A 65,424-nucleotide genomic window follows, 5' to 3' on the forward strand; every position below is an offset into this window, starting at 1 on the left:
CATTTCCTCTGCCCTGAAGCTCTTCAACCATGTCCTGAAACAAACTTGCTACCACAGACTCTATGCTACTCTCTCCCCACCCCCACCCTCCTCTAGCTTATCTCTCCACGCTTCAGGCTCTCTGCCTTTATTCCTGATGAAGGGCTTTTGCCCAAAACGTCGATTTTTACTGTTCCTTGGATACTGCCTGAACTGCTGTGCTCTTCCAGCACCACTAATCCAGAATCTGGTTTCCAGCATCTGCAGTCATTGTTTTTACCTAGACTCTGCAGAAGTCAGGCTGGTCACACATTCTTTCAGGTGCTGTTTCCCACTTGTCATCAAGATCAACTGTCCAACAATCAAACCCCATTCCCAAGTGTAAGGTTTCTCATTGTTCTAACTGGAAGTTGGAGGGTCATTGAATATGGTAAGAACCATCCACTATTAAATATAAGAGACCTTTTTTTTCTGTAGCAGCAAGTCTCAGGGAAAAAGCAACAGTTCAGACATTAGGTTTGCAGGGCAAGTCCTTGGGAAGAAAATAAATTTACAGTTAATGATATTAACACTGATTTCATAAACGACTACTTACTTGACATAATCGATACACACTCAGATCTAGTTTTAACTCAATATCTAGAAAATAACGTACTTTTAAAAGATCAATATGTATTTATTACATGTCCTCTTAAAATAAAAATCAAAGTAAAAATAACATGAAAATATACAAAATTTCTAAAATGAGTGATAAACTTGCCTGGTCAATATTTATTCCTCGATCAGCGTCAGCAATATGTATTTCCTAATTGTAATGATATGGCTGTGGGAGCTTGCTGTTTGGTGTGTTGCTTACAGTATAACTGTGTCGACAGGCAGGAGGCTGGAAGAACACAGCAAGACAGGCAGCATCAGGAGGTGGACACGCCAATGTTTCAGGTGTAACCCTTCTTCAGGACTCTGAAAGGGTGGAAGTCAGAAGAGGTTTAAGGGAGCTTTCGGTCCGAAAGGATGGTAAAGGGAACAGTGACAAAAGATGGAGAGGTGTTATTGGAAAAATAGAATCTTCCCCAATAGTTGCCATCTCTAAAACAAAGCATAAAGCTAACACAATACTGTAAAGAGGTAGAGATAATGGTCTGAAATTCAATGTTGATTCTGAAAGGCTGTGAAATGCTACAATGGGCAATGTTCTGGAAAATGCTGTTCCAGGATCCCAAGTTCCTCTCTACCAGAATATTGAGAGGTCAGAACAGGAATCAAGAAGTAAATTTAAACTAACCTGAAGCGACAAGCATGGGTGAAGTTGAAGAATAGATTGAACCCGTCAGTTCTTTGCAACGTCAGCAGGTGGCACTACAGTTCACAAAACCACACTGCGCCAGTTTCCAAGCGATATTCTAGTTCGTCAATACAGTTACAGCAAATTTTTTCTTTAAATAGAATCCCTACAGTGTGGAATCAGGCCCTTCGGCCCAACAAGTCGATACCGACCCTCTGAAGAGTAACCCACTCAGACCCATTCCCCGACCCTATTACTCTATATTTACTCCTGATTAACGCACTTAATCCACACCTGAACACTATGGGCAATTTAGCACGACCATTTCACCTAACCTGCACATCTTTGGACTGTGGGAGGAAACTGGTGCACCTGAAGGAAACCCACATAAACACAGACTGGAATCGAACACAGTTGCCTGGCACTGTGAGGCAGCAGTGCTAACCAACTGAGCCACTGTGTTACCCCCAAACTGGCTTTTATGTCCCCACCCACCTGCCTTACCTCAGTGCCTCCTACCTCACTTTCAGAAGAAAGTCTGTTCCCATTTAAATAGTGAGATGCCAGCTGGAGATGGACGGTGATCTTCAATCCACACTGTTTACTATGACACCTATCTCAGAGCCATCAGCAAGATATTGGCAGAGGTTCAGTCCCTACTCCCAGTCTTTGGTGGGCAGAGCTTTGACCTCCCAATCTCTTCTTTCCAAATTAGAAACTCATCAGTGTGTGTCCATGGCAGTTCAGGCAGCATCCTAGTAGCTTCGAAATCGACGTTTCGGGCAAAAGCCTTCCTGATGAAGGGCTTTTGCCCGAAACGTTGATTTCGAAGCTACTTGGATGCTGCCTGAACTGCTGTGCTCTTCCAGCACCACTAATCCAGAATCTGGTTTCCAGCATCTGCAGTCATTGTTTTTACCCCAGTGTGTGTCCATGCCATCTCCTGTTGCTCACTGTAAACAGGGCACCAGATCAGAACACAACATCACTGCATTACAAGCAGGATTGAGCCACAGAGGCTGACAAACTGTACCCCAGTGAGGGTCAGTGTGTGGGGGCCTGTACCTCAGTAACAGTCAGTGTGTAGGGGACTGTATCCCAGTGAGAGTCATTGTGTGTGTGGGAATCCGTACCTCAGTGAGAGTCAGTGTGTGGGACTGTACCCCAGTGACAGTCAGTGTGTGTGTGACTGTACCCCAGTGAGAGTCAGTGTGTTTGTGTGTAGGACTGTACCCCACTGAGAATCAGTTTGTGTGGGACTGTACCCCAATGAGGGTCAGTATGTGTGTGTCTGTGTGTGTGTGTGAAACTGTGTCCCTATGAGAGTCAGAGTGTGTGCCACTGTAAAACAGTGAGGGTCAGTGTGTGTGAGAGAGTATCCCAGTGAGAGTCAGTGTGTGTTGGACTGTACCCCAAGTGAGAGTCAGTGCGTGTGGGATTGTACCCCACTGAGTGTCAGTGGGTGTGGGACTGTATCACAGTGAGAATCAGTGTGTGGGGGGCTGTACCCCAGTGACAGTCAATATGTGTGTGGGAATGTACTCCAGTGAGAGTCAGTGAGTGTGGTGCTATACCCCAGTGAGAGTCAGTGTGTGCCTGTATCCCAGTGAGAGTCAGTGTGTGTGGAACTGTTATCCCAGTGACAGTCAGTGTGAGTGGGACTGTATCACAGTGTGACTCAGTGTGCATGGGAGTGTATCCCAGTGAGAGTTAGTGCATGTGGGACTGCAACCCAGAGAGAGTCAGTGTGTGTGGGACACATACCCCAGTGAGAGTCAGTGTGTGTGGGACACATACCCCAGTGAGAGTCAGTGTGTGTGGGACTGCATCCCAGTGAGAGTCAGTGTGTGTGGGACTGTATCCCAGTGAGAGTCCATCTGTGTGAGACTGTACTCCAGTGAGAGTCAGTGTATGTGAGACTGTACCCCAGTGAGAGTCAGTGTGTGTAGGATACATACACCAGTGAGAGTCAGTGTGTGTGAAACTGACAACCAGAAGCGGCAGAGACAAACCACTATAAATGCCGAAGGAAACAATCACAGAAGCGCTTCACAGGAGGCTCCCAAGCACTGAGGATGTCACCTAGACAGGGGACGAAATGTCTGCAACACAAATTCCCAGCTCGGTGAACAGAACCACAACAACGAGCACCCGAGTTACAAATCTTCTCACAAACTTTGGGACAGATACCCCTGTGTAAGTCAGTGTGTGTGTGGGACTGTATCCCAGTGCGAGTCAGTGTGAATGGGATTGTATCCCAGTGTGAGTCAATGTGTGTGAGAGACCCCGTACCGCAGTGGGAGTCAGTGTGTGTGGGACTGTACCCCAGTGAGAGTTGCGGGGTGTGGGACTGTATCCTAGTGAGAGTCAGTGTATGTGGGACAGTACCACAGTGAGAGTCAGTGTGTCTGGGTTTCTACTCCAATGGCTGTCGGTGTGAGTGGGACTGTATCCCAGTGCGAGTCAGTGTGAATGGGACTGTATCCCAGTGCGAGTCAGTGTGTGTTGGACTGTACCCATTGAGAGTCTGTGTCTGAGAGACTGGATGCTTGTGAGACTCAGTGTGTGTGACTGTACCTCTGTGAGAGTCAATGTGTTTGTGGGACTGTACCCCAGTGAGAGTCAATGTGTGTGTGGGACCCCATACTGCAGTAGGAGTCAGTGTGTGTGGGACTGTACCCCAATGAGAGTTGCGGTGTGTGGTACTGTACTCCAGCAAGAGTCAGTTTGTGTGGGACTGTATCCCAGTAAGAGTCAGTGTCTGTGGTACTGTACCCCAGTGAGAGTCAGTGTGTATGGAACTGTACCCCAGTGAGAGCTATTGTGTGTGGGACTGTACTCTAGTTACAGTCAGTGTGTGTGGGACTGTAACCCAGGGTGTCTGTGTGTGGGAATCTATTCTAGTCACAGCCAGTGTGAGTGGGATGTACCTCAGTGAGGGTCAGTGTGTGGGGGACTGTACCCCAGTGAGAGTCAGTGTGTGGGGGACTGTACCCCAGTGAGAGTCAGTATCTGTGGGATTGTATCCCAGTGAGAGTCAGTGTGTGTGTGGGAATGTACCCCAATGAGAGTTCATTCCTCAGGCACCCTCCATGTGTGTGTGCCCCGCCACCACAATTAAATAATAAGTGCAAATCCATTTGAAAATGAATTTTGTAAATTGTGGTTAAATTAATAACAAATCACTTTTGTATCAGCCCAGGTTGCCTATTGTTAGGGAAGGGTGTCCTCCCAACCAACTGTGTGGGCAGGGAGATCCATGGCCTCAGCACGCAGACAGGGAGGTCCATGGTCCCAGCACAGAGACGGGGAGGTCCATGGTCCCAGCACAGAGACGGGGAGGTCCATGGTCCCAGCACAGAGACGGGGAGGTCCATGGTCCCAGCACAGAGACGGGGAGGTCCATGGTCCCAGCAAGGAGACAGCGAGCTCCATGGCCCCAGTGCAGAGAGAGGGACATTTGGTTCCAATGTGGAGACAAGAAGGTAGGTTTCAACAGCTCAGCCTGGGATATTAGATTTAGAGATGTAGATGGTGTTACTCAATTTTTAAACCCTGAGAAATTAATGTCTCAGGCAGACACTGCTGCTGCAGTATTCAGTCCTCAATTTGGCAAGGATGGTGTTGAACACTGCTCCTACATGTCTCTATGTGAAGGAGGTGAGGAGCTGTATCTCTGCCAACAGTGAAAGACCTTTTACAGTACGTGCAGCTAGTTAGAGGGACCATATCACATTCAAATGAAATGCCTCCCTCCTTGTGAGGGTAGGATGATTATATTTGTGTAACTATTTCCCCTGCCTCCCAACAACAACTTGTCAGGCCTATAAATGGTCACAAAGTCTTGCTGGAGATCTTAAGTAAATGGTTCATTAACTTAAATAGCACCGTACTGCTTGCCTCTGACCTGGGGCATTCCCGGAATGTCATTTCGAACTGGCTGCTGCTGATATTCAGCCTGCACTGAGTCCACAGAGAGGCCCCAGAAATTGAAACTACCTGAAGCAGCTTGGGAACTGGGCCTGAAATTAGCCTTTCAGTCAGAGCCCAGCAGCTGCTTCCTGTGGTGAGTAGATAGGACCCGACCTGATAGAGCATCTGACACATTGACAGAAGGCACAGTGTGCTGCAGGCTTCACTGTATGGTCAAACTCCTAGGCCAGGGAGTGTCCTCAGGCAAACCAGAGTTAACCCCCGTAAACCCAGGGCGTAACAGTGGTTAACACTGCTGCCTTGCAGCGCCAGGGACCTGGGTTTGATTCAGGCCTCAAGCAACTGTCTATGTGGAGTTTGCACATTCTCCCCATGTCTGTGTAGGTTTGTTCCAGTTTCCTCCCAGAGTCCAAAGATGTGCAGGTTAGGTGAATTAGCCATGCTAAATTGCCCATAGTGTTCGGGGATGTATAGGTTAGGTGCATTAGTCTGGGGTAAGTATAGAATAGTAGAGTAGGGGAATGGGTCTGGGTGGAAAACTCTTCAGAGGGTCAGTGTGGACTTGTTGGGCCAAATAGCCTGTTTTCATAGTGTAGGGATTCTCTGAATCTATCATCTAATCCAAACTCTCCAGAGCATTTCCCCATCGACTTGAGCAATTCTACTTATGACTTTTCCCAATGGATTTACAGAGTGTGAAGAACTGGAGAACACGCCAAGTCAAGTCAAACCCAGCATCTAGGACAGATTTCACACTCACTAATACCATCCCCCCCACCCCCAACCCCTAAGGATGGTCAGCCTGGACATCACAGGGCTGTTCCCTGGATCACCTATTGCTTTTCATCTCTGAAAACAAGAGGTGAGCCCATCAGCAACCAGTGGGCATGACCATGAAACTAACACACACTCTCACTCTCCTCCCTCACCCTCCCCATCACACACTCAGTGGAGTTACTGGGAGGATTGCAGTGCATTGAAGATAGTCCTTACGTGGCTGATGGGAGTTGGATGTCCTCATTAGAGCTGGGGAGCCTAATGTGGGTCACCCCCATCTGTATAAGATCTCTCTGCCCTTTTACGGGCTGTCTACACCAAGGAATGTCTGAGGTGAACGTGAGTGTATGGCTGTTAGTGCTGGTGCTGTTAGAGAGAGCTTGTGAGGTATCCCAGGCATTTGGCAGCATAGAGACAATGTAGGGTGAGTAGGTATACTGGTTGGATATCTATTGAATGGTGATGTTTTAGGAATGTCATGTGATAAGACGGGGCTAGAATCAGACATAAGGAACGTGCTAGGGATGTGCTTTGATAGTTAATAAGGCACATTTCATAAAATACGGTGAGAAATCTCACTGGGGGTCTTGCACGGGATTATCTCCAAAAAACTCAATGCTACCCATCCTTCTCCAGAACAAATCAGAAGATTCGGCTGAGATTTATCTGTCTGTTATTTCCCTATTTCTCATTCTAGGTTCTCCAGTCTCTGTTTGTCACAAACCCAGATTTCTCTTTGCCAGTTTTTTTTCCCCATTTAGCAAAACTATAATAAATTTTTATCACTTTTTTTTGTTTCTTCTAGTTTTGATTCATATTCTCTTCATAAATTTCATGGCTCCCCTTTGACGAATTCTAAAATGCTCCCATTTCAAAAATGTATTACATTCTGACAAGTTTATAAGCCTCTTCTTTTGATTGAATCCAAGGTTTAACTTCATTTGTCAGCCACAGTTAACTGGCTCCCCAATTAGATTTTGTCCCTTAAAGGAGTGAATGTTATTGCAAACCTTTTGCTAATTCTTTAATTACAGGCCATTGCCTGTCTGCCTTCTAATGAGTTTGTCCAACCCACTACTGCCATTTGGCCCCTATACTTTCACAGTTTACATTAAAGACTGTGTTTGATATCCAACTATGTAATTTTCAAACTTAATGGGAAATTCTATTATAGCATGGTCACTATTCCCTTAGGGTTCTTTTACAATAAAATTAGCTTTCTTGTTTTATAACACTGGATCTAAAATTACCTGTTCCCTTGTTGGTTCTTCAACGTACTGCTGTAATAACAGTCCATCTCATGCACAGAAAAGGAATTAGCGTTGGTGCTTGTTAGACAATATGCAGATTGAAGTCACCCATGATTACTGCATTACACCTTACACATTCACTCTAGTTCTCTAAGTTAAACCATGACCTCTATTACCACAGTGGTTTGAGTGTTTCTGAACAGCTCCTTGTATTTTTCATTTTCATGCAAACTGGTTCTCCATCTTATTCTTCTGACCTAAGTTCCTCACTCACTGATGTACAGATCTCATCACTGATTATCAGCACCATCCCAACTCTATTTCTTTTTCCCTATCCTTCCGAAACGCTGAACATTCGCTTACTATATTTGACCATCTTGTAGCCACCCCTCTGTAATGGCAACTAGGTTTTACCTGTTCACTTCTATTAATGTCACTAATTCACCCACCTTATTGTGAATGCTGCTGCATTTAGATAGAGCCTTTAATCCCACCTTTCTAACATTTTGTCTTTTTTGATGTTGACAGTTCATTCTACTGCCCCCCACTTTTAATTTATTATTTTCTACTTCTCATTAGCCGTTTTGTTTCTCTCCCTCTCAGGCTCATTCCCATCCCTTGACAAGTCAGTTTGAACCCTGCCTAACAGTCCCACAGCAATATTGGCCCCAGTCCTGCAAACTGGTGAGTTGTCAGGTTTTTTTTTATTTTTAAATTTGTTCTGACTTGAATGAATATAAAGATAGATGGGCAGTGAATAATGAATAGTTAAATAGTCAATTTGTTAATTTGCTCAATGCTAGTCATCAGACTAAACCATTACAGAGATTATGCATTAGTCTGCCCCTGGATTTGGCCATGCTGATGGTTAACAAACCCAGGAAGTGTGCGGTTGAGGGTCCTCTTTGAGTCAATGCCTGCCTCACTCTTTGTGGGTGTCTTTGTGGCAGGGTCTGCAGAAAGGCCAAGTGGAGTCTGTTATTAGGCTCGAGGAGTTCCATGACTGGTGACAGACACCAGTGGAGTCCATCCTCAGGACACCAGGAACATTATTTCAGGATGAAGATTTGCTCAATGGATAATTTCAGACGTTTTGTCACCCTACTAGGTAACATCTTCAGTAAGCATCTGGACAAAGCACTCCTGATGTTTTCTGCTTTCTATTTATATGTTTGGGTTTCCTTGGGTTGGTGATGTCATTTCCTGTGGTGATGTGATTTCCTATAGTGATGTCATTTCCTGTGTTTTTCTCACGGGGCGGTAAATGGGGTCCAAGTCAATGTGTTTGTTGATAGAGTTCCGGTTGGAATGCCATGCTTCTAGGAATTCTCATGCATGTCTCTGTTTGGCTTGTCCTAGAATGGATGTGTTGTCCTAGTTGAAGTGGTGTCCTTCCTTATCTGTATGTAAGGATACTAGTGAGAGAGGGTCATGCCGTTTTGTGGCTAGTTGGTGTTCATGTATCTTGGTGGCTCGTTTTCTGTCTGTTTGTCCAACGTAGTGTTTATTACAGTTCTTGCATCGTATTTTGTAAATTACATTAGGAAAAAGAACAGGAAAAGACATCACCATAGGAAATGAGCTGGAAGGTTCATTTCTAGATGTTTCTAGAAATTCTAGATTTCTAGATACAAGGTAACATCTTCAGTGAGTGTCAGAATGAAGCACAGGTGTTATGGCCCACTTTCTATTTATGTGTTTAGGTTTCCTTGGGTTGGTGATGTCATTTCATGCGGTGACATCATTTCCTGTTCTTTTTCTCAGCGGGTGATAAATGGGATCCAAGTCAATGTGTTTCCTGATAGAGTTCCGATTAGAATGCCACGCTTCTAGGAATTCTCATGCATCAGGAAATGAGGCACATTTTAAAAAAAACTTAGCACAAGTGGGGTCCATCCAGTAATCAAGCACTCTCTGATGTCTCAGCTAAATACAAAAACGAACATGCCAGCTCAGCGAGCAAACCCACATCCAGAAACGTTTATATATGTGTACAGTTAATGCTCTCTTTACTTACAGAAAACAAATTAAACCTTGAAGTTCACCATTCTCTATGTTTATAATCAACCTCTTGGCATTGAGCTTAGGCCTCAGCAGGGCCCCGTCACTAAATGGACCTCCATTTAACTTCAGCAGAAAGACCTCAGACAGTGGCCTTTCCCCACTGCACCTGGGCAGCAGCTGCCCCAAGCTTTAGTGCATCCTTCAGTATGTACTCCTGGAGCTGGGAATGTGCCAGCCTGCAACACTCCTTCAGGGTCAACTCCTTCACATAGAAGACCAGTCGTTTGGCAGAATGCCTCATCGCTAGAACTTTCAAACAGGCAGCAGGATATTGTGTGGTCTGTGGTGTGAAATCCTTTCTGCATGCCCAGACTCTCTGCACCACCACACACTGTCCTCGAAGTGGCTATGGTGGGGATGAGAATGTCACACACCTCCTTCTGGGATGTGCCTTTCCAAATGAAGTCTGGAGAGGAACGCAGTGGGGTTTGCTGAGGCTTGTCCTGAGCAGCTCCTTGACACGCGACTCCATGCTCTACAATCTGTTCCCCGGGACGTACACAGAAACAAACATCAACTGTGCCTTGAGGACCATCAACTCAGTGAAAGATGCTCATTGGTTTTCAAGATTTTACAATTGAAGAAGCTATACCTAGGTGTAACTTTTGTACTGAAGATGGTGCTGTAAGTTACAATGTATAAACTTTTCACTGTACTCATTTGAGCGCACGGGACAATAAAGCTCATTCAATTCAATTATTTCATTGATTAATGTGATAGCTCAGAGAGCACCTTCTGGGATGCTGTGGTTATTTCAGGAGAAGGTAAATATTTATAAGGTTGCGTTCGGTAAATAAATGTATTCTTACATAATTGGCATTTAATTTCCTTTTTCATTCAGTGGCTTCAGAATGTATTAACATGCAACAGAGAATGATTCCTTGAAGGCAAACATTGGAAATTAACAATTTTGATGTGTTTCTGCAGTGCAATTTGTGACCTGCTATAACCCCTACTCTACCATTAGCATGAAGTTAAGGGATTAACCCTGGTTCAATGGAAAGTGCAGGAGGACATGCCAGGGGCAGCCCCAGGCATACCTAAAAATGAGGTGTCAGCCTGGTGAAGCTACCAAACAGGATCACTTGCACGCCAAACAGAGTAGACAGCAAGTGTTAGACAGTGATAAAGGAGTCCGCAATCAGTGGGTCAGTTCTAAGTTCTGCAGTCCTACCACAACTGATTGTAAATGGTGGTGGAGAATCAAACAGCTCACTGAGGGAGGGAGTTCCACAAATATCCCCATCCTCAATAATGGAGGGGAGCCCAGCACATCAGTATAACAAGACTGAAGCATTCGCAACAATCTTCAGCACAAAGTACCAATTAGATGGTCTATCTCAGCCTCTTGAGATCTGTCACCATTGGCGGGCCACAGGGATCTGTGGTCAGTAAGATTACAGATTACACCAAAATCGATGGTATAGTGGACAGTAAAAAAAGGTTATCTGAAATTACAAAGAGACCTTAATCAATTAGGTCAATGGGTTGAGGAGTGGCAAGTGGAGTTTAATTTGAGAAGTCCTTGGTCTTGTGATTTTTGTAATACGAACAAGGACAGGACTTATCCAATTAACGGTCAGGGAAAGAGAAGACTGCAAATGATGGAGATCAGAGTCAGAGAGTTTGGTACTGAAAAAGCGCAGCCGATCGAGCAGCATCCAAGGAACAGAAGAATCGACATTTCGGGCATAAGCCCTTTATCAGGAATGAGGCTTGTGGACAGGGGACTGAGAAATAAATGGGAGAGGGGTGTGGGGCAAGAGGGGAAGGTAACTGGGAGTGAAAGTGATGGGTCAGAGAGGAGGGTGGAGCAGATAGGTGGGAAGGAAGATGGACAGATAGGACTGTTCAAGAGGGCGGTGCTGGAGATTCAAGATGGCGTCGACCCAGCAAGTCTGAGTCTGTAGTGCTCTGCCTTAGACTCAGGCAAAGTGGGGCACTCACCTTCATCTCACCCTTTAAATCATTTTAGGTAGCTTTTGCCCAGCATAGTTGGTCATTTACATCAAACTTGGACAGTTTGGTATTGTTTCTAAAATGACTAAGGACAAAAATTCCCGAAGTTCGCAACAGGCAGGGACCCCTCCCCCACCCCCTCCCGTGGCCGCCTCGGGGGACTTACCTGCAGAGGTGAGCCTGATCTCCGGAATCAACAAACTTCAGGAGAAGATCGACGCCTTTATTGAAGAGTCCAGGGCCAGGTGGGAGTCGATCTCAGTCATGCTGCAGAAGCACGACCGAAAAATCGAAAAACTTGAGGAGCGCGTCGGGGGGCGCGGAGCAACGGCCCACAGCCTCGGAAATGGCTGCTGAGTCATCTGTGGGTCAGGTCTGGGCTCTAGAGCAACAAGTCCGGACATTGGAGGAGTGTATCAACGACCTTGATAATCGGGGCCGTCAAAAAAAATTCGGTTGCTGGGCCTTCCCGAACGGGAAGAGGAAGGTCAGCTCGCAGACTTTTTGGAGCGATGGCTCCCACAATTATTGAAGTTGGATTGGGACCGGGCCAGGTGTGGGTGGAGTGGGCCCACCGGGTTGCTGTACACAGGCCCGGGTTGGACCAGCCCCCCCGCCCGGTTCTAATCCGACTCCAATGCTATAAAGAATAACAACTGCTCCTGGGGAAGGATCCCCAGGCCATGATGCACAAGGATAGTGTTATTTCAGGATTTCTCTCCAGCCATGGTCCGCAAGAGGAGGGCATTCGGTGAGGCGAAGAAGCGTCCAAGAGACCTAAATATTCCATACTCCATGTGTTACCTGGTAACACTGCGCTTCAGCCACGAAGGATCCGTATATAATTTTGGATCACCGGAAAAAACTAAAGAATTCTTTGACTCTCTTAAATAGATTGCGGGACTTAAACTGTATAGATAACGGCTTTATTTGTTTACCTCTTTTTTTTTCTTTTTTTTCATCCTTCTTCCACTCATCTTACCCTGGGGGTGGGTGTGGGGGGGGAGGGGGGGGGGGGGGGGTTGTTCTTTATTCTTTCTTTGGTTTCTTTTTTTATCGTTTGCGCAGCTTACTCGATTTGTGGGCAAGGGGGGTTTGTTTTGTCTTGCCCTTTACTTAAGACCGGGGTTTTCCTTTTCCTCATTTTACTTAATTGCCTAATACTTGCCAGGACTGTAATTTTGTAATTTTATATATTTCTATTTTGTACTGTGTTTGCTAAACACACCCCCAGGTGTTGGTGTTGAGGGGGTGGTGGGGGTGGTGGTGGTGGTTACTCACTTTTAACTCTGGTTTTATAAAATACTTGAATTTGTCTACTCCATTCTATAATGCCTGGGCCGAGGGCAGGGCCCTAGCTAGGAGAGGTTATGGTGGGGTTATTGATAGGTAGTTATGCCCGCTGGGAGCAAGGGGAAAAGTCTCCTTTCAAATACGTTTTGCATTTTTTTTAACTTAGGAATAGCTTTTAATTGTGTTGGTTTAAATGTTTTAAAGAATTTTTGCATTTGTGAATTTCCTACGGTCTTTATTCAAGGTTTTCTGAGTGGGGTTCTTCCTCCTGGGGGATCTCGGACCTGCCTGAACGATCATGGCTAACCATTCACTTAGGTGGTGCACCTGGAATGTCAAGGGGAGTAATTCACCAATCAAAAGGAAAAAGATATTAGTAAGTCTCAAAAAAGAAAGGGTTGATGTACCTCTCTTACAGGAGACACATCTACTTGACAAAGAACACTTAAAGCTACAACATGATGGATTTGATTAGGCTTTTTTCTCATTTTTCAATTCAAAAAGTAGGGAAGTAGCCATTCTTATTCGGAAGAACCTTCCTTTCCAAATGTTAAGCCAGATAAAAGATGAGTCTGGACAGTATATATTGGTCAAAGCCCGAATACATGGAGAGGAGTATGGAATTTTGAATCCTTATTGCCCCCCCAGCGCATCCCTTTAAATTTGAAACTGAAGCGTTCTCCAAGTTGATGGCTTTTGGGGCCCATCATACAATTATAGGAGGAGATTTTAACTGTATTATGGACCCAGAGACAGATAAGGATACCTAAGAGCACTATGGGTATATCTCTGAGATGTGGACAACTGGCGGATCTGAATAAGGAGCTAGGGCTAGTAGATGTGTGAAGGTGCCTTCACCCCCAGGGTAGAGACTTTACTTTCTACTCTAACCCACACAAGTGCCATACCAGTATTGATATGTTTTTTGTCCCCTCGACCCTTTTGAATTCCATAGTGTCCTGTAAAATAGGTAATATAACTATTTCTGATCATGCCCGCAATATATATGGAAGTCCGACATTGGCGTATAGATCCCTTCTTATTGAAGGATAGCAAATCTATAAAGTATTTTTCGCAGGAATTCAAAACCTTCTGGGAAATTAATTCAGGTACAGCTCGTAACCCGTCGACCCTGTGGGAGACCTTAAGGCTTATGTGCGAGGTTTAATCATCTCATATTCTGCGACCCAGAAAAGACAAAAGAGAGAACATCAGCGCCTGCTCGAGACTCGCTTGAAGGCAGCTTAGACAGCGTATGTTGACAGGCCCTCTATTACTAAGCTATAAAGGATCACAACCCTTCGGGCAACCTTGAATACCGCACTTACCCAAACAGCAAAGTGGGAAATATTATTCGCAAAGCAGAGATTATATGAATATGGCACAATCCTGGCAGATTCCTAACATACCTTGCTAGAAAAAAAAGGCTCCTCAAGCTATTATGCCCATGAGAGAAAGTGCTGGTACCCTGACTTGTGATTGTAAAAAAAGATCAATACAGCCTTTAGAAAATTCAATTTTGAACTGTATAAATCGCAGGACTGTGAGGATAGAACTGAGAAGATGGAATCCTTCTTTAAAAACTTGGCCCTTCCGGGCTTAACCTTGGAGCAGGTGTCGATCTTGAATGCCCCCCTGACTACCCAGGAAATACTGAAAGCAGTTAGGCAGCTTCAGAGTGGCAAAGCACCAAATGGATTCCAGGTTGAGTTCTATAAAGAATTTATAGGAAACTGGCCGGGCCACTCATAAGCATGTATAATGGGTGTCACGGTGGCACAGTGGTTAGCACTGCTGCCTCACAGCGCCAGAGACCCAGGTTCAATTCCCACCTCAGGCGACTCTCTGTGTGGAGTTTGCACATTCTCCCCGTGTCTGTGTGGGTTTCCTCCAGGTGCTCCGGTTTCCTCCCACGATCCAAAAATGTGCAGGTTAGGTGGATTGGCCATGCTAAATTGCCCATAATGTTAGGTGAAGGGGTAAATGTAGGGGAATGGGTCTGGGTGGATTGTGCTTTGGCGGGTTGGTGTGGACTTTTTGGGCCGAAGGGCCTGTTTCCACACTGTAAGTAACCTAATCTATAATTATTCACATACTCAGGGCTGCCTCCTGCCTTCACTGAGAGAAGCAATTATCTCTCTCATTCTTAAAAAAGGAAAGGCCCCAGAAGATTCCTCATCATATAGGCCCATATCCTTACTAAATGTGGATTTCAAAATTCTTTCTAAAATGTTAGCATTAAGATTGGAGAGGGTCTTACCATTCATCATTAAAGAGGACCAGATAGGGTTTATAAAGGGCTGCAGATCAACTAATAATATTAGAATGGTCTTAAATATGATACAAACCTGTCAACAAGGAACAATACTGGGTCTAGCTGTCTCCTTGAACACAGAAAAGGCATTTGATTGGGTAGAATGGTCATACCTTTTTATACACTGTGTCAGAGAGGTATTTACTAGATGGGTTTCAGTATTATATAATGATCCCAAAACAGCAGTGATCACCAATGGTTTAAGTTCGGATAGCTTTAGTGTTGGCAGGGGTTGTCGTAAGGGATGTCCTCTTTCACCAGTATTATTCACGCTAGTGATTGAACCACTGGCGGAAGCTGTACAAACTGACCCTGGCATAACAGCTCCGAGGGTTGGATCAGGCAAACATAAAATCACTCTATATGCTGATGATGTCCTCCTCTTCTTAAGTGATCTTTTGATATCCATGCCCCGCCTAATCCAAGTGATCAATTTATTTAGTATATTCTCAGGCTATGAAATCAATTTTGTGAAATATGATTCCATGCAGTTGGTAGGTCTTGCCAGTGTATCCAATTTACCGGACGGATCTTGCTTTCCCTTTTGGTGGTCACTAAAAGGTTTTTCTGTACTTAGGAATTTTTATCACTCCAGTATTTGGTCAGCTGTATAAAGCTAATTTCGTGTGCTTATTAGAGAAAATAAGACAGGACCTTCAACTCTGGGGAGATCTCCCAATATCCTGGTTAGGCAGAGTAGCCTTAGTTAAGATGAATATTCTACCTTGTCTTCTACACCCTATGAGAATGCTCACCCTGATGCTGCCGAGATAGGCGTTGTGTAAGCTCTATAGCAGGTTTGGCTCCTTTATTTAGAATCATAGACGGCCCCTTATCAAATTAGAACAGCTACAGCTCCCACAAGCAAAGGGAGAACTGGACTTTCCAGATTTCAGGAGGTATCAGTTGAGCTCCTTATTACCTTATGTAGCTGACTGGGTCTCTTGTGACCCACAATAAATCTGGTTAGATATTGAGACCTAGGAGAAAGTGAGGACTGCAGATGCTGGAGATCAGAGCTGAAAAATGTGTTGCTGGAAAAGCGCAGCAGGTCAGGCAGCATCCAAGGAGCAGGAGACCTCCCAAGCAAAATGTCCCCTTGTCAATCTTTTTCTTATGGACAAGATGAGAGCTATTATGGACACTGTAAAAACTCTATTGTATTAAATGCGATCAAAGCCTAGAGGATAATGCAACAAGATGAGAGTAACCTACAAAAAACCTCCCCTTATACTCCTATAGTGGGAGCATCGGGATTTCAGCCAGGGGTGACAGACGCTACATTTAAAACTTGGAAGTCCAGGGGTATCTCCTGCTTGGGGGACCTATTTGATGGGAAGATTATGATGTCCTTTCAACAATTGGGCGGCACGGTGGCACAGTGGTTAGCACTGCTGCCTCACAGCGCCAGAGACCTGGGTTCAATTCCCGCCTCAGGCAACTGACTGTGTGGAGTTTGCACATTCTCCCCATGTCTGCGTGGGTTTCCTCCGGGTGCTCCGGTTTCCTCCCACAGTCCAAAGATGTGCAGGTCAGGTGAATTGGCCATGCTAAATTGCCCCTAGTGTTAGGTAAGGGGTAGATGTAGGGGTATGGGTGGGTTGCGCTTCGGCGGGGCGGTGTGGACTTGTTGGGCCGAAGGGCCTGTTTCCACACTGTAAGTAATCTAAAAAAAATCTAAATTGCACCAGAAGTTTGGACTACCTAACGGGGACTTTTTCAGTATTTCCAAATACGAGATTATATACAAAAGAAGACCACACTGATGGGCAATCCCTATAAATCAGATAGGGAAAGGAGAATGCTATGGCAGATGGACCCCCAGCCTCGGTTAATACTCTTTATCACTCATTATATAATAAAGCATCCAAGGACATGGAATGATTATTTAACACCTGGAATCAAGAATTGGGGTTAGAAGTCTCATTAGAAATGTGGGAGGAATCTGGGAAAATGCCAGAAAGATCTCTATTTGTAATAGAACTCAGACTATTCAATTAAAGATATTCCACAGGGTTCATAGAGCACCTGAACGACTCGCAAAATTTAAGGTAGGAACAGCCCAATGTGTCCTAAATGTAAAATAGGAGTTGGCACTCTCATGCATTGTCTATGGACATGCCATAAGATCCGTAGGTATTGGGATAGAGTAGCAAATGCCTTGACAGAGATCTTGGATACGGAGATTAGATTGGATCCAGTGTCCCTGCTTTTGGGCTCTTCAGATGTGTACGGGAGGAAATTAATTGCTATTCTCTCCTTTTGTGCAAGGAAAAATATTTTAGCGAATTGGGCAGCTGTGAAGGCCCTCCAGGACTTTCGAACTGGTACAGGTTAATCATGGAATATACCCCCCTTGACTTCCTCACAAATGTGGTGCATCAAAAAGTGGAATTATTCTATAAAACATGGCAGCCCTATTTAAACTATATTGACACAGATATTTCGGCCATATTGTCCAGGGCTTTTGTCAAGCTATGGTGATGGTTCTGGCTAGTTCAGGGACTCCCCGGGAGAAGGAATCGCGTATAAATACGGGTTTTATTATGACTTGGTGTAAATCTATTTTGAGCATGTATCTAGTTATTTAATTATTTTGTTGTTTATTCTTAGTAATGTATGATATTCTATTTTATGTTTTGGTTGTTTGTAGAATAATTTAGTAGTTAGTTGGGTTTTTCTTTCTCCTTTTTTTGGTAATTTTTTTTCTTATTTATTTAACTTTATATTGATGCTTATACTTGTTTGTATTACTTATGCAATTTTGTAAAAATTCTTTAAAAATTTTCTTTTTTCAAAAAAAAAGAGGGCGGTGCCAAGTTGGAGGGTTGGGACTGGGATAAAATGGGGAGAGGGGAAATGGGGAAAATGGTGAAATCTACATTGATCCCGTGTGGTTGGAGGGTCCTAAGGCAGAACATGAAGAGTTCCTCCTCCAGGTGTCGGGTGGTTAGGGTTTGGTGATGGAGGAGGCTCAGGACCTACATGTCCTGGGTGGAGTAGGAAGAGGAGTTAAAGTTTTTGGTCACGGAGCATTGGGATTTGTTGGTGTGGATGTCTCGGAAATATTCTCTGAAAGGATCCACAAGTTGGTGCCTTATCTCCCCAATGTACAGGAAGCCACGTTGGGTGTAATGGATACAGTAGACAACGTGTGTGTAAAGGTGCAAGTCGGATGTGGAAGGATCCTTAATTAATAGTAGGGACCTGGGTAATGTTGTAGAACAGAGAAGGCTAGGTACATAATTCTTTGAAAATAGGGTCACAGGTAACAGGGTGTTAAGAAGGCATTTAGCACTTTTGCCTTTCAGTATAGAAATTGGGACATTATGTTGAGGTTGTACAGGACGTTGGTGAGGCCTCTTCTGGAATACTGTGTGCAGTTCTGGTCACCCTTTTATGGAAGGATGTTATTAAACTGGAGAGGGTTCAGAAAATAATGTACCAGGATGTTGCCAGAATTCAAGGATTTGAGATATAAAAATAGACTGGAGATAAGGAGGTTGATGAGTGACCTCAGAGAGGTTTATAAAGTCATGAGGGGCACAGGTAAAGTGAATGACACCGGCCTTTTTCCGAGGGTGGGAAAGTTCAAAATTAGGGGGCACATATTTAAGGTGAGAGACAAAGATTTAAAAAAGGACATGAGGGGCAACCTTTTTTGCACAGAGAGTGGTTAGTGTATAGAATGAACTGCCAGAGAATGTGGTGGATTGCAGATACAGTTACAATGTTTAAAAGACATTTGGATAAATTCATGAACAGGAAAGGTTTGTTGGAATATGGGCCAAAATGCAGGCAGGTGGGACTAGTTTAGTTTTGGGAACATGGTTGGCGTAGGCTGGTTGGACCGAAGGGTCTGTTTCCCTGCTGCTTGACTCCAGGACTCGATCACAGATATCAGTCTTCAGCCAGTTCAGTTCACTCCTCATGATTATCAAGAATTGGTTGGAGGCACCACAAGCTGCAAAGACTATGTACCCTCACAATATTCCGGCAATAATACTGAATACCTGTGCTCCAGACCTTGCTGCTCTCCTAGTCAAGTTCTTCCAGTGCAGATTAATTGCTAGTATTTACCTGAGAGTTTATAGGCATAGGGCCAAATTTGTTTATGTTCAGTGGTGGTTTCACAGTGTGCCTTACATCATTCACAATTCCTCAAATATAGCAGCCTGTGCCTAGGTGCAGTGACTCCTGGACAACATCCAGGATTGGACTGATAAGTAGCAAGTAACGTGCCACACATGTTCCAGATAATAACCATCTCCAACAAGAGAGCATCTGGTAACAGTAACAGCATTACCATCACTGACCAAAAGACCATAAGACAGTAGAACAGAAGTAGGCCATTCAGCCCATTGACTCTGCTGCACCATTCAATGAGATCATGGTCGATATGATAATCCCCAAATCTACTTCCTTGCCTTTCCCCTATACTCCTCGACTCCATTACGGATTAAAAATCTATCTTTCTCAGCCTTGAATATACTTAGAGACCTAGCCCTATGTGGCAAAGAATTCCACAGATTCAGCACCTTTTGAAAGAAGACATTCCTTCTCATAGAACATAGAACATAGAAGAATACAGCGCAGTACAGGCCCTTCGGCCCTCGATGTTGCGCCGATCAAAGCCCACCTAACCTACACTAACCCACTATCCTCCATATACCTATCCAATGCCCGCTTAAATACCCATAAAGAGGGAGAGTCCACCACTGCTACTGGCAGGGCATTCCATGAACTTACGACTCGCTGAGTGAAGAACCTACCCCTAACATCAGTCCTATATCTACCCCCTCTTAATTTAAAGCTATGCCCCCTTGTCATAGCTGACTCCATACGTGGAAAAAGGTTCTCACTGTCAACCCTATCTAACCTCCTAATCATCTTGTACACCTCTATCAAATCACCCCTAAACCTTCTTTTCTCCAATGAAAACAACCCCAAGTGCCTCAGCCTTTCCTCATAGGATCTTCCTACCATACCAGGCAACATCCTGGTAAACTTCCTCTGCACCCGTTCCAGTGCCTCCACATCCTTCCTATAGTATGGCGACCAAAACAGCACTCCAGATGCGGCCGCACCAGAGTCCTATACAACTGCAGCATGACCTCAGGACTCCGGAACTCAATTCCTCTACCAATAAAAGCCAGTACGCCATATGCCTTCTTCACTGCACTATTTACCTGGGTGGCAACTTTCAGAGATCTGTGTACATGGACACCAAGATCCCTCTGCTCTTCCACACTACCAAGTAGTCTACCATTAGCCCAGTAATCCATCTTTTTATTACTCTTACCAAAGTGAATCACCTCACACTTAGCTACATTGAACTCCATTTGCCACCTTTCTGCCCAGCTCTGCAGCTTCTCTATATCCCGCTGTAACCTGCCATATCCTTCCTCACTGTCTACAACTCCTCCGACTTTCGTATCATCCGCAAACTTGCTCACCCAACCTTCTAACCCTTCCTCCAGGTCATTTATAAAAATGACGAACATCAATGGTCCCAAAACAGATCCTTGCGGAACACCGCTAGTGACGGCACTCCAAGATGAACCTTTGCCATCAACTACTACCCTCTGTCTTCTTCCAGAGAGCCAATTCCTAATCCAAACCTCCAACTCACCCTCAATGCCATATGTCTGTATTTTCTGCAGTAGCCTACCATGGGGGACCTTATCAAATGCCTTACTAAAATCCATATATACCACATCTACCGCTTTCCCCTCATCTACCTCCTTAGTCACCTTCTCAAAGAATTCAATAAGGTTTGTGAGGCACGACCTGCCCTTCACAAAACCATGCTGACTATCCTTGATCACATTATTCCTATCCAAATGTTCATAAATCCTATCCCTTACAATTCTCTCTAAGACTTTGCCCACAACCGAAGTGAGACTCACTGGCCTATAGTTACTAGGATTATCCCTACACCCCTTCTTGAACAAGGGAACCACGTTTGCTAGCCTCCAGTCCTCTGGCACTACTCCTGTCGACAAAGAGGACACAAAAATCAAGGCCAATGGCTCTGCAATCTCCTCCCTTGCTTCCCAGAGAATCCTAGGATAAATGCCATCAGGCCCAGGGGACTTATCTATTTTCACCCTTGCCAGAATTTCCAACACCTCTTCGCTACATATCTCAAAGCCATCCATTCTACTTATTCATGCCCCAGTATTCATATCGACAACAATGTCCTGTTCCTGAGTGAATACTGACGAAAAGTATTCATTCAGCGCCTCCCCAATCTCTTCAGCCTCCACACGCAACTTCCCATTACTATCCTTGATTGGACCTATTCCTTCCCTAGTCATTCTTTTATTCCTAACATACCTATAGAAAGCCTTAGGGTTTTCCCTAATCCTACCAACTAAGGACCTTTCATGTCCCCTCCTTGCTGCTCTTAGCTCTCTCTTCAGGTCCTTCCGGGCTACCTTATAACTCTCAATCGCCCCTATTGAACCTTCACGCCTCATCTTTACAAAGGCCGCCCTCTTCCATTTAACAAGGGATTCCAACTCCTTATTAAACCACGGCTCCCTCACACGACCCTTTCCTCCCTGCCTGATAGGTACGTACTTATCAAGGACACTCAATAGTTGCTCCTTGAACAAGTTCCACATATCAATTACGCTCTTGCCTTGGAATCTACTTTTCCAATCCACACATCCTAAGTCATGCCTCAACGCATCATAATTTCCCTGCCCCCAGCTATAACTCTTGCCCTGTAGTACACACTTATCCCTCTCCATCACTAGAGTAAAAATCACCGAATTGTGGTCACTGTCCCCAAAGTGCTCACCTACCTCTAGTTCTAATACCTGGCCTGGTTCGTTACCCAGAACCAAATCCAGTATGGCCTCACCTCTTGTTGGCTTATCTACATACTGTGTCAGGAAACTCTCCTGCACACATTGCACAAACACTGACCCATCTAATGAACTTGAGCTATAGCTTTCCCAATCAATATCAGGAAAGTTAAAGTCTCCCATAACAATCACCCTATTACTGTCACTCTTCTCCTGAATCATCTTCGCAATCCTTTCTTCAATGATTCTAGGACTATTAGGAGGCCTGTAAAAGACTCCTAACAGGGTGACCTCACCTCTCCTATTCCTAACCTCAACCCGAACTACCTCAGATGACAAATCTTCGTCCATCTTCCTTTCCACCGCTGTAATACTAAAATCCCTATCTTAAATGTACAACCCCCTTATTTTGAGATTACGCTCCCTGATCATATACTCTCCCACAAGGGGAAACAACCTTTCTACGTTTACCCTACCAAGACCCCAAAGTTTTCAATATGGTCACCTCTCATTTTTCTCAACTCCAATGACTAGGCCCTGCATCCTCAATCTCTCCTCATCAGACAGTCCCTACATACCTGGGATCAACCTAGTGAAACTCCTCTGGACTGCATCCAGTCTTTCCTTAGATAAGGGACCCAAAATTGTTCACAGCATTCCAGCTGTGCTCTGATTAGGGCCTTATTTGTTTCAGAAAAACTTCTCTATTTTTATATTCCAGTCCCTTGAATTAAAGGCCAACATTCCAGTTATATTCCTCTTTCCTGCTGAACTTGGATGCTAGCTTTTTGTGATTTATGCATAAAGACTCCTAAATCTACCTGTACTTTACCCTTCTGCAGTCTTTCTCCATTTAAATAATATTCAGCTCCTCTATTCTTCCTTCCAAAGTACATAATCTCACAGTTTTCCACATTGTATTCCATCTGCCAAGTTTTAGCCCATTGGCTGAACCTATCTGTGCAGACTCTTTGAGACACCCTCATCTCTTGCCTTCCCATCTATCCTTTTTGTCATCCTCAAACCTGTTTATAGTACATTTGTGTTACTTGTCCAAGTCATTAGTATATGGTAAATATATGTGGCCCCAGCAATGATCCCTGTATTACTCCAGTAGTTACAGGTTGCCATTATGAAATCATGCCCCCCCATTCCAATTCTCTGTTTTCTGTAAGTTATCCAATTCTCTATCCTTGCTAATGAACTGCCTCTAACACCATCCTATTAAATAGCCTGAACATGTGGTACCTCGCAATCGCCTTCAGAAAGTCCAAATATATAACATCCACTGCTTCCCCTTTATCTATCATGCCTCCTCAAATAATTATACTAAATTTATCCCTTCATGGAGCCAGGCTGACTCTGCTTGGACATGTTTTGTATTTCCAAATGCCTCCTTTACAATAGATTCTAACATTTCCGAACTTGCCTATGGTTACTTGTGGTTTTGTCTCTCCCCCTTTTAAATAAAAGTGTTACATTGGCAGTTTTCCAATCCTCTGGGGCTTTCCCAGAATCTAAGGATTCATGTTAATGCAACTCTGGAGGTCCTTTTAATATCCGAGGATGCATCTTATCAGGACCAGGGAAATGATTTGTTTTCAGCCGTCATTAGTTTCCCAAGCTCTGAAACCCTCACCATCATTGACATTTTCACCTATAGCAAGGGACTGCAGCAGTTCAAGGAAGTGTCTGACCACCAGTACCTTCTTCTCAAAGTCAGTTAGGGATGGGCAATAAATACTGACCCTACCTGCAAAAGCCACAACACAGGAACAAAGTTATTAAAAAAAAGCTTGTGTTCGCCACCTTAACAACACTTTCCGGGAGAAGTGACTTTGACCCAAGGAGATGGCAGAATGTGCTAGGCCCAGTCACTCCTTGCTGTTCCCTTTATGGTTTGAATGAGGCTTCTGAGCAGCCTGGTGGTTTATTATCTATTTTAGGAATGGCGTGTAGAGACAGATAATGTGAGCAGTTAAAGAGACCTGCAGTGAAGGAGTGCCAGGAGACCTGCTCTTGAATACTCGGGATTCACATGACACAGCTATTATTGGGGCCCGGTGGGTATCAAAGCCTGGCGCCCAGTCAACGTCAGTTGGAGGCTTATTGATGCCCCTAATTAGGCAGTTTAATCCTGTTAATGTGGCCAGATATAAAATTAGCTGGAGGAAACCGATGAGTAAAGAGCCTGGTTTGACAGTGAAGTGAAGTGAAGCCTCCTGCTTTCTTCAGGTTGGCAGCAGGAACGTCAGGGGCCAGTGTTGGCTGACAACTTCAGGACTATGCATAGTCCCAAAATCCAAGATTGTCTGGATCCTGACAGTCAGTAACACAGCTGGGACTCCTTCCCGAACAGCGCCTTAGGGATGTACCAACACCACATGGACACCAGCAGTTCAAGAGGGCAGCTTACCATCATTTTCTCAAGGGGCAGTTAGGGATGCGTACAAAATCTGAAATGAGCCAGTGACACTTCCTTGCCACGAATAAATAAAAGTTGAAAAGTGTGGTGCTGGAAAAACATAGCAGGCCAGGCAACATCCGAGGAGCAGGACAATCGATGTTTCGGGCATAAGCCCTTCTTCAGGAATGAGGCTGGTGTGCCCACTTGGCACACCAGCCTCATTCCTGAAGAAGGGCTAATGCCCGAAATGTCGATTCTCCTGCTCCTCAGATGCTGCTTGGCCTGCTGTGTTTTTCCAGCACCACACTTTTCAACTCTGGTCTCCAGCATCTGCAGTCCTTCTCTCCACGAATAAATAAAACAAGACTTCCCAGCTTTGAACTGTATGTGTCCTCTCTCTTTCAGTTAGATGATGGAATGAAATCAGGTGTGACTGTAGCATGTCGCAAAAAAACCGAGTCTGGAATTTTTAAAGCAGGCCCAGAAAGGATAGAAGATCGGTGAAAGTTATTTTAGACTGATGTTCTTTTTAGGAATAAGGCAAAACATAAAACAGTACAGCACAGGAACAGGCCCTTCAGCCCATCATGTCTGTGTAAAATAATCCCATCTGCTGCATGTGGTCCATATACCTCTACTATACACGATACTCAAACATTATTTCAGAAAAGCTGTAAAGTGACTTGCCAATGTGTACACCCAGTGCCCTGACTGATGAAGACAAGCATGCCCATTACCTTCTTCACCACTTTATTCACTTTCAGTGAGTTTTGGGGTTGCACGTTAAGATAAAAATGCTCCTAAGGATCCTCCTATTTACTGTAAACATTCCTCTTGCATTTGTGTTTCCAAAGTGCATGACTTCACACTTAGAGTCATAGAGATGTACAGCATGGAAATAGACCCTACGGTCCAACCCATCCATGCCGACCACATAAACCAACCTAATCTAGTCCCACCTGCCAGCACATGGCCCATACCCCTCCAAACCCTTCCTATTCATATATCGATCCAGATGCCTTTTAAATGTTGCAATTGTACCAGCCTCCACCACTTCCTCTGGCAGCTCATTCCATACACGTACTACCCTCTGTGTGAAAAAGGTGCCACTTAGGTCTCTTTTATATCTTTCCCCTCTCACCCTAAACCTATGTCCTCTAGTTCTAGACTCCCTGACCCCAGGGAAAAGTCTTTGCCTATTTATCCTATCCATGCCCCTCATAATTTTGTAAACCTCTATAAGGTCACCTCTCAGTCTCTGACGCTCCAGAGAAAACATCCCTAGCTTGTTCAACCTCTCCCTATAGCTCAAATCCTCCAACCCTGGCAACATCCTTGTAAATCCTTTCTGAACCCTTTCAAGTTTCACAACATCTTTCCAATAGGAAGGAGACCAGAAATGCATGCAATATTCCAACAGTGGCCTAACCAATGTCCTGTACAGCCGCAACATGACCTCCCAACCCCTGTACTTGATACTCTGACCAATAAAGGAAAGCATACCAAAAGCCTACTTCACTATCCTATCTACCTGCGATTCCACTTTCAAGGAGCTATGAACCTGCACTCCAAGGTCTCTTTATTCAGCAACACTCCCTAGGATCTTACCATTGAGTGTATAACTCCTGCTAAGATTTGCTTTCCCAAAATGCAACACCTCGCATTTATCTGAATTAAACTCCATCTGCCACTTCTCAGCCCATTGGCCCATCTGGTCCAGATCCTGCTGTAATCTGAGGTAACCCTTTTCACTGTTCATGACACCTCCAATTTTGGTGTCATCTGCAAACTTAATAACTGTACCTCTTATGCTCGCATCCAAACCATTTATGTAAATGACAAAAAGTAGAGGACCCAGCACCGATCCTTGTGGCACTCCACTGGTCACAGGCCTCTAGTCTGAAAAACAACCCTCCACCACCACCCTCTGTCTTCTACCTTTAAGCCAGTTCTGTATCCAAATGGCTAGTTCTCCCTTTATTCCATGAGATCTAACCTTGCTTATCAGTCTCCCATGGGGAACCTTGTCGAACGCCTTATTGAAGTCCATATAGATCACATCTACTGCTCTGCCCTCATCAATCCTCTTTGTTACATCTTCCAAAAACTCAATCAAGTTTCTGAGGCATGATTTCCCACGCATAAAGTCATGTTGACCATGTCCCTAATCAGTCCTTGCCTTTCCAAATACCTGTCCCTCAGGATTCCCTCCAACAATTTGCCCACTACCACTTGTCCTTACCACCCATCTTAAACAGTAGCACCACGTTTGCCAACCTCCAGTCTTCCGGCACCTCACCTGTGACTATCGTTGATACAAATATCTCAGCAAGAGGCCCAGCAATCACTTCTCTAGCTTCCCACAGAGTTCTAGGGTACACCTGATCAGGTCCTGAGGATATACCCACCTCTACACATTTCAAGCCATCCAGCACTTCCTCTTCTGTATTTTGGACATTTTGCAAGGTGTCATCATCAATTTCCCTACAGTCTATATCTTCCATATCCTTTTCCACAGTAAATACTGATGCAAAATAATCTTTTAGTATCTCCCCCATTTTCCACGGCTCCACACAAAGGCCACCTTGCTGATCTTTGAGGGGCCCTATTCTCTTCCTAGTTACTCTTTTGTCCTTTATGTATTTGTAAAAGCTCTTTGGATTCTCCTTAATTCTATTTGCCAAAGCTATCTCATGCTTTTCTCCCTCCTGATTTCCCTCTTAAGTAAACTCCTACTGCCTTTATACTCTTCTGAGGATTCGCTCGAACTATCCTGTCTATACCTTACATATGCTTCCTTCTTTTAACCATACCCTCAATTTCTTTAGTCATCCAGCATTCCCTATACCTACCAGCCTTCCCTTTCACCCTGACAGGAATATACTTTCTCTGGATTCTCATTATCTCATTTCTGAAGGCTTTCCATTTTCCAGTCGTCCCTTTACCTGTGAACATCTGCCTCCAATCAGCTTTCAAAAGTTCTTGCTTAATACCATCAAAATTGGCCTTTCTCCAGTTTAGAATTTCAACTTTTAGATTTGGTCTATCCTTTTCCATCACAATTTAAAATCTAATAGAATTATGGTCGCTGGCCCCAAAGTGCTCCCCCACTGACACCTCAGTCACCTGCCCTGCCTTATTTCCCAAGAGTAGGTGAAGTTTTGCACCTTCTCTAGTAGGTACATCCACATACTGAATTAGAAAATTGTATACACTTGTATACGCTTAACAAATTCCTTTCCATCTAAACCCTTAATACTATGGCAGTCCCAGTCTATGTTTAGAAAGTTAAAATCCCCTATCACAACCACCCTATTATTCTTACAGATAGCGGAGATCTCCTTACAAGTTTGTTTCTCAATCTCCCTCTGACTATTAGGGGATTTATAATACAATCGCAATAAAGTGATCATCCCTTCCCTATTTCTCAGTTCCACCCAAATAACTTCCCTGGAAGTATTTATGGGAATATCCTCCCGCAGCACACCTGTAATGCTATCTCTTATCAAAAATGCCACTCCCCCTCCTCTCTTCCCTCCCTTTCTATCCTTCCTGTAGCATTTGTATCCTGGAACATTAAGCTGCCAGTCCTGGCCATCCCTGAGCCATGTTTCCGTAATTGCTATGATATCCCAGTCCCATGTTCCTAACCATGCCCTGAGTTCATCTGCCTTCCCTTGCATTGAAATAGATGCAGTTTAATTTATTAGTCCTACCTTGTCCCTGCCTGCCCGTACTGTTTGACTCACTTCTGTTCTCAACTGTGCCAGTCTCAGATTGATCTCTTTCCTTGCTCTCTCCCTGGGTCCCACCCGCTCCCCACCCACCGCTCCCCCCCCCCCCCCCACCCCACCCCCACACCCCCACACTACTAATTTAAATCCTCTCGAGCAGCTCTAGCAAATTTCCCTGCCAGTATACTAGTCCCCTTCCAATTTAGGTGCAATCCATCTTTCTTGTACAGGTCACTTCTACTCCAAAAGAGATTCCAATGATCCAAAAATGTGAATCCTTTTCCCATATCTGGTTTTATCATCACTCCTAGCAGTGTGTTGCAGACTCCTGTCATACTCTGTGTAAAAACCTGTCCCTCACATCTCCTTTGAACTATCCCCCCTCATGTTAAATGCATGCCAAGTCTGGGAAAAAGATTCTGACCATTAACCCTGTCTGTGCATCTCATAATTTTATAAACTTCCATCAAATCCGCCCTCGGCCTCTGTTGCTCCAGAGAAAACAACCCAAGTTTCCTAGCCTCTCCTTATAGCTCATAGCCTCTAATCCAGGCAGCATCCTGGTAAACTTCTTCTGCACCCTCTCCAAAACCTCCACATTGTACTTGTCATGTGGTGACCAGAATTGAATGTAATACTCTAAATGTGGCCTAGCTAAACTCTTATGAAGCTACAACATGACATCCTGACCCTTGAACTCAATTCCCTGAACAATAAAGGCTGGGGCTTTTTTCCCTATAGTGTTCATTGGGTATGAATAGGAAAGGTTTGGAGGGATATGGGCCAAACACGGGCAGTGGGGCTAGTTTAGCTTGGGAACTAGTTGGGCGGAAGGGCCTGTTTCCATGCTGTATAACTCTAAGACTGTAATCGCAAAACTTGGAAGCGTGTAAACTGCTAGGACAGTGTGCAATTTGAAAAGCACATATTCAAGTTGGTGGAATGGGCAGATAGGTGGGAGATCAAATTCAGTATAAGTGTGAGGTGTCAGATTTTGGTTGAAAGAACTTGGAAAGACTGTAAAAGAAAGTACGCTATCCTAATAGGTACACAGGACAGACAGCCAAGTTAAGGAATGGGGGATTTCATAAGGACACCAAGAGCAGAAAATATGATGGGTGGGTGACTTAATATGGCAGCTGAAATGCTGTTTTCTGACAACAAGCTCAGGTTTAGGGACTAACAGAGAGACACGTTAGTGCTAGACATTTTACAACTTCTTGAGAAAACATAATCAGCATCAAAGAAAGCATTTGACCCTCAATTACCACAAGTAAGAACTACACAGGTAAAACAAGGTGTTGGGTGATCCTCTCTCAACCATGGATTCTGTTTTGGATACTTTTCGAGAGACTGGCCCCTCAGGGGAAAGCAGCAGCAACAGCCATCTTAGTGTCACAATGACTAGCTCTGTGGTACAGCAGGGAGGGTTGGAGCATTGGGTGAATGGTAGTAATAGGGGACACTATAGTGAGGAACACAAATAAAAGTTTTTGTGGCTGCATGCAAGACTCCAGGCTGGTGTGTTGCCTTCCTAATGCCGCAGTCAAGCACATCTCTGAGAAAGCGCAGGACCTTCTGAAAGGAGAGGGTGAGCAACCAGAGATTGTGGTACACATTGGTACTAACAATATCAGCAGAAAGAGAGATGATGACCTGCAAAGGGAATTTTGGGAGTTAGGTTGGAAATTTAAAAGCAGGATCTCTCAGGTTACAATCTTGGGGTTAACCTCTGTGTCACGTGACAGTGAGGGCAGAATAGGTAAACAATCCAGTTGGATGCGTGGCTGGTGTAGGAGAGAGTGATTCAGATATCTGGATCATTGGAATGTTTTCCAGGCCAGGAGAAGCCTGTATGAGAACGATGGGTTGCACATGAACTGGAAGAGCACCAGTCTCCTGACAGGGAGGCTTATATATGTGAACCAGAGGATCGAAAAGTGTCGTGCTGGAAAAGCACAGTCAGTCAGGCAGCATTGGAGGAGTTGGACAGTTGACATTTCAGGCATAAGCCTTTCATCAGGAAAGTGGGAGAGGGCAAGGAGGCTGAGAGATGAATAGAGGGGTGGGGGGGAAGGTAGCTGGGAAGTTACAGGTGGGGGAGGGGTGGTGATAGTGATAGATCAGAGCAGAGGGTGGAGCTGAGGAAACGGGTGAAATCTACAACCAACCGGGTGGTTGGAGTGTCCCAAGGCAGAAGGTGAGGTGTTCTTCCTCCAGGTAACAGGTGGCTAGGATTTGGCAGTGGAGGAAGCCCAGGACTTGCATATCTTTGGCGGAGTGGGAGTGGGAGGAGGAGTTGAAGGGGCCAACCACAGGGCGGTGGGGTTGCTTGGTGCGTGTATCCTGGAGATGTTCTCTGAAACATTCTGCGAGTTGGCATCCTGTCTCCCCAATGTAGAGGAGACCACATCGAGAGCAACGGACACAGTAGACGATGTGTTTGGATGTGCAGAAAAATCTCTGTCGGGTGTAGAAGGATCCTTTGGGGCCTTTGGATAGAGGTGAGGGGAGACGTGTGGGTGCAGGTTTTACACCTCTTTCAATGGCAAGGGAAGGCGCCAGGATTGGAAGGCGAGTTGTGGGGGATGTGGACCTAATGAGGGAGTCGTGAAGGGAATGGTCTCTGTGGAATGTCAATAGGGGTGAGGAGGGAAATATATTTCTGGTGGTGGGGTCTGATTGTAAGTGGCAGAAATGGCGGAGGATGATGCGTTGTATCCGAAGGTTATTGGGGTGGAAAATGAGGACCTGGGGCGTTCTAGCCCTGTTGTGGTTGGAGAGATGGGGTTCAAGGGCAGAGGTGTGGGAAGTGGAGGAGATGCGCTGGAGGACATTGTTGATCATGTGGGAGGTGAAATTGCAGAACCAGGCAGGTTTAAACCAGTGGAGGAGGAGGGTGGTGTGATTCAGGAGAGGGTAGAGGTTAAGTCAAGTAAATTTGATAGGAAGAGCAGACACGTTCAGACTAATGAACATGGGATTGGCAATCTGAGGATTATTTGGTCCAAAACAAAGAGTATACCAAGTAAAACAGATTAGTTTTGAGCCTGGATCAGTATATGGAACTAGAATGCTGCAACCATTAGAGAAACTTGGTTGAAAGAAAGGCAGGTTTGGCAGCTCAGTTTAAATATTGCAGAGTTTAAATGTTTCAGGCAAGATGGAAAGGGATATAAAAAGGGGTGAGGGTGTTGCATTACTGATTAAGGAGATTGTCACAGGTATACTATGAGACGACATGTTGCAGGGCTCATCCAGCAAGGCCTTATGGGTAGTACTCAGGAATAAGACAGATTGATCACAATGATGGGAGATGGAGGAACAGATATGTAGGCACAATGATGGGAGATGGAGGAACAGATATGTAGGCAAAGCACAGAAAAATGTAAAAACAACAGGGTTGCTGTGGTGGATGATTTTAATATCCCCAATATTAACTCCCTTAATGTCAAGAGCTTGGATGGGGCAGAATTTATTTTGGTGCATCCAAGAGGGATTCTGACTTCGTACTGTTGAATGAGCCTGGCCACATTATCAGAGTTTCAGTGCGGGAGGGAGCATTTTGGGATTAGTGATCATAATTGTGAAAATTCAAATGTAGTTATGCTTTAAGGAAAAGATTGGTCCTTGGGTGAAAGTGCTAAATTGGGGAAAGGATATTTATAGGAATTGGAGCAATTAGATTTGGGGCAGTTTTGTGAAGGTAAGTCCACATCCGGCATGTAGGGGTCTATTAAAGACCGATTGATCAGGTTTCAGGACCAGCATGTTTCTGTGAGGATGAAAGATAAGGATGGCAAGATTCAGGAATCGTGGATGACAAAATATATTTAAAGTTTAGTCAAAAAGGAAAAGGAAGCATATTTAAGGTTTAGGAAACTGAAATCAGAGAAGGTCCTTGAGGGGTGGAAAGGAATCAGTAAAGGACTTAAATAAGGAATCAGAAGGACTAAGTAAGCCATGAAATCTCTATGTCAAGCAAGATAAAGAAGAGTCCCATATGGAGCAAGAAGGTAGCGAGGAAAAGGGTAGGCCTACTCAAGGACAAAGGAGGGAATTTACTTGTGGAACCACAGGGAGTAGCCGAGATCCTCAATGACGAGAAGGACATGGATAATGGTAGGATTAGGAAGGGCAATGTTGATATGAAGAAGGAGGACATGTTTGGTGTCTTGAGAAACATTAAGGTAGATAATGTCTACAGGAAGTGAGGAATGAGATTGCTGTGCTTGTGGCAATGAATTTTGCATGCTCACTCTCCACAGGAGTAGTACCGGCTGATTGGAGGGAGTCGAATGTTGTTTCTCTGCTCAAGAAAGGGAATAAGGAAATCCCTGGGGATTATAGACCAGTCACTCTTATGTATGTGACAAACAAGGTATTGGAAAGGATTCTGAGAGATAGGATTTATGACAAGTTGGAAAACATAATTTGATTAAAGATAGTCAGCATGGCTTTGAGAGGGGCAGATTATGCCTCACAAGCCTTATTGAGTTCTTCAAGGATGTGACAAGACAAATTAATAAAGGTCGAGCAGTGGATGTGGTGTATATAGGGTCATAGAGTCATAGAGACGTACAGCATGGAAACAGACCCTTCGGTCCCAACTTGTCCATGCCGACCAGATATCCTAACCCAATCTAGTCCCACCTGCCAACACCCGGCCCATATCCCTCCAAACCCTTCCTATTCACATACCCATCCAAATGCCTCTTATTTCAGTAAGGCATTTGATAAGGTTCCCCACAGCAAGCTCATTCAGAAAGTTAGGAGGTATGGAATACAGGGAAATTTGGCTGTCTGGATACAGAATTGGCTGACTGATTAGGGATAGTCAGCAAGGAGTTATGCAGGGGAGGTTTTGTCTGACAAATTTGATTAAAGTTTTTGGAGAAGTCACAAAGGTAATTGATGTTGCTGGGGCAGTGGATGTTGTCTACATGGACTTTATTAAAGCATTTGACAAGATCAGCTGGTTCAGAAGATTAGGTCACATGGCATCAACACGGAGTTGGTAAGTTAGATACAAAATTAGTTTGGTCATCCAAGACAGAGGTTAATTATGGAGAGGTGTTTCTTTGACTGGAGATCTGTGACTAATGGTATTCCACAAGGACCAGCGATGGGACCTCTGTGGTTTGTGATTATATCTGTTTAGTAAGTTCAACAGACAACTAGAAAATTGGGAGGCATTTTGGATAGTGAGGAAAGTTGTCAAAGTTTACAGCAGGATATAAATCAGTTGAAGAGTTGAGTGGAGAATGGCAGACGGAGTTTAGTCCAGATAAGTGTGAGGTGCTGTACTTCTGGGGGGGTACAAATCTGAGAGGTGTACCCTTCAGAGGATTGAGATACGGTGGGATCTTGGGGTGCCAGTCTCTAGCAATACAAGTAGATCAGGTTGTAAATAAAATGTATGGCCTGCCCATCTTCATCATTGGGGCACTGAGTATAAAAGTTTACTTAGACCACATTTGGTGTATTGTGTGCAGTTCTGGTTGCCACACTGTGGGAAGGATGTGGAGACTTTGAAGAGAGTGCAAAAGAGGTTTATCAGGATGTTGCCCTGGATTGGAGTGTATTAACTATAAAGAGAGGGTGGACAAAGTTGGATTATTTTTGTTAGAATGTAGAGGACTGAGGGACGAATTGATAGACATACATAAAACTATAAGAGGCATGGATAGGTTGGATAGTCAGAGTCTCTTTCCTGTTTGGAAATGTCAAATAGAAGGGGTTTTGGGTTTAAGATGAGAAGGTAAATATTTAATGGGGATGCACAAAGAATGTTCTTTTACACAGAGGGTGCTAGTTGCCTGGAATACACTGTTGGAGTGGTGGTAGAAGCAGATACAATCACAGCTTTAAGAGGCATTTAGACAGACACACGAACAGGCAAAAAATAAAGGGATAGGGACCACATACAGGCAGATGGGTTTAGTTCAGAATGATATCATGGTAAGCACAGACTTGGTGGGCCGAAGGGCCTGTTCCTGTGCTGTACTGTTCTGTCTTAAATTCTAAGAAGAAGGTAATAAGTTTTGTTCTGGCTCTTGAACTATTGTTTCAAATAGTCTTGGGGAGATAGTCGCTGATACAGATCACAAATTATGTTCCTCAGAACAAGCAGCCACAGGTTATTGCAGTGGAATTGGATGTTGCAACCATTTACATTAAGAACAGAGCGAATTGCAGGCAAAAGCAGAATAGTACAGAATTCTGACTGTGGTGGGTTTTGAACGTACAGAACCCTGGCTGTATTGATTACATTGACTGCATTGGCACTGGCTGTGGTGGTTCATGTAAGGGCAGCTAAAGAAACAGGCTATAGTGATAACAGACAGAAAAAAAAACTGGGAGGAAGACAGAGAGAGAGAGAAAAATAGGAGGAGAGAGAAAAACTGGGGAGAAGGTGGGAGAGAAAGAGAAATTAGGAAGAAAGAGAGAGACTGGGGGGAGATACAGGAAGAAAAACTGGGAGGAGAGAGGCAAATATACAGAAGAGGGAGGAGTTCATGTTTGTTTGTGCTGGTCTGTTGGAGAAAGTGTTTTATTCTAGGAATCTTCCCAAGGCTTCTCCTCTCAAGGCTGGGCAGCAGTTGTACAGAGTATTGATTCACTTACATTTTTTGAATTTGTCTGTTAGAAAAATTTAAACCTGATTTATATTAATACTGATTTTTGAAATGATATTGATGAGTTTCTCATTGTGTTCAATACTGAGGAAACATCACAAGAAGTTTTATTTAAACATTTTTTAAAAAAAATCACTACAGTGAAGGAAGAGGCCATTTGGTCCATTGAGTTTGCACCAACACTTTGAAGAGTATCCCACCCAACCCCACATTTTCCACAGCTTTTCCATTTTAGCCTGAACACTACAGGCAATTTAAAATGGCTAATCCACCTAACCTGCACACCTTTAGACTGTGGGAGGAAACTGGGGCACCTGGTGGAAGTCCATATGGACATAGGGAGAACATGCTCCACACAGACAGTCACCCGAGGCTGGAATCAAACCCGGGTCCCTGGCGCTGAGAGGCAGCAGTGCTAACCACTGAGGCACTGTGTCTTACACTTTACACTGACTTAGCCTTCATGTTTTGAATCTTTTCTGTTATTTCACTGATTAATATATACCATTCACCTCACTATAAAACAGTAAGTCTAATATTTTCATGGTGGGGGAACTGTTCTGTGATATTGAGACATTAATCTGAGATAAAGATTAATCTGAGAATAAAATTCACCATGTCACATGATCAAATGTCATGATTTCCTGCCATGAGTGAGTAATGTGATCAAATACCACATGGGCATGTCAGTGAGGCTTCTACCTGTGGATCTGGTTAACGTGAGATCAATTCTACCTGTACCCGTGATGTCCTCCATGGTCACGCTGTGCAGTTATATTTCTAACTCATACCCCAAAGAGATACTCAAGAAGAAAAAACAGAAAAGTCTTTTGTTGTATTTTATTTGTGGTAAAAACTTATAGAAATTAAATATGTACTGGACAATGAGACAGGTTGAGTGTGGTGAAGCACACACAAGTCAACGCACACTGGGATATAGATGGATTCAGTGAGAACAACAGGATTGAGTGGATCTTCCCAGTGACACACAATGGCTCCTCACGTGCAGAATGTCAGCAGAAAAGGTTGTTGTAGTATAGATTTCACAGCTTGCTGCTCCTGGTGTTTATAGACAATCCCATTGCTCACAATCTGCAAAAAAAAATCAGAACTTAGAAAGGAGGCCAGGCATTAACTTGAAATTAAAATAACTGAGAATTAAATGAAAATTGACAGTGCAGAAGCAGAAACAGACCATTCAGCCTATCATATCCAAGTTGGTACTCACGTCCCATGTGGACCTTAAAACATTGAATGCTTTCAAGAGGAATTAGGTATAGTTCATGGGGCTGAAGGGACCAAAGGGAGAAAGTGGAGAGTTGATAATCAGCCATGATCATATTGAATAGTGGAGTAGGTTTGAAGGGTTGAATGGCCTCCTCCAGTTCCCATTTTCCATGCCTCCACCTTTTTCCCTCTCAGCCAATCAACATTTTCAACTGCACATTTCATGTCCTCAAGATCCTCTAAGTAACATTATTTTGAACCATGTAAGGCCATAGAGATATCTAACACCGAAACAGACCCTTAGGTCCTACTTGTCCTGTCCGACCAGGTATCCTAACCTAATCTAGTCCCATTTGCCAGCACTTGGCCCATATTCCTCTAAACCCTTCCTATTCATATACCCATTCAAATGCCTTTTAAATGTTGTTTTTGTTGCAACCACTTCTTCTGGCAGCTCATTCCATACACACACCACCCTCTGTGTGAAAAAGTTGGAATCTGTACTGAAAACAACAAATGCTGGAGATCACAGCAGGTCAGACAGCATCCATAGAGAGAGAGCAAACTAACATTTCAAATCTAGATGACTCATCTCGCTCAGATGAAGAGTTATCTGGACTCAAAATGTTAGCTCACTGTCTCTCCATGGATGCTGTCTGCCCTGTTATGATCTCCAGCATCTATTGTTTTTAGTTCACTTGAACTGTGGTCACTGTTGGAATGAAAGCTGGTGCCATAAATGCCAATGTAAAAATGATCATGATCTGCCTTTGGATGATTGTTAGAGGGACTAATCTTGGCAAGGAGACTGAGAGATATTCCCTTGCCCTTCTTGGTTTCATGACTTATCCAAAGACTGGACTGCACTGCACCCCAGCACTACTGCACAGAAGGTCACCATGGGGGCTGTTGTTCCATGTCTCTGGGGTTGAACTTGAACCCACAAAAATCTGCCTCAAATATTGGACAGCCATATCTGACACTCACCAATCATAACTGACACTCACCAATGGATAAACACTGATGGCTTTTGTGGGAATTGACATAAGTGAAATGCAAAGCTCCCAGCTCTATAATATCATTGAACAATCCCAGAACAGTACAACATTGAAGAAAGAATATTACTCGAGAGTAATGTTTCCTCTTGATGATCCACCATCACGGTGAATTCCAGTCAATTCAATTCACTCCACGCGCTAAAAATGGCTGAAAGCACTAGATAAAGTCAAGGTTATGGGGCCCGGACAACATCTCAGCTGGATTGCTTCAATTTAACAACATCGTATCAACTATCAAGCCAGGGGATCAACCCTGGTTCAATGAAGAACGGAGGAGGAGCAGCACTAGGTATACCTAAAAAATGAGGTGTCAACCTGGTGAAGCACCACAAACACGCCCAACAGCGGAAGCAGCAAGCGACAGACAGAGCTAAGCGATCCCACAACCAACAGTTCAGCTCTAAGCTCTGCAGTCCTGTCACATCCAGCTGTGAATGGCGATGAACAATTAAAGGAGGAGGAGGCTCCACAAATATCCCCCGTCTTCAATGATGGAAGAGCCCCACACACAAGTGTAAAAGATAAGGCTGAAGCATTTACAACAATCTTTAACCAGAAGTTCCAAGTGGACGATCCATCTCAGGCTCATTCAGTGGTCCCTAGTCTCACAGGTGCCAGTGCTCAGCCGACTCGAATCACTCTACATGAAATCAGAAAATGATTGCAGGTTCTGGATACTGAAAGGCTATGGACCTCATCAACATTCCTGCAACAGTACTGAAGACATGCCACTCTCTGAGCCAAACTGTTCCAGTACAGTTACAACACTGGCATCCACTCAACAATGCAATGTATTTTTAACCCGGCGGGTATGGGGAATCTGGTACTCATTGCTTGTGGGGATAGGAGAGGCAGAAACCCTCATCACATTGATGAGGTACTTAGATGAGCACTTGAAATGCTAGAGCAAACAACGTTAAGGACGAAGTGCTGACAAATTAAATTAGAAGAGATGCCTGGTACAGACATGATGGGCCGAAGGTCCTTTCCCTGTGCTGCAAAACTCTATGACTCTACGATTAAAAGAGTGAACTTCAGGTGCAAGGTCAGACTTTCTGCATCAAGGATCCCGAGCAAAGCTGGAGTCAAGGGGGAGCAGGGGAATAACTCTCTGCTGGTTAGAGTCACTTGGAACACAAAGGGAAACAGCTTTGGTAATTGGAAATGCAGCCTTTTCAGCCCCATAGCATTACCGCAGACAGCTGTCAGGGTAAAGACCTGGAACATCTTCAACATTTTAAAATTAATTCAGAAGATGAGGGCATCGCTGGCTGGGCCAGCATTTATTGTCCATCCCTAGTTGCCCCTTGAGAAGGTGGTGGTGAGCTGCCTTCTTGAACTCCGTGAGTCTATTTGCTGTAGGTTGACCTCACAATGCCCTTAGGGAGGAATTCCAGGATTTGACCCAGCGACACTGAAATAACGGTGATATATTTCCAAGTCAGGATGGTGACTGGCTTTTGGAGGGCATGTTGCAGTTGCAGGTGCTGGTGTTCCAGTATATCTACTTCCCTTGTCCTTCGAGACGGACGCAGTCATGGGCTGGACAGTGCTGTCTAAGGATCTTTGGTGAATTCCCACAGTTCATCTTGTAGATAGTACACTGCTGCTACTGAGCATCCATGGTGGAGAGAGTAGATACTTGTGGATATGGTGCCAATCAAACAGGCTACTTTGTCCTGGGTGGTGTCAGACTTCTTAAATGTTGTTACAGCTGCAGCCATCCAGGCAAGTATTCCATCACACTCCTGACTTAGAACATAGAACATAGAACATAGAACAATACAGCGCAGTACAGGCTCTTTGGCCCTCGATGTTGCACCGATCCAAGCCCACCTAAACTACACCAGCCCACTATCCTCCATATACCTATCCAATGCCCATTTAAATGCCCATGAAGAGGGAGAGTCCACCACTGCTACTGGCAGGGCATTCCATGAACTCACGACTCGCTGAGTAAAGAATCTACCCCTAACATCTGTCCTATACCTACCACCCCTTAATTTAAAGCTATGCCCCCTCGTAATAGCTGACTCCATATGTGGGAAAAGGTTCTCATGGTCAACCCTATCTAAACCCCTAATCATCTTGTACACCTCTATCAAGTCACCCCTAAACCTTTTTTTCTCCAATGAAAACAGCCCCAAGTGCCTCAGCCTTTCTTCATACGATCTTCCTACCATACCAGGCAACATCCTGGTAAACCTCCTCTGCACCCGTTCGAGTGCCTCCACATCCTCCCTATAGTATGGCGACCAAAACTGCACACAATACTCCAGATGCGGCCGCACCAGAGTCTTATACAACTGTAACATGACCTCAGGACTCCGGAACTCAACTCCTCTACCAATAAAAGCCAGTACGCCATATGCCTTCTTCACCGCACTATTTACCTGGGTGGCAACTTTCAAAGATCTGTGTACATGGACACCAAGATCCCTCTGCTCATCCACACTACCAAGTATCCGACCATTTGCCCAGTACCCCATTTTTTTGTTACTCATACCAAAGTGAATCACCTCACACTTACCTACATTGAACTCCATTTGCCACCTTTCTGCCCAGCTCTGCAGCTTATCTAAATCCCGCTGTAACCTGACACATCCTTCCTCACTGTCAACAACTCCACCGACTTTCGTATCATCCGCAAACTTGCTCACCCAACCTTCTAGCCCCTCCTCCAGGTCATTTATAAAAATGACAAACAGCAATGGTCCCAAAACAGATCCTTGCGGAACACCGCTAGTAACTGCACTCCAAGATGAACCTTTACCATCAACTACTACCCTCTGTCTTCTTCCAGCCAGCCAATTCCTAATCCAAACCTCCAACTCACCCTCAATGCCATACCTCCGTATTTTTTGCAGTAGCCTACCATTGGGAACCTTATCAAACGCCTTACTAAAATCCAAATACACCACATCTACCACTTTACACTCGTCCACCTCCTTAGTCACCTTCTCGAAGAATTCAATAAGGTTTGTGAGGCACGACCTGCCCTTCACAAAACCATGCTGACTATCCCTGATCACATTATTCCTATCCAGATGTTCATAAATCCTATCCCTTACAACTCTCTCTAAGACTTTGCCCACAACAGAAGTGAGACTCACCGGCCTATAGTTACTAGGGTTATCCCTACTCCCCTTCTTGAACAAGGGAACCACATTTGCTATCCTCCAGTCTTCTGGCACTATTCCTGTAGACAACGGGGACATAAAAATCAAGGCCAATGACTCTGTAATCTCCTCCCTTGCTTCCCAGAGAATCCTGGGATAAATGCCATCAGGCCCAGGGGACTTATCTATTTTCACCCTTTCCAGAATTTCCAACACCTCTTCCCTACATACCTCAAAGCCGTCCATTCTAATTAATTGTGACTCAGTATTCACATCGGCAACAATGTCCTGTTCCTGAGTGAATACTGACGAAACGTATTCATTCAGTATCTCCCCAATCTCTTCGGCCTCCACACACAACTTCCCACTACTATCCTTGACTGGACCTATTTATACCCTACTAATTCTTTTATTCCTGACATACCTATAGAAAGCCTTAGGGTTTTCCCTAATCCTACCAACTAAGGACTTTTCATGTCCCCTCCTTGCTGCTCTTAGCTCTCTCTTCAGAACCTTCCTGGCTACCTTATAACTCTCATTATTCACTCATGGGAAGTAGCCATCACTGGCTGGGCCAACATTTATTGCCTGTCCCTAGTTCCCCCTGAGAAATTGGTGGTGAATTTTGAACCGCTGCAGTCCACGTGCTGGACACAAACCATTCAGGAGGTCATTCCAGAATTTTGACTCAGCAACACTGAACAACCAGCGATATATTTCCAAGTCAGGATGGTGAGTGGCTTGAAGGGGTTGATGCTCCCATGTACTTGCTCCCTTTGTCGTTCTCGATGACAGTAGTTGTGAATTCAGAAAGTGCTGTCTAAGGAGCTTTGGTGAATATCTGTGGTGTATTTTATAGATAGCACACATTGCTGTGTACACAGTGGTGGAGGGAATGGATGTTTATGGAGTGTACAAAAGGCTTTCTGCCTCAGATCAGTGCTTAGGCCTTAGCTTCTTACCATCTACATTAATGTCTTAGTTAAGGGGTCTGAGGGTAGTATACCTAAGGTAGCTACTGATACACTGTCAAGAATGCAAGGAGATTGCAGAAAAGATAGAGAGAGATTGTGAGAGTGAACAGTGTATGTAAAATCAGGCAGAGCATTAAGTTATTCATTTTGATAGGAAACATAATCAAACTGAATGCTTCATGGGTGATAAAAGGTTGGAAGTGTTTGTATTCAGTGATCCTTGTACATGAATCACAGAAAATGAACTTGCAGGTATAGTAGGTAAATCTTGTTTTGGATTTTGGTACAAATGAATTGGTGTGTAAAAGTCAAACTGTCTTCTACAATTATCATAGAATCCCTACAGTGTGGATACAGGCCATTTGGCCCAACAAGTATACACTGACCCTCCGAAGAATAACCCATCCAGACCCAATCCCCTACCCTATTACTCTACATTTCCCAGACTAATGCACCTAACCCACACATTCCTGAACACTATGGGCAATTTAGCATGGCCAACTCACCTAACTTGCACATTCTTGGACTGTGGGAGGAAACCCACACAGACCAGGGTGAATGTGCAAATTCCACACAGTCAATCGTCTGAGGCTGGAACTGAACTCAGGTCCCTGATGCTGTGAGGCAGCGATGCTAACCATTGAGCCACCGTGCAACCCCTAATTAGATTGGGAACTGTCAGGTTTGCTCAAGTTTGGTTTACTTACACAAAAACAGGACAGGAGAGCAAGAAAGCTTTACTCACCATGCTCCTGGGAGGGGGAAGATTATCCTGTGAGGGTAGATAGATTAGAACAGATTAGACTACTGAGCTTAAATTCTCTGGAGTTAGGTATCTAATTCAAAAATGTATAATTCCTGATAGAACAGATTGAGAAAATGTCTCAGAGGCTGCACTCGGTGACTGCATTTCAAAGGGTGCCCTTCCAATCTGTGTGGAGTTGCAGCGGCTGTATTATTGATACTGTCACATACCCGAATACAAGTGATTTAATATAGTACTTTCAGATTTCCAGGACAGATACTAAAGATGGTGTGGCAGAGAAAGAGTGACATGTTCCAAATGACTTCTGCATTAAACTCAGACCAATGGGAGAGACAAGAAAGGTCATTGCAACTATCAGCTTGGTCTTGGCACCATCTGTACTGGGCCACTGAATGTTAGAAAGGACTGATTAAAAACACAAAAGAGAACTTAGGACACCCACACTTGGCACAGGTCTGGGCGTGGCGATATATATTGATGTCAGCTTGAGGGATTGGTCATTTCATACAGAGATGAGGAGAAATGTCTTCACTCAGATTGGTGTGGGCCAATGGCTGCCCATCATTTGACAGTCAGTGATACCAGCACAATACGCAGTGACAGTGCCACATTTGGAGATTGCACATTGTCGCGGAGGGGACAGGCTGAGAAAAAAATATGACTTAAACCAGTTGCCTGTGCCCCTTCACATCTGGGCTCCTGTAGATGGGGAAAGGAGTGAGCAAGACTCTGCTGTTGCTGCTGTACTCAGTTACTGAGACCATGGGTCAAACTGTCAGATATAATGGCATCCATTAGCAGAGAGTGGCCAGACCAGCTGAAACTGCACTGTCCAAGATAAAACCTGACAAATGACCACTGAGCTCAAAGGTTTGTGCATCTTTGCAATTCTCTACCTCAGGGGTCTGTGGATACTCAATCTTTGAGGTTATCCATGATAGAAATTAACACTATTCTGGGCACTACAGAAATTCAGAGATATTGGGATAGTATGGGAAAGTGATACGGAACTGCAATGTTAGACACAAGTCTGAAGGGGCTGAATTAGATACCTAACTCCAGAGAATTTAGGCTCAGTAGTCTAATCTATTCTAATCTATCTACCCTCACAGGACAATCTTCCCCCTCCCAGGAGCATGGTGAGTAAAGCTTTCTTGCTCTCCCTCCTGTCCTGTTTTTGTGTAAGTAAACCAAACTTGTGCAAACCTGACAGTTCCCAATCTGGTAGCACGGTGGCTCAATGGTTAGCATTGCTGCCTCACAGCATCAGGGACCTGAGTTCAGTTCCAGCCTTGGACGATTGTCTGTATGGAATTTGCAAATTCACCCTAGTCTGTGTGGGTTTCCTCCCACAGTCCAAGAATGTGCAAGTTAGGTGAATTGGCCATGCTAAATTGCCCATAGTGTTCAGGAATGTGTGGGTTAGGTGCATTAGTCTGGCTCCCACTTTCTAAATTCGCTTGTCGAGGGGAAGTTTTGTCTACATCAGATCCATTTTCAGGGAGTGACTGTGCCTCAGTTTCATTGGATAGTTCATGCTATCGCAAGGTGAAAAGTGTCAAAGCACCGAACATGTGGTTTAACTCACCAGAACATCATGCTTCATCCCGATAAGATGTGCTTCGCAAAAGCTGCAAAAATAAAACCAGACAATTATTGCTGTTCAATGAATAAGATCCACTTAAGTTACGCCTGGTTTTGAACCTCGCAGTTATTGGTCTCTCATTAACTAAAACGTCCATTTGCACGATATGATAAATATTGCCTTTTAACTTTGTCAAAATATCAACCATATATACCTGGGTTCTACACAATAATTCAGGGCTTTAAACATTGCACAGCTTTCAATTCTGTAAATAAGTTAATAAACCTGGCTTCCATGAAATTGTTATAGATATTGTTTCATTATGCTCCCTTATCACTGTATATCTTTGAAATCTATAGAAGCCACCTTATTATTGCACCACCCTTATTGACTTAGAGTCAATAGAGTCATAGAGACAGACCCCTCAGTTCAACTCGTCCATGAGACCAGATATCCTAACCTAATCTTGTCCCATTCGCCAGCACTTGGCTCATATCCCTCTAAACCCTTATTCATATATCCATCCAGATGCCTTTTAAATGTTGTAATTGTACCAGCCTCCACCACTTCCTCTGGAAGCTCATTGCATTCACGCACCACCCTCTGAGTGAAAAAGATGCCCCTTAGGTCTCTTTTATATCTTTCCCCTCTCACCCTAAACCCTATGCCCTCTAGTTCTGGACTCCCCCACTCCAGGGAAAAGACTTTGTCTATTTACCCTATCTATGCCCCTCGTGATTTTGTGAACCTCTATAAAGTCACCCTCTCAGCCCCTGACGCCCCAGGGAAAACAACCCCAGCCTGTTCAGCCTCTCCCTATAGCTCAAATCCTCCAACCCTGCAACATCCTTGTAAATCTTTTCTGAATCCTTTCAAGTTTCACAACATCTTTCCGATAGGAAGGAAACCAGAATGGTACACAATATTCCAAACTTAACATAAATTCTGTGACCGTGAAGGATGTTTTTGTATTCAGTTGGAGTGACGGACCGAGCAAGAGTTGGAGTGAGGGGACTGAGTGAAAGTCGGAGTGAGGGGCCGACTGAGAGTTGGAGTGAGGGGCCGACTGAGTGTGGGAGTGAGGGGCCGACTGAGTGTGGGAGTGAGGGGCCGACTGAGTGTGGGAGTGAGGGGCCGACTGAGAGTCCGAGTGAGGGGCCGACTGAGAGTCCGAGTGAGGGGCCGACTGAGAGTCCGAGTGAGGGGCCGACTGAGAGTCCGAGTGAGGGGCCGACTGAGAGTCGGAGTGAGGGGCCGACTGAGAGTCGGAGTGAGGGCCTGAATGTGAGAGTCAGAGTGTGTTTTTTTCCTGAGGTTATGGAGATGGTTTTCATCCTGATCTCACCTTCATAATTGACGCATCCATTTGAGTCCTCATGACCCGCCAACAGCTGCTCCACCTCACTCTCTGACATCTTCTCACCTACCAGGTAATGGAATCATTCGATCAGAAGGCAGGAGATCAGCTCAGTCCACCTACTCTCTATTCCAGCAATAATACAGCCAAGATGATCTTTTCAGGTTAAAAAGCAATTAATTGTCCCACAATGTGGCCAATCTCAATTCAGTAACATTTTATATAATTTGGATTCTAATCAAGATTAGATTAGATTACTTACAGCTTAGATTACTTACAGTGTGGAAACAGGCCCTTCAGCCCAACAAGTCCACACCGACCCACTGAAGCGCAACCCACCCAAACCCTATGGGCAATTTAGCACGGCCAATTCACCTGACCTGCACATCGTTGGACTGTGGGAGGAAATCAGAGCACCCAACGGAAACCCACACAGACACAGGGAGAATGTGCAAACTCCACACAGTCAGTCGCCTGAGGTGGGAATTGAACCCAGGTCTCTGGCTCTGTGAGACAGCGGTGCTAACCACTGTGCCGCCCAAGGGTTTGGAGTATTTAATATATAGAATAGCGAATATCCAGGAGTGAGTTACAGGCTGGAATCTAGTTCAATAGGTTCTGTGGGGTTTTTTTTTTCAAGAGATTAGCAGATATGTGGCAATGAATCTAATTGAGGGGTTCGGGGTAGGGTCGGGTGCTGATGCCAGTTTATGTATATAACAGTAGATATCTGGGAGTGAGTTACAGACTGGAATCTAATTAGTACCTTCTGTGGGATTTATTTCTAAGATAACAGAAACCTGGGCACAAGTCATAGACTAGAATCTAATTGAGGGGTTTGAGAAATTTTATAAAAATAAAGTCCCCTTATCTCAGAGATTGCCTCTGATGTTCTAGCATCAGAGAGTGATCCAGTCGGTTGGAATGTTGAGCATTGAAAGGCTCAATACTGGTCATTGATCAACCTGATGGCCTGGGAGTGGTCATATTTCTAGTGGATGGGGTGAATCTTGTTAACATTCCCCAGAGAAAGTGATACAAGGAATTCAGATTGGTCTAGCTCAGTATCAGCAGGAGGGTGTTAAACACTGCTGAGGGAGATCATTGGCACTGGGCTGGACATGATGGGCTAAGAGATGGGATGTGATCAGACTTAGACTGGATATGAAGGCTAAAGGGAGGGAGTACTAGCCTGGTTTGGAGATGACAAAGACACAGTTGAGGGTTTCAGCAGCAGCTGAGCTGAGATGAAGCTGGAGCAGGTGGTTCTTTGGGAATTAGAATTGTCCTGATGAGAGGATCTGCTTCACCCAGACACTAACTAGAGCAGACAGGCCAGGGCCACACTGGGTGTTGCTCATATCGCCAAAGAATGAAAGATCTTTCCGTTATGTAACTTGGCAGAAAAACTGCAAGGTTAGGCAGGACCATGTCTAGTCTCAAACAAAAACAGAGATTGCTGGAAAATTTCAGCAGGTCTAGCAGTGTCTGCGGACAGAAATCAGAGTTAATGTTTCAGGTCCCTCCTACAGAACTGGGATGAATAACGTAGCAGTGAGTCTCAATTTCATCCTAATCCATGCTGCCGTAATGGTCTGAGACTGGGATCCGATGGAAAGCCCCTTGTCCGTGTGTGTTGTGGGGACTAAAGCTCGCATTGCTCCAGTAAAGCAGGAAGCAATGGCAGACCCCAGAGGTATGAGCTTCTGCTGGCTGGACATTCATACCTGGACTCACAGCAAATCATTTCCATTTGATTGGCGAAGACAGTTCTGCTGCTCCCTCCCAATATGCAACTACTCCAGAGACAGCTCCATACCACTGCCCCTAGCTGCCCTTCTGAGCATCTGGTACATGGTTAAAATGTCCCTCCTAACCTTCAATTCCGTTGATTCTTTGCTGGTGTCTGACTGTGGGTTCGGAGTACATAACCCTGTACTTCCATACATTGCTCCTGATTGGGGATAAATGGGAAACCAAGTGTCTCTGGAGGCACCTCCAAACTGACCCCAGGACCCAATGCTGCCTGGGGACAGGGAAAATGAAAAGGTGGTGTACCCCGTAACACTGCTGGTGACTAACTGCAGGGCTTCCAGCTTGTCAGAGGGTGTCTCCTGCTCATTTCAGGTATTGGGACATTTACACACAATCAGGAACAGTAAGCTTGTTCCGGTGGTTTGTGTGGACTGTGGTTTCTTGCCCAGAAGTAAACAGTTCCCGTGAAAGACAGAACAGCACAGTAACAAGAACAAGAAGCTGGGGAGGGTCACAGTTAGGGAAAAGGGTAGAAATGGAAGACCAGTGATAATTTAACATCAATTTCCAAACCCACATAATCTTCCCTCCAGACTGAAGACATTCAACTCACCCAGTGTTGCTAGCACGTGACGGAGCTCAGCTCCCATGACAGTGCCGTTTCCTTCTTTGTCAAAGACTTTCAAACCTTCCACAAAGTCCTCATATGTGCCTTGGTCCTTGTTCCTGGTGATATGCTGCAGTATTGGGAGGAAGGTTTCAAAATCCAACGTCTTCTGGTTCATCTCTGCCAGGGGCAAACGGACTGTCACTCAGACTGACCGGATCTTTCAGAATACATCTCTGATGGGAGGGAGGGGAGATCAAAGCTCCCTCGTGACCCAAATCAAAATAAATATTTAAAGAAGTTTGAGGTTCAATTTTACTGGCTTGGAACCTCAGGTGGTGAACTGAACAGATCAAAGCATCATTCACCCAATCAATGGATCTTAATGAAGATACGTAGTACACGTGTTCTTTAGGGGAGGTAGGAAGTTCATTCAGATACATAATTATGGTTGTTTTTCATTGCATTGTGAAGAATTCCACCTGATGAAGGAGCGTTGCTCCGAAAGCTAGTGCTTCCAAATAAACTGTTGGACTATAACCTGGTGTTGTGTGATTTTTAACTTTGTCCAACCCAGTCCAACACCGGCACCTCCAAGTCATGTTTCTAAATGTATGTATGTGTGTGCATTTGTGTATGTCTGTGAGTATAAATCTCAAAGTATATTGTATGTGTGTGTGCCTGTTGGTATAAACGCGTGCGTGTGCGTCTGCATGTGTCAAAGTATGTCTACGTATGTACATGTGTATTTTGTGCAGATAAATGCTAAGTTTCTTTCCCCTCTTTTCCCATTGTTCTATGGAGCCAGTACAGCAGTAGCCCCAAAGGCGGTCACTCCAGTGTCTCAGAGCCACCTTTGCTGTGTTTGTTGTTATGATGCAGATGGACTCATGCCTATAGAATGAAGTAGCCCCAATCCCTGACACCTCACCTTCTGGTTTGGGTTTGCCAAGCACTTTCATGACTTCAGCATTAGTAGGGTTCTGTCCTAAGGCACGCAAAACATCTCCGCACTGTGCATAGGTAATCTTCATTTCACAGCTGGGCGTCCTGTCAAAAAGGGCAAAAGCCTCCTTGAACTCTGAAATCAGAGACACAGTGATGTGATTATTACTCCACACACCGAGGAACCTGATTCACACAAACTGGACACAAATGAATGACAACACTGGCTTCAGTTTGACAGCGCTGTTGGTTAAATAAACCGTCTGTACCACATGTTGAACTGAAGCCAGAATGTCCACTTGAAAAGAAAAGTCGCTGGACCTGAAACATTAACTTGGTTTCTCTTTTCACAGATGCTGCTAAGCTTGTTGAGTTTCTCCAACATTCTCTGTGCTTGTTTCAGATTTCCAAAATCCACAGTGTTTTGCTTTTACATCTTACCAGGAACCATTTGCTCCCCTTTTCCCTCTTCCCTCTAACTTGCCTCCACACATCTAATGTATTGTTAAGTTTGCAAAGGTGCCACTGTTTACATTGGATGAGAGGAGGGTGCTAACTGGTTGGCAAAGTTTTGGTAATCAGCATCCATCTGCATTCTCCATGACAATGCCTCTACCAATCAGAGTCCACTTGGCAACCAATCAACATCCTCCTCTCTTCGAGTTTAAATGTTGGTGTTTCCCTTGAATTGGTGTTCTTGTGAATGATGAGTACAAGACAAAAGTTTCAAACATTTTCGCAGTAATACCATGGTTTTGTCCAACCACAGAAGTGTTATGTTAAATGCTGACATGGTCTCTACTACAGTTATGAATTGTGGAAATTCATTCCACAATCTCACATCCCTATGTGGAAAATACTTTCTCCTGATCACTGTCTAATCCTCACGGTATTTAATCCTCTTGCTCCTTTACTTATTTACCTGAATACTTTCATCACTTTAAACAGTCCCATTAAAATTCCCTGTAATTTCCTATGATCTAAGGAACACACGCAGCATTTTTCAAGTTTTGGCTTATATTCCTTCATCGCAGGGAGCATCTCAGTAACTCTGTATCGTACCCTCCCATTTCTGTTACCTCAACCCCTTCCCTATTCTGTAGAGTCTTTAACAGTGGTCCCACTAAGATTTTGTATAGACTTTCTATCATGTCCCCATTTTAATATATGCAGATTTTTATGATATTGAGCCCTATTGTGGCGTTTTGCAAATTTAATGAGTCTGCGTGGAGTTTGCACATTCTCCCTGTGTCTGCGTGGGTTTTCTCCGGTGCTCCGGTTTCCTCCCACAATCCAAAGATGTGCAGATTAGGTGAGCTGGCCATGCTAAATTGCCTGTAGCGTCCAGGGATGTGTAGGTTAGGTGCATTAGTCAGGGGTAAATGTAGAGTACTAGGGTAGGGGTGGGTGGGTTACTCTTTGGAGGGGTCAGTGTGGACTTGTTGGGTCAAAGGGCCTGTTTCCACACTGTAGGGATTCCAAGACCCTAAAGCCTGATTATAAGCAAGTCATGGACCATTTACATTCTTCTTTGTTTGTATTTAGGTAGTAATAATCATCTCTCGCTTTGATTTCTCTGTAATGCTTTTTGCTGCCATTGTTGTGTTCTCAGGTGACATCTCCCAGTCGACCTCCCAGGGGCAGCAGAGAAGCCTGCGCTCTCGTTTCCATTGCCCTGGCCCATTCTCCTAGCTCCATCAGCCACTGTGAGAAGACTGACAGCACAATTAGCTGACCCCAGCTTTGGAAGGGTTGATAGTATTTGCTCTAGAACAGTGAAAACTCACCTTCAATCTGATCCGAACTGAAATCAATCTGAAACAGAAACAAAGTCAGCTTTATTAAAGAGTAACTGTTTATAAGGATGCATTACTCTCAAGGCTGCCTCACACGGTGCCATTCTTTGTGTTACATAGCATATCAGACTGGGAGAAAGTGAGGACTGCAGATACTGGAGATCAGAATCCAGAGCGTGATGCTGGAAAAGCACAGCAGATCAGGCAGTATCCGAGGAGCAGGAGAATCGACATTTCGGGCATAAGCCCTTCATCAGGAATGAGGCTTGTGGGTCAGGGCTGAGAGATAAATGGGGGGCGTGGGGTGGATGAAGGTGAGGGAGAAAGTGATAGGTCAGAGGGGAGAGTGATGAACAGGTCCAGAGGGTGGTGCCAAGTTGGAGGTTTGGGACTGGGATGATATTGGGAGGGGGTTGGAATGAGGAAGCTGTTGAAATCCACATTTATCCCGTGTAGTTGCAGGGTTCCAAGGTGGAATATGTGGCGTTCTTCTTTCAGACTTCATGTGGTAAGGGTTTGGCAGTGGAGAAGGCCCAGGACCTGCATGTCCTTGATGGAGTGGGAGGGGGAGTTGAAGTGTTCGTCCACAGGGCGGTGGGGTTAGTGGGTGCGGGTGTCCTAGAGATGTTCGCTGAAATGATCCGCAAGAAAGCATCCTGTCTCCCTGATGTAGCCTCATTCCTGATGAAGGGCTTATGCCCAAAACGTCGATTCTCCTGCTCCTCAGATGCTGCCTGACCTGCTGTGCTTTTCCAGCACCACACTCTCGACTCATATCAGACTGGTGTCAGGCTGAGCATTAAGACAAATCCTTGCCTCTATTCTCCATGTCAGTAAACATGATTCCCAAAGAGGTCTCGACACGGACCCACACTCTCTTTCCTGGATTGTGTGTTAAAAGTACTCACTTTTGACAACAGTGAGAGTTAAAAACAGGATACCTTGAAACTCCCTCTTCCAACTTAAACTCCTGGCTCTCAAACTCCATTGTCCTGCACTTGGATTGTCATTATCTCATATTTCTCTCTTTCTTTTCTGTTCCCTTCTTCGCTCCATCTTTCCTTCCCCACAAATCTGCCTTCTTCTCTTCCCTTTACCCACTCCCTTTTATCTCCCTCTCTCCCTGGAAGAGAGGCAGGTGAACCTCTGTCTCACCTGGAAGGACTGTTTGGGGCCCTGAACTCCCCAGGTACCTTCCCCTGCAACCGGAAAAGATGCTAAACCTGCCAGCACACTATCCCCCTCCCCTCCATCCAGGGCACCTTCCAGGTGAGACAGAGGTTCACCTGCCTCTCATCCAACCTGGGTTACTGCATCTGATGCTCCCGATGTGGTCTTCCCTCCATCGGGGAGTCCGAACATAAACTTAAGGAAGGGTTCGCTGAGCATCTCAGCTGGGCCCGCAGGGGCTGACTGGACCTCCCAGTCACCGCCCATTTTAATTCCCCTTCCCACTCCCTTTCTGACATGACCATCCTTGGCCTCCTCCATTGCCAAAACAAACCACAGCTCCTGTTGGAGGAACAACACCTTATCTTCCACCTGGGCATCCTACAGTCTGGATGATTCAATATTGAGTTCTCCAATTTCAAATAACCTCCCTCCAACCTTCCCATCCCCTAACTTCCTTCCCGGCCCCTCCCCATCCCTTAAATTCCTCTCAGCCACCAACCAACTTCATTCCTCCCACTGACTAACCAGGTTGTACCCTCTGCCTATCTTCACCTATCCCCATTTCACCACTCTGCCCCGCCATCCCCTTTCTCTGCAGCTCCCCCTACACCCACCCTCCCAGTCCTGAAGGAGGGTTACACCGGAAACGTCGACTTCTCCACCTTCTAATGCTGCCTGACTTGCTGTGTTCTTCCAGGATCCTGCCTGTCTAAGTTGCGTTCCTTAGAGCAGAGGAGATTGAGAGGGGACATGATTGAGATGGATAAAATAATGAGAGACAGATATAGGGTAGATGGGAAGAAATTTTTTTTCCCATGATGGAAGGGTCAATTACCAGGTGGTTTGGTGGAGATGGGAGGAAAAATGCTTTCATCCAGAAGGTGTTTGGAACATGGAACTCACTGCCTATAGGAGCGGCACAGCGGAAACCGTCATAACATTTCGGAAGTATTCAGATGTACACTGGGGTGATAGGGGATATGAAACTATGGGCCAAGTGCTAGAACATGGCATTAGAATGGTTAGGTGGTTATTTGTGACCAATGTGGATGGGATGGGTTCAAAGGCCTTTTCCTATGTTGTAATTCTTGGTAACTCTATGAAACTAAGAAATAAATTAGTTTAATCTGAAATTAAAAATTCATCAAAAGAGATTGAAACCAGTCACATGTAAAGAAACTTTGGAGGCCTCTTTTTAATTTACACTTCACACATCCAGCTTGGAAACAATCACATCCAGACACAGGAAGACATCAATGAGCGATATACTTCAAGCTCACGCTATGACAGAGCAGGGAAAGTAGAGCTCTCTCTCTCTCTCTCTCTCTCTCTCTCTCTTTCTCAAGAAAGTAATAGCAACCATTATCAACAAAATTTGGGGAAATATCTGAACATTGAGAACTCAAAGATATCTACAACATTCATGGCTGCATCTGATCTGTATTGGTCACTATTGCTTTTTAAATTTTAAACTTAATTTACATTTGTTTGATGTCACATCTTTGTTAAGTTTTATCTGGGTTAATGAATAATAACATTTCTCTCTCTTCCATTCAAGAAAACCTTGTAATTTCTAAAATTATCTCTGGTGAACTTGTTAATTACATTTTAATTGGTGTGAGGTATAACTGCATTCTAAAAGCAGCATTAAATCTTTGTGGCCAAAGTAAGGAGGTTGAAAAGAGTGGAGCCAATTCAGCCCCTTCACCCATTTGTCTTCAGACTTCATATGTCCTAACCTATGTGATGAACTTACCTTGTTGAACCTCATCAAAGGCCTTCTGAAAATCCAAATATATGATAACTACTACATTACCCTTGTCTATTTTTTCCATTATTTTGTTAAAGAAATATCTGGGTAATTAGCATAAGTTGTCCTTTTGGAATTGATGCTAAATGAATAATTACATTGCCTGTTTCTGGATATTCTCCATTACACCCTTTCGTGTAGATTCCACTACCCTTCATATCACTGACATTAAACTGACTGCTCTATAATTCTTAAAGAAAGGGAGTCTGAACAAGACTTCTATAAGACCAGCACTAACTGCCTGCCGAACCTTAGACACTCCCGCAATCTTCTATATTTTGTAAATATAAACTAATATTTTTACTTTCTTTTTCCCCTTCATCCTCTGGGTTAAAAATCACACAACACCAGGTTATAGTCCAACAGGTTTATTTGGAAGGACTAGCTTTCAGCTTCCAAATAAACCTGTTGGACTATAACCTGGTGTTGTGTGATTTTCAACTTTGTCCACCCCAGTCCAACACCGGCACCTTCAGGTCAACACATCCTCAGAACATGTGTGGGAACATAACGTGCGAGTCTTTTTATCACTCTCCAGCTTTGAGTTTATTTTTCACTTTTGATCCCAATCTTCTTTTTCAGCACATCCTAAAGTCAGGTTATAAAGGCTGAAAGAACCAAAAACAGAAGTTGCTGGAAAAGCTCAGCAGGTCTGGCAGCATCTGTGAAGAGAAATTGGAGTTAATGTTTCGGGTCTGGTGACCCTTCCTCAGAGCTTTTCTAGTAACTTCTGTTTTTGTGTCTGTTTCATTATCTTCTGTGGTGAAAGCGTAGCTGACATAAATATTCTTCAATAATACTCTATTTTGTTCCCAGTGTTTGAATTCCAAGCCCATTTTTTTGTTTTTTCTCCCTCCAATGTCCTTCTCATTTACCATTTCTCTGTGGTACCCCTTCAGTCCTTTCTCCAGTTGTGCACCGCAGATAGTACCTCTGCACCTTCAATCAAGTGCATTTGCCACATGAGCAACTAGACTATGTGTTGGAGCTTTGCTGCTCTTTCCTTCTGTCCATAGCTGGGTCCTTTAGTCAGGCACAGACTCAGGAACCAACAGTGTCCGAGAAGAAGATCATTCTTTCAGGGTGACAGTTACTGTACAGAGCATCAATCAATGCAAGATTTGTGGCTTTTCTACCCTCTGGGAAATTTCAGCAATCAGTTTGATAAGGCGAGAATGCAGTCCTGAAAAAATAATTTTCCTGATTACATTTCTCCCATTTAATGGACGGTAGCTTTCACATTGTCAAAGCTAATCTTCCTGTATGGCCCAGCGCAGCTCAATTCCTGGGAAAGGTAAACACTCGGACAGGAACTAGGTTGTTCACCAGTAGCCTTCCAGCTGTTTTTAAGTTGACAGTAAGGTCCCTAGCTGTGCACTGAGACATTGCCAGGAGGGCAATGTGCTAACATGCACAACTTACCCTTTCTACCTGGTATGCCTCATTCAGACTAAAGACTAAGAGTCTCTTCCTTATCTTCTGTTTTTGTAAAATAGGCATATTCCTTTCCCCAGGGTCATGCTGTGTGTGGGCTGCAGTGACAGGAGCTCTGTGATAAAGGACAGATCAAAGGTAAACTCACTATAGTCCCACCTGACCATGAAGCTGCTCTACCATCAGAGAGAGACACTTGGCAATTGTTTAACTTGAGGGTCACCACGCCTCAGGCAAGGTTGGGGAGTTGAGAGGGCGGGTCCTTCATGGTAACTTCAGCCGATGTGGGAATTGAACCCACACTGGTGGTATCACCCTACATCACAAACCTGATTTCCAGTCAACTACCCCTACTGACCTAACTGCAACTAACTAAGGCTGCAGATAGAGCTTTAAGGTAAGTAGTTGGGCGGGGGTGGTTGTAGGTTCAGTTACGTGGAAAATTATAAAATCAAAGGTAAAGGAGAGGTAGGATTGTAGCATAGTGACAGGGTTCATTATTACCGGATAATATAAAGAAAGGACAATAACGCCTAATGGAACCAAAGAACTAGAAATGTAGGGAAACTTGATAAGAGTATTAACTTAAAGGTTTTGCATCTTCACATGTGAAGAAAGTCAGAATAAAGTAGCTGAATGGATAGCATAAAGGTAGATTGAGGTCCCAAGCACTTCAAACCATTTAAATATAGGGGAGGTCACAGAAGACGTTATTAAAGTTTCAGAATAAGGAATAGGTCAGAATATGGAAAGGGTAAGGAATCTAACTTCAGGCACAGCAGGTAAGGGGACAGCTATGAGAATGGGGACAATTAACATAGGACAGAAGGTGTTGTACTTAAATGCATGCAGAATACAAAACTAGGTAAGTGAGCTTGTAGTGCAGATTGAAATTAGTGGGTGTGATGTTGTGGGTCACAGAGACAGAGGTTGCAACGGGATAAGGGCTGGGAAGTAAATATCCAAGGATCCGCAGCTTATTGGAAGGAGAGGCAGATGGGCAGAGAGGGTGGGGCGCCTTGATAGTAAGAAATAAAACTAAATCAATGGCAGGAAGTGAAATAAGAGTTAGAAGGCATAGAGTCGTGTGGGTAGAGTTGAAGACTTGCAAAGGGAAAAAAAGGACCCTGATGTCCAGGTCTCCCAGAGGTAGTCAGAATGTGGGGCAGAAAATAAATCAGCAAATAGAAAAAGGCATGGAGGAAAAGGCACTATTACACATGGGGGAATTCAACATGCAGAAGGACTGGGAAATCAGTTTGGTAGCAGATCTCAAGGAAAGGAATTTGTGCAATTTCTACGAGCTGGTTTGTTTGAGCAGCCTGTGGCAGAGCCCATGAGGAAACCGATAATTCTGTATTTGGTGATGTGTAAAAGGCAGAGTTGATTAAGGAACTTAAGGCAGAGGAACCCCCTTGGGAGCAATGACCATAATATGATAGACTTTACCCGCCAGTTTGAGAGGGAGAAGCTGGAATCAATTGGAATGGTATTAAAATTGAGTAAAGGTAACTACAAAGTAACTCCCTGAGGGAGGAACTGGCCAGATTGATTCAAAGGGAAATCTAGCAGGGAAGATGGTGGAGCAGCAATGGCAGGGGTTTCTGGGGCTGCCAGAGCTGACAAGGGAAGTCAGGGTCAGCATGAAAGCAAAAGAAAAAGCATACAATGTAGTGAAAGTAAGTGGGAAGCAGGGGATCTTTAATGAATAGATGAAAATTAAAGGAGTAACAAAGGAGAGAAGATGAAATATGAGCTCTTCAGTAATATAAAAGAAGATTGCAAAAGTATTTTTAGATACATAAGTATAAGAGAACAGCAAGAGTGATTAATGGATCATTGGAAAATGAGGCTGGAATAGTAGTAATGGGGAACAAAGACAAGGTGGAGTGACTGAACAGGTACATTGCACCAATCTTCACAGTGGAAAACACCAGTAGCATACGAGAACTTCAAAAGAGTCAGGAGGCAGAGGTGAGTGCAGTGATCATCATTAAGGAGAGGTTGCTGGGGAAACTGAAAAGGTCTGAAGGGTGGATAAATCACCCAGATCAGGTGGACTATACCCCAAAGTTCTGGTGATCTTTCAGGAATCACTGCAGTCAGGGAGGGTTCCAGAGGACTGGGAAATGGCTAATGTGACACACTTGGTTAAGAAGGGAGGGAGGCAGAGACAGGAAACTATAGGCTGGTTGGCCTGAACTTGGTCGTTGGTAAGATTTAAGAGTCAAAAAGTGTGGCGTTGGAAAAGCACAGCAGGTCAGGCAACATCTGAGGAGCAGCAGAATCGATGTTTCGGGCATAAGCTCTTCATCAGGATTTAAGAGTCTATTATTAAGGATGAAATTGCAGAGTTCTTGAAAGTGCATGAGTATCACTTTGTAAAGGGGGTCATACCTAACAAATCTGTTAGAATTCTTTGAGGTAATAAGCAAGTTAGACAAAGGAGAGGCAGTGGATGTGATCTATTTGGATTTTCAGAAGGCCTTTGACAAGGTGCCACACAGAAGACTGCCAAATAAGTTAAGAGCCCATGGTATTAGGGGGTACGTACTGGCATGGATAGAGGATTGTCTGAACCAGCAGAAGGCAGAGAGTAGGGGTAAAAGGGATCTTTTTCAGGATGACATCTAGTAACTCTTGGAGTTCCTCAGGGTTTGGTAGTGGGACTACAGCTATATGTTATACGTTATACAACAATGATCTGGATGAGGGAACCGAGGGCATTATTGCTAAGCTTGAAAATGACGTAAAGATGGGTGGAGGGACAGGATACTGTTGAGGAAGTGGGAAGACTGCAGAAGAATTGGATAGCTAGGGGCAAAGAAGAGGCAGATGAAATACTTTGTGGGAAAGTGTGAGGTTATGTACTTTGACAGTCAGAAAACTGAATAGAGGAGTCGGCTGTTTCCTAAATGACTGAAAATGTGTTGCTGGAAAAGTGCAGCAGGTCAGGCAGCATCAAAGGAGCAGGAAAATCGATGTTTCAGGCATGAGCCTTCTTCAGGAATCTTCTCCTGCTCCTTGGATGCTGCCTGACCTGCTGCGCTTTTCCAGCAACACATTTTCAGCTCTGATCTCCAGCATCTGCAGTCCTCACTTTCTCCTAGAAGATTGTTTCCTAAACAGGGCAAGGTTTCAGAAATCTGAAGCACAAAAGAGACTTAGAAGCCCTCATTCAGGATTCTCTCAAGGCCAACATGGAGGTTCAATGGGACGGCTAATGCAATAGTAGCATTTATTTTGAGGTGGGTAGTTGCAAGAGCAGAGATATACGACTGAGGTTGTATAAGGCACTTGGAATATTGTGAGCAGTTTTGTGCCTTTTCCTAAGTAAGGATGTGCTGGCGCTGAGGTTTACAAAATGATCCCAAGAATGAAGGGCTTGTCATATGAGGAGCTGTTGAGGACTCTGGGTCCGTGTTCAATGGAGTTTAGAAGGATGGGGAGTGGGGAATCATGTTGAAACTCACAGAATACTCAGAGGTCTGGATAAAATGGGCGTGGGGAAGATGTTTCCACTATAGGAGAGACTCGATATGAGTGCACAACCTCAGCCTGAAGGGATGACCTTTTAGAACTGAGATGAGGAGGAATGTTTTCAGTCAGAGGGTGGGGAACCTGTGGAACGCCGTTACCATGGAGGGCTGTGGAGGTCAAGTCATCGAGTGTCTTTAAGACAGCGAAAGATAGACTCCTGATTAAATAAGGGGATCAAGGGTACAGGGAGAAGGCAGGAGAATGGAATTGTGAAACATATCAGCTGTGGCCGAATGGCCTAATTCTGTTCCTATATCTTATGGTGTCATGGAGCCCTGAGATGTAGATCACACTGACATTCTGCAACACTGTTTCAATTCACGGAGCCACCAGAGAGAGAAATCTTTTTTCAGAAGATGGAGGAGACTACAGCTATAGAGAATGCACCTCCTGCTGGCTCATTATTGCCTGGTAATTGATAGGAAATGCATAGTCAATCAGGATTTAGATTGAGTGGTTTAAATTGGGGGAAGATTTTCACTTATGATACTGTGGATTGGAGGTAAGGAATGGCTCTCCTCAGCACCATCTGGGCTATAATCAAGGTCCCTGCTTGAAGGCTAGGTGTTCGCTAAGTCAAGGTCGAATATGTCTCAACTCAGGGTGTGATAATCATCTAGCTGCTGCTGAATTCCCTGAAATCAGGAGGCTATGGTGAGGGTGGGGTCTGTCAGAGGTGGGTAGACAAAATGAACGAGGAAAAATAAAGACGTCTGCAGCTATTAGGGTCACCAAACAAAAAGCAAGGAGCAGCCAGAGACAGCTCCCAGTGCACGCTACATCTGCAAGATGTTACTGAAGCCTTTGACACTTATTGTGTTCAGCTCAAAAATGAAATCTTTCACTGGAAAACGGAAACGGGATTTCCTGCACATTTAGTAGAAAGCAGAAAATCCTCAAAACAAACCTTACAGCTGCTCCACAGCCCCTCTGTCATTACAGTACCCTTACAGATTGTCATTTTAAATATTCAGTCAGCCATTCATTCATTCACTGCAGGTCTCCAGGCAGCAATGATTCTCTCACAATGGGTCCACTTACCATCACACTCTTGGGGTCGAAGACAGGTTCCTTGGGAGGTTCTGGTTCTGCAGGTGGTGGTGGAGGGGCTGCCTTGGCAGCTTCTTTCTTCAGTTCTTTTTTGGGGGCCATGGTTTACCGGGACCAGCAGGATCTGGGAGGTGTGCAGAAGCTGTGAGCACACGCACGAGTACCCGCATCCTCCAGGGCCGCCTTATATAGTACCCTCCAGGCAGCCAGCCGACAGCTGAGAAAGCAGTAACCACTGCCTATAAATGGAAGCAGTTTCCACCCCACCCCAGGGAATAACCGAGCCCGGGGCTGGGGAGGGGAGAGGGTCAGGACTGTCATGACAACCAGAAAGCCGGCAGTTCTTAAAATCGGAGCTATGACAATTAAAGGGAAGGCGTCCTCTTTAAAATAAAAGGTATTTGCAAAAGGCTGGAGGGTGAGGGAGGAGCCTAGAAGGAAGAGAAGATGCTCAGAGTAAAGCAGCAGTGATGCAAAGGTGCGTTTTGAAAAAAAAATCTCACTGGGTTTTGAGATTGCAAGGGAACGATAAGCTCGTGATTTAAAGAAAAAACTGTGCTGGGAGGTGGGGAGAAGAAACAATTTAATCTTTTTATTATTTGGGTTGCGAGATTTCAGCAATAAACGGTTATCAGCTGAACTTCAGTGCCCCAGGGATGAGGGATGATGTTCCAAACCTTTAAATAGTTTTTCCACGGGCTGGACCACGGTGCAGGTCTGAAGGAGGAGCTGAAAGAGCAGCCATCTGCCAGTGCCAGTCTGCAGGAGCAGTGTGAAAGCAACATCAAAGGAGAAGGAGAATCGACGTTTCAGGCATAAGCCCTTCTTCAGGCCTTCAATTCCCGAAGAAGGGCTTATGTCCGAAACGTCGATTCTCCTGTTCCTTGGATGCTGCCTGACCTGCTGCGCTTTTCCAGCAACACATTTTTAAGCTCTGATCTCCAGCATCTGCAGTCCTCACTTTCTCTTAGGAGCAGTGTGAAAAGAAGGTGCTTTTAGAAAGAAATTCACTCCACTTCTGCGTTTCTGACCACATTATAGCCAATCCTCACTGTCAAATCTACCCACTGACCGATCACAGTCCATGACACCCAGAATACTCACTCCAGTGCTCACTGACCACTATACTCCCAGTGCTCACTGATCGCTGTATCCCAGTTCCCACTGATGGCTATACTTCCATTACCCACTGATCACTGTATTCCAGTACCCATTGATCTCTGGAATCTGATACCTACTGATCACTGTACTCCAAGACCCACTGACCATTTTATCCAAGGACTCACTTACTATATAGTCTTAGCTGACCCAATAATGACAACGTTAAAATATGTTAACGACAGACACTTGCAGTAAGCATTCCCACGCAGACATTCCTCCAGTCTCTAGGTAACTCCTGATTCACTTCATTTCACAGCCCCTGACATTACTATACTTAATTTACAGTTGATACACAATGACGGCAGTGAATATTCTGCTGTAATTTTGCACTGAGGCTCAGATTACATCCAGAACCAACTCAAACTCATCACCCAATTAGAATACTGATCATCTGCATTTCACTGCATAACACTACATTATTCACTTGAAGTTGATCAGCCTCATCCAGAGATACTTCCTGGGACAGGGAGCTGAACTCTGTATCTAATCCCATGCTATTGCTGTCATGAGAGTGTTTGTTGGGGACAATGTGAGACAACATGAGAACACAGAGCTGGAGTAGGCAACTGAGTCCCACAAACTACTCCACCATTTAACATGGTCATGGCTGATCTCATCTCAGCCTCAACTCCACTTTCCTGGCAGCTGCCCATAGTCCGACTTTTAATTTGTTCAAGAGCTATCTCCTCCTTAATTTTACTCAAAGTCCCAGCATTCTCTGCACTCTGGGGGTAGTGAATCCCACAGATTCACAACCCTTTGAGAGAAGTAACTCCTCTCATTTGTTTTAAATCTGCGACCCCCTTTATCCCCACACAACCTCCAGCACCCACTTCACTTGTTACATCTTCAAAAAACTTTCACAAATTAGTCAAACACGATTTAATGTTCATAAAACCCTGCTGATTCCAATTCATTGCGTTTTGACTTTCCAAATGTCCTGTTATTACCTCTAACACTTTCCCAATGACACAAGTTAATCTGTACTTTCTTGATTTCTACCTCCCTCCCTCCTGGAATCAGGACATTGTATTACAATTTTTCTAATCCACTGGAACATTGCTGACATCCAGGGAAGTTTGGAGTATTATAGCCAATGGATCCACTTTCTCTGCTGCTTCTTTCTTTAAGACCCTAGGCTCGAGGCCATTCGGTCTTGGGGACTTGGCTGCATTCAATTCCAATGGTTTGCTCAGTCCTCATTTCCCCTAGTGATGATGATTGTTCAAAGTTCCTCCCTTTCTATAATCTCTGTTACTATTGAGATGGCACTACTGTTCCGAACTGGAAAAACTGATGCAAAATATTTATTGTGACCCTGCCATTTCTGTGTTCACAACTAGTAACCCCTAAGTTTCATCCAGCAAGGGACCAACATTCACTTTAGCTAATCTTCTCACGTTTATATATTTATAGAACATTTTGATATCCATTTTAATATTTTGTGCTGGTTTCCTTTCATAATTTACCCTTTCACTTTTTATGACTTTATTGATCTTTTAAAATTTCCTAATCTTTCAGGCTGCCACTCACCTTGTTTTTATATTAGCTTTAATTTTCTTGCTTATCCATTAATATTTTCTCCCCTCTTACAATCTTGCTTCATTTCTGAATACATTTTAGTTGGGAGCAATTGAGTATCTCCTTAAACATCTGTCACTACTGGGTGGCACAGTGGTTAGCATTGCTGCCTCACAGCGCCAGAGACCCGGGTTCAATTCCTGCCTCAGGCGACTGACTGTGTGGAGTTTGCACATTCTCCCCGTGTCCTGCATGGGTTTCCTCCGGGTGCTCCGGTTTCCTCCCACAGTCCAAAAATGTGTAGGTTAGGTGAATTGGCCATGCTAAATTGCCCGTAGTGTTAGTTGCAGGAATAAATGTAGGGACATGGGTCTGGGTGGGTTGCGCTTCGGCAGGTCGGTGTGGACTTGTTGGGCCGAAGGGCCTGTTTCCACGCTGTAAGTAATCTAATCTTTGTAATTGACTGTTCTATCTTCTATTCAACCCACCCAGTCCATTAGGACCAGATCTGTCCTCATGCCTACATAATTATCTTTGTTTAACAGTAGAATGCTGGTGTGGGAATATGGTTTCTTACCCTCCAGCTGAATTTGAAAATCGAGGAAGCTATGATCACTCTTCTCCTTTACTGTGAAGTCATGAACTAATCCCATATTATTATGCAACATCAAATCCAGAATAGCCTGCTCCTTGGTTGGTTCCACAATGTATTGCTCCAAGAAACAAATCTCAAAATACATTCAATTCATTTTCCCTAAACCTACCCTTGCCAATTTGACTGATCCAGATTTCACTTTAAGTTTAAAAGAGTACAGGATGCTTTACTTTGTGCCTAAACTTCCTGGGAATGTTTAATGGGGACACTGTATAGAGGCCTTTACTTCTAGTTTAAAGGAGTAGAGGGACGTAGGAAGTAGTGATTATAACATGTTGGATTCAGTTTGAGTGTGAGAAATATGCGTCAGAAACAATGGTGTTTCACTTAAATAAAGGGCATTACAATGAAATGAGAATAGAGTTAGCTAAAGTGGACTGGTCAGATGGATTAGCAGGAAAAACAGTAAGTAGTGGCAGGCATTTAAGGAGATAATTCATGACTCTCATCAAAAATATATTCCAGTCAGGAGGAAAAATTCTGAGAGAGGAATAAATCATCCATGGCTAACCAAGCAAGTTAAGCAGAGTAAGGAGGCATAAGTCATTGATACTCCTGAAGACCGGGATAAATTCAGAATCTGGAAAAGGATGATCATCAAGATAACCACCCACCCTCCTCCTCTAACCTAACTTTAAAGTCCACAGGTTATTGACTCAGTGTTCTTGTTTTTGGAGACAAAGTGTACAGTCATGGCAGCGCAGGCGGTGGAATGTTCCTCCTGCAGGATGTTTGAGGTAGGGGTGACCACCGATACTCCTGCAGACTTCGTCTGCAGGAAATGCAGTCAGATCCTGATCCTCACCGAACGAGTTAGGGAACTGGAACTGGAGCTGAATGAGCTGAGGATTATTCGAGAGGCTGAGAGGGTGATTGATAGAAGCTACAGGGACATAGTTACGCCGGAGAAGAGAGGTAGCTGGGTAACAGTTAGAGGTGGGAAGGGGAAGAAGCAGGCAGTGCAGGGTTCCCCTGTGGTCGTTCCCCTAAAAAATAAGTATACAGCTTTGGAAACTGTTGGGGGGGGGACAGCCTTGCAGGTGTAAGCTGCAGTGAAGGGGTCTGTGGCTCTGAGACTCAGAAGGGAAAGGGGGAGAAGAGGAGAGCGCTAGTTATAGGGGACTCTCTAGTTAGAGGGACGGACAGGCGGTTCTGTGGACATGGGCGAGACTCTCGGATGGTTTGTTGCCTCCCGGGTGCTAGGGTCCGAGACGTCTCGGACCGTGTCTTCAGAATCCTTAAGGGGGAGGGTGTGCAGCCAGAAGTCGTGGTACACATTGGCACCAACAACATAGGTAGGAAGAGGGGTGGGGAGGTCATTCAAGAGCTCAAGGAGTTAGGCTGGAAGCTAAAAGCTAGGACAGACAGAGTCGTCATCTCTGGGTTGTTGCCGGTGCCACGTGACAGAGAGGCAAAGAATAGGGAGAGAGTGCAGTTGAACACGTGGCTGCAAGGATGGTGTAGGAGGGAGGGCTTCCAATATTTGGACAATTGGACTGCATTCTGGGGAAGGTGGGACCTGTATAAACAGGACGGGTTGCACCTGAACCAGAAGGGCACCAATATCCTGGGGGGTAGGTTTGCTAGCACTCTTCGGGGGGGTTTAAACTAATTTGGCAGGGGGATGGGATCCGGACTTTTAGTCCAGCAAGTAAGCTAGCTGTGTGTCAGGATGCCCAAAACTGTAGGGAGGCTGTGGAGAAGGTAGCACTGACAGGGACTACTTACGGACACAGAGATGGGCTCAAGTGTGTATACTTCAACGCAAGGAGTATCAGAAATAAGGTGGGTGAACTTAAGGCGTGGATCGGTACCTGGGACTACGATGTTGTGGCCATCACGGAAACATGGATAGATGAGGGACAGGAATGGCTATTGGAGGTTCCTGGTTACAGATGTTTCAGTAAGATTAGGGAGGGTGGTAAAAAAGGAGGGGGGGTGGCATTGCTAATTAGAAATGGTATAACGGCTGCAGAAAGGAAGTTTGAGGGGGATCTGCCTCTGGAGGTAGTATGGGCTGAAGTCAGAAATAGGAAAGGTGCAGTCACCTTGTTGGGTGTTTATTATAGGCCCCCCAATAGCAGCAGAGATGTGGAGAAACAGATTGGGAAACAGATTTTGGAAAGGTGCAGAAGCCACAGGGTCGTAGTCATGGGCGACTTCAACTTCCCAAATATCGATTGGAAGCTCTTTAGATCAAGTAGATTGGATGGGGCGGTGTTTGTGCAGTGTGTCCAGGAAGCTTTTCTAACGCAGTATGTAGATTGTCCAACCAGAGGGGAGGCCATATTGGATTTGGTACTCGGTAATGAACCGGGACAAGTGGTGGGCTTGTTAGTGGGTGAACATTTTGGTGATGGTGACCACAATTCTGTGACTTTCACCTTGGTTATGGAGAGAGATAGGTGCGCACAACAAGGAAGATTTTACAATTGGGGGAAGAGAAATTACGATGCTGTAAGACAGGATTTGAGGAGCATACGTTGGGAGCATAGGCTGTCAGGGAAGGATGTGGTGGAAATGTGGGACTTTTTCAAGGAGCAGATACGACGTGTCCTTGATATGTATGTACCGATCAGGCAGGAAAGAAATGGTCGTGTGAGGGAGCCTTGGTTGACGAGGGAGGTTGAATGTCTAGTAAAGAAGAAGAAGGAGGCTTACATAAGGTTGAGGAAACAGGGTTCAGACAGAGCAGTGGAGGGATACAGGATAGCCAGAAGGGACCTGAAGAAAGGGATTAGGAGAGCTAAGAGAGGGCATGAAAAATCCTTGGCAGATAGGATCAAGGATAACCCCAAGGCATTCTATGCGTATGTGAGAAACCTGAGAATGATGAGAACGAGGGTAGGTCCGATCAAGGACAGTAGTGGGAGACTGTGTATTGAGTCGGAAGAGATAGGAGAGGTCTTGAACAAGTACTTCTCTTCAGTATTTACGAACGAGAGGGACCGTATTGTTGAAGAGGAGAGTGTGAAACGGACTGTTAAGCTAGAAGAGATACCTGTTAGGAAGGAAGATGTGTTGGACATTTTGAACAACTTGAGGATAGACAAGTCCCCCGGGCCTGACGGGATATATCCTAGGATTATGTGGGAAGCAAGAGAGGAAATTGCAGTACCGTTGGCAATGATCTTCTCGTCTTCACTGGCAACTGGGGTGGTACCAGGGGACTGGAGAGTAGCGAATGTTGTGCCCCTGTTCAAAAAAGGGAATAGGGATAACCCCGGGAATTACAGGCCAGTTAGTCTTACTTCGGTGGTAGGCAAACTAATGGAAAGGGTACTGAGGGATAGGATTTATGAGTATCTGGAAAGACACTGCTTGATTAGGGACAGCCAGCACGGATTTGTGAAGGGTAGGTCTTGCCTTACAAGTCTTATTGAATTCTTCGAGGAGGTGACCAAGCATGTGGATGAGGGTAGAGCAGTGGATGTAGTGTACATGGA

At 44.6% G+C, this 65,424-nt stretch overlaps 1 protein-coding gene across 2 annotated transcripts; it reads right to left on the minus strand.

The window, feature by feature from the left end:
- Positions 1 to 35,270: 35,270 nt before the first annotated feature.
- myl4 (myosin, light chain 4, alkali; atrial, embryonic) lies at positions 35,271 to 58,826 on the minus strand. Of its 2 annotated transcripts, XM_072561903.1 has the most exons (8): positions 58,633 to 58,826; positions 49,626 to 49,653; positions 47,825 to 47,974; positions 46,900 to 47,073; positions 44,520 to 44,597; positions 43,178 to 43,220; positions 41,569 to 41,595; positions 35,271 to 35,537 (listed from the first exon to the last, which is right to left on the minus strand). In XM_072561903.1, exons 1-6 carry the CDS (start codon positions 58,741 to 58,743, stop codon positions 43,192 to 43,194), a joined length of 570 nt encoding a protein of 189 aa, XP_072418004.1. In that variant the 5' UTR covers positions 58,744 to 58,826; the 3' UTR covers positions 35,271 to 35,537; positions 41,569 to 41,595; positions 43,178 to 43,191. The 2 variants fall into 2 exon arrangements, with proteins under 2 accessions (XP_072418004.1, XP_072418003.1); XM_072561902.1 differs by lacking the exon at positions 41,569 to 41,595 and having other exon boundaries at positions 58,633 to 58,825.
- Positions 58,827 to 65,424: the final 6,598 nt, after the last annotated feature.

This window comes from Chiloscyllium punctatum, chromosome 42, assembly GCF_047496795.1.
Source record: "Chiloscyllium punctatum isolate Juve2018m chromosome 42, sChiPun1.3, whole genome shotgun sequence".
Classification (NCBI taxonomy): domain Eukaryota; kingdom Metazoa; phylum Chordata; class Chondrichthyes; order Orectolobiformes; family Hemiscylliidae; genus Chiloscyllium; species Chiloscyllium punctatum.

Coding starts and splice junctions, on each gene's coding strand:
- myl4 (XM_072561903.1), bottom strand. CDS start 58,743: ATGGCCCCCAAAAAAGAACTGAAGAAAGAAGCTGCCAAGGCAGCCCCT. Junction 47,975..49,625: donor CAGTTCGGATCAGATTGAAG/GTGAGTTTTCAC, acceptor CTCTGATTTCAG/AGTTCAAGGAGGCTTTTGCC. Junction 43,221..44,519: donor TGGATGCGTCAATTATGAAG/GTGAGATCAGGA, acceptor TTATTTTTGCAG/CTTTTGCGAAGCACATCTTA.